Source organism: Diospyros lotus, chromosome 6, assembly GCF_014633365.1.
Source record: "Diospyros lotus cultivar Yz01 chromosome 6, ASM1463336v1, whole genome shotgun sequence".
Classification (NCBI taxonomy): Eukaryota; Viridiplantae; Streptophyta; class Magnoliopsida; order Ericales; family Ebenaceae; genus Diospyros; species Diospyros lotus.
In genome coordinates, this window is record NC_068343.1 from 34,019,479 (window position 1) to 34,091,567 (window position 72,089).

Here is a 72,089-nt window from a genome sequence, read left to right on the forward strand (position 1 = left end):
TGGAGTGAATTTTCCAGCATCAGGAACCTCTTGTGTAGCTTGCGAAGCTTAATAAGGAAAGTTCCTAATCCTTTCTTCCGTGGATTTAAATTCCTCTACAAGTCCTTGCCATTATTCATATTTTATGTCTTCCCTTATTGTTATTCAATTCCGCGTATTAATTATATAACTACGCGTGACAACTATTTTTATTATTGGTGTAATATTTCTTAATAACTGACATGGGGCCTTACATCGCCCCATTTCCTTGGGAATGATGTTGTACTTTATTGGGTTAGGTTCCAAATGGTTGTGTGTGTATTGGTTGTGGGTTTTGGATCTTTGTGTGTGAAGTTATTATTTATTTACAGTTGATGTTGACAGTGTGGATTAGGGTTGGGAACTGCATTAAGGGGGGGTCATATCTTGTGAATGCTTGAGCATAGGCATCGTAGGGTGTCTAGAGTGTGTCCTGCACGAGCACTGCATCGAGTGTGTTTTACTATGTGGATGAAGCATGACCTGATCCCTGGTTTATGGGGGCATTGTCTCATGTTTATGCTTGCTACGCCATTGCATTCCTATTTGTGCATTGCATGGTTCTATGCGCGCGGTGACTCTAATTTCTTGATGTACATCTTTCAAACGGGAGTATCGATCCAAGGCTATAATCACGGATGGGAGAACCGTACCATTTTAGGAGGGAGTATTGACCTGAGGTTGGTGCTATTACCACGGACGGGAGAACCATACCGTTTCAGGCGGGAGTACCAACTTGAGGTTGATATTACAAACAGAAGTATCATTTTGTTTCAGGCAAGAGTACCAACCTGAGGTTATATTTGGCTCGTGGTTTCTTGCTTGCCAGTTCATGGCAGCGGCAGGTTTGTTAGGGACTTGGGTGCTAGTGTCTTCCATGTGGGCCCCAATGACCATTACGTGCATGTTTATTTATGCGGTTTTCATTTGAATTGTGGTTCATGCTATGCATGTGTATGTCTTGGGCACGAGGTGCAGGTTGTTACTTATTTGTACGTGGTGTGTGGGTGGTTTGGGGTTATATCTTCAGCTATACTAGCCTTGTTTCTTATTATACTTACTGAGTCTTGTGACTCACTCTTGTTTTTACCATCATTCCAGGCAAAGGAAAAAGCCAAGGTTATGGGTGAGGGTGGCAGTAGTCCTAGCCCTTCAAGTCTTGTGGCGTCTAGAGTCTCTGGGAGTGTCATAAATTTGTTTTGTCTTTTCTTTTGTGATGTACCGGTATGGATTTTGTATATATGGTCCAGGTAACTGCGAGGGTAGTGGTTGGCTATGTGTGTATGTATGTGTTTTGTGGGTTCACTTCTATTATGTCAAGTTTCATTGGTGCTTGCCGTGTGGATGTTTGTTTAGGTTTGCTTTGTGCCACTGCACGACGACCTTCTCACGGATCTCCTAAGCTAGCGGGAGCTCTAGGAGGTGGGCCGTTACATGGGGCATTAACTTTGGCTTCTTTTTTTCGTTCATTATACACTCTATCTCACTTTTTAAGTTCATTCTCATCCTAATTTTCTTGGGTCAACTAAGTAATCTTTCAAGGTTTCTAGTTTTCTCTATCAACTTCATTGGAAAACAATGAAACATGGTTTATTGACTTGTTCTTTACAATTCAGTTTAGTAAACTAGGTCAATAATTAATTGCTCTTTACTATTTTCTTCATGCTAATACCAATTTTAATTGGTCTTAGTTATCTCAAGTTAGTTTATAAATTTATAATATCTCACTATATTAGGTCCAAATGTTGATAAGAAGCTAAACATTTTGATTTGAGCGATTGCATCCATGCGATAGATGCAACTTGAATCAGCATCTCATCACAGGACACATAATAGATAAATTTATTCATACTCACATATGGTAGTATGAAATCTGACTTAAACATACAACTCCACCCAACCTCTCCCTGCTATTTTCCACTTTCAAAGAGGTACAAAGCTAATTAACATATGGACAAATCAGATACATATATATTAGATATGAGCATACGGCTAAATATATAATCGGCGAAACCAATCCTGTTGTAGTGATAGTTATCATAATAACCAAGAGTAGGTTTTAAGGGAATAGTTCAAAGAGAGAATGTAATCAATGAGGGGTTTGAGCTTAGCCTCACTGATCTTTCCATCTCCATCCCCATCCGCATGACAGAAGCCGCGCCAGGTTCTATATGGTGGGCACATCGCGTCGAGTTCTTTGAAGGCCTGACTGATCTCACCCCAGTCTAGTATGTTGTCATTGTTCTTATCAATTCTCTTCAAAATGGTCCTCACATCGACTTTAATGAAGGGTCGAAAGGTGTTAATGGGCTTGTACTGCACACGAGGCATACTCTAGCTATGAAAAATGGATCAAGATAAAGATTAATAAGTCCACTGTATGCCGGAAAGGTGAAGGAGATGTATTATAACCTTGGACTTGGAGGCAATACCAACTTCAATTTATATACAATTCTTGGCTCGTTTTGGTCACACGATTCCAAGCTATCTTAATCTTTGAAAGCAACCCAAGATTTCATCTCATCTTTTATGTTTTCAAAATCCTTATCTCATAGAAAAAGATTAACTAAGAAGTTCCAGTTTAATTAGAAAAAAATTCATTTCCTAACAAACTTTGATAACTACTATTGCATCATTTCTTCTTTCTCTTCTTTATACTTCTCTCCCTGGATGTTAGTATACTTATTAATATTATTTTTATTATTATTATTATCTTTGCTAAGAGATGTTAGTATATTTATGACTAATAATTCATATATTACATATATTAACTGAAAAAGGAAAAAAGAAAGGGAAAAAAAAGCTATGGCTAAGAACATTTTGGCCCCCCACTATTACTTTGGTTAGATTCTGATCATAATTCATATATTACATATATTTATTATTTTGTTAGTATATTTGGTTAGAAACTATGGCCAACATTTTTCCAACTTGTTGGATGCCTTTTCTTTTAGTCAATATCATTCTGCCATTTAAAAGGATTCTTTGCTTCAAAGCTCATATCCTCTATATATTCTCTCATTATCCAACTTTTAGAGTGATGATTTTTAAAAATAAAATAAAATAGAATAAAATGCAATTGGATATATAGATATAATAAAAAGTAAATTACACTAACTACACCTAACTAAAGTAAGGCAGAATTACAAAAATCACCCCTCAATTTTCAAATATTTACCATAACACCCATGTTATTGGCAAAAATTTAAAGATTTAAATAGATAGTTTTAACTTTATTTTTCTCCCTTGTCTCTCTTTCTATCTAATTACAAAATAATTAAGAAAACACTTGTCAACTGAAGACCATCTTTGGTTCAATATTGTAGTTAAAGCCAAATCTAGGTTAAAGAGAAATATAAAAAGAAAGAGAAGAATAGAATGAGGTAGGGAGATAGTAGATTCATTATAAACCCATCCAACATTGGATGTTAAGTTTAATTGAATCTAGCTTCAGCAAGGTGGGTTCCAACCCTAGTATGGGTAATCTCAAATCTCGGACAATATTTGTTGTAAATCGAACATGTCAAAAAGGTTTGTTTAAACTCTACTAGGAAAGTTTCATTATTCAAAAACAAGATTATGCTTGCAATTCTTCACTCCTAACCTTCATTCATTTCTTCTTTTTTCTTAAAATAAACCTTCATTCATTTCACTCTTAAAAAGAATAAGGAAACAAAAAACTAAGAAGAATTTCATGCCAATAATTATCAAGTGGGACTCTAATTAAACTCCAAACATCCGACAACCATTAATTTCCTTTCCATGGAAACTAACAAGAGGTGCAGCTATATAAATGAAAAGAAAAAAAAAAAGAAAAAGAAAAACGAGTGATAAGAGAAAATAACAACAGAGATGACTGATAGATAAAAAAGTTAAGATAATTATTTACCAACCTTTTTCCCACAATCATAACCATCATTATCAAAAACAAACAATGCCATTGTTGGGTTCTCGCTCAACCGAACTAAGGAAAAAATCACATAAAAAGAAAGTAGAAAAAAGGAACCACCACCATTACCAAATAAAAGAAGTTGCCAAAGAAAGAAAGAGAGAAAGAAAAAGAGAGATACAGAAAAGAAAAGAAGAAAGATTTGAGAGAGATTGCGGCTATTTTGGGTATTTTATAAAATTTAATGCTGGTTATTTAATTAATGGTAGTGGACAAAGTGTTACAACATTTTAAAACTTTGAAATATTCATTACAATGTCTAAAAATTGAGGGGTGTTCTTTGTAATCAAGCCTTATATTTGGGATGCCCACTAATATAAAAGCATGACTAAATGGGATCTAACATTTTTTTTTCTCTTGTTTCCTTCCACAAATAATTTCTCCTTACCTAGGATAAGTGTGTTGATTATCTTATAGACAAATTTATAGAGATTCATCAAAATGTACAAGTTTTACTTTTACTCTTGCAGATACATGTTTGTATTAACGATATTGTTTATAAGGAGATGATATATTTTTTTACTTTATCGATTGGTATACATCAGTGTTAGGATTTTGGATCGAAAAACAAACAATAATCAAACCATCAACCACACAAACGAACACATAATTTAACGTGAAATATTTAAATAAAAAAATCACAAGCAGAAATAATAAAATATCACTAATAGGATATTGCTACTATAAAAGTGATATAGTTGCACTAATTTCATGGTATTGAGCACCTATTTATAAACCTAAAATCATTTATAGATATACATAAAAATTCTATTTTGATCAAAAAAATGATTCAAGAGGATATTCCTCTATATGCGTTAAATCTCAATCAAAATCAAATTTGATAACATTCTAATCACCGTCAAATTCAAAATCCTAATCACGGTCAAATTAGAAAACCCAGTAACAGGCGAATTTAAATTATGGGTTACAATTATAACAAGTTCCACCTTGACACGAAATTCAAATATGAAATTATTCATAATTATTTCTTCCAACAAAATCATGGAGAATTAATCTCCTTGACCAATACCAACAAAATCCACACACTGGGGAATACAAACCAAATCCACATAATGCTCATTGTAGTGGATATCTTCAGCTATGCTCAAAATATAGGCAACAAAATCAGACTCAACCTTTCTTTACTAACCTTAATGACCCCACATTCACCAATATAAATTCACCTTAATGAATCCACCTTCATTTTAATCCATCTGTACCAAAATTGCACACATTTTAACCTGCTATGGTGAAAATCTAATATTCTGATCCAACAATGGAATATCATACTTCAAGATCACCATTACAAAAATCAAATAACCCCAAATAATGCCCAATGATCGATAAATAAATTCCAATAGAAAACAAACCAAAATATTGAATCTGGAAAGCAAATCTAGGTAAACAAATAAATCTAGATTTGTTAAATCTAGAGTGGCCCAATAGGGTCGGGTTGGATCTGAACCAGATCTGGGTTGGCTAAAAACAACCAACAATGGCAAAAGAAAATAGCTTTAATGGTTAAAGGCAAGGCGAGGCATCCAACAACAGGCAAAAGGGTAGGCCGACAATCTTCGATACTGGATAAAGGCTACAGAGTAAGGTAACCTGAATGACTAGAGATAGTGGAGGTGGTGATGTCACTGGCAAAAAAAGAGCCGTCGATTGACAGTGATGGCAGGACTTAATAGGAAGTAGAGGTGGCCGATATAAAGGCGACCGTTGGTGGTCTATCGAAGAGCAAAAAAGGCCATCTACGGGAAAATGAATGGTTAATGGTGGCATTTGATGGTGATGGTTGAGTGTTTGGAGAAAAACATAGCCAACTATCGTGACAGGAAATACTGTGAACAATGAACGGCTAATTGTAACACTCAAGATTTTTTTGAGGACTTAAGTGGAATTTTTCAAAGTTGAGAGTAACCAATTCAACTGCAGGGAATGCCCTGGAGTTTAGATATTTAAGGAAAAATGTATGTCATTGACAAGTGTCTCGAGATGAAATATATGACATTGAAAGAAATTAAAACAGAGACAGTTTTTGGTACAGTTATGATTCGGTTTGAAAAATCGAATGGTCGTAAAGGACTTCCAAAAGATCAATGAAAAGTTAAGGAGACTTTGATTTTGTAAGTGGAACAACTTTGAAGTGGTTTCGTATGGAAATTTTTGGAAGATAAGGCCTAAGTATGATTTTTGGGCCTAAGTGTAATTTTTTATTCTAGTTGAAAAAGGGTTGAAAATGAATTTTTTTTCAAATTTGTTGGGCCAGTTGAGAAACATGGAACTTAGGGGTTCAAGTTTTAAAATATAAAAAATCTAAGGACTTGAAATGAGGGCCAAAATCCAAAAAGAAGTTTCAGATGGGCAAAAGTACAATTTAGCAAAGTTGTAGTGTGAACAGTACAACCAAAAATCGGTCATCGCACTATGCACGCTGCCATCAGTTGGTGGGCCGCCATAAACACTCAGAAATAAGCCTCAAGCCATTAAAGACTTGTCAAGGATGCTTGGCGACCAAGGATCGATCATTGATTGGTCGAGAGAGGTCGGGTTTTTGCTATAAATAGGGAGCCGAGGGTTTTTAAGATTTCTTCATCAAATTGCTTACGTTTTGAAGTGTTTTAGAGGGATTGGATAAAGTACTTTTGTTCTCGAGGTAGCAAGGATCATTTCTAGAGGAGACTTTGATCATAATTTATTAATTGTATTACCTAATTATTACAATCCAATTATTTTCAATCCAAGAGTCGATTGTGAAATCTACTTGTACCATTGTGTTCTTGGTTCTTCATAAGTTAAAGTTAAGTGGGACAATGTCCCACACCTAATGTGGTTGTCTGGGACAATGCCTGGACCATCTTGGGTAATTCTGGGACTGTGTCTCATATAATCCCAAGACAACTCGGGATGTTGGCCCAGTCGGATGTCTTGAGAGTACGTGTCCAAAGAGATGTTTGACCCATTATGGCGCAACATCCTTCAATATGAGATGGACAAAATGTTAGAATTAATTAGGTAACTGACCTTATTTATCCAAATGCTAGACTTGTGATTAATTTTTTTTTTTATTATGTTTATGTCAATTGTTTAGAAATAGATATCTGAATTTGCACACCATACATTCGCTTTTTCTTTTTCTTTTTTTGAACTTTATTTAATATTAAAACATGAAAAACATAAAATCAGTTTTGAAATCATAGTCCAAATTGACTAAAAGGGGTAACTCAGTTTAAAGTTTAAATTATACTTAAATTTCACACTAAGTGAAAACTCTCAACTAAAATCTGCTATTCTTTTAATAGTCTCATTCAATCCATCTATGCAAGTCAATGTGAAAAAATTTGTTAGAAGTTAGTTGCAATAACCCAAAATCTTTTTACTCATTAAAGGAAATTATAAATAAAAAATATTATTTTTCATGATATTTTGGTAAAATATTCTTTGAGAAAGAGAGTGGGAAAAATGTTTTAGGGGAATCATCAACCTGTCAGTGTTATTCCAACTTTATAGAAAATATTATACTTTTCTAGTTTATTCAACAAATGTTTGGATTAAAAGATGCCACAATTTGCAACTTTCCATCCTTACCTCATCTTTACCAATGTTGGGATGCTTTATTTATTTATTTTTAAGTTTTAGGACAATATATTTACCTCATGAGATTCAACCTTATCTATTTCTTTCCCAAGTAACCATATCCTCTTTCTAATCTATGTTTTTGTATACTAAAAATAGTTATTATAAACAAAAAAAAAAAAAAAAATTGTTGTGATCGGTGCATTTTAAAGAAGAAAAACTACACATCAAGGAGTAGAATCCTCAAAAATTTAATTAAAGTGGTGTCTTGAACCCAATCATGATTTGAATCGAAACTCAATTTCAATTCATCTCATAAATATAGAAGGATTGTTCGAGACTTGTCAAGAAAATATACGAGGATACTTAGTTAAAGCCAGAATGGTTGAAAGCTAAGAGAAAAAATGGAAATGAGTGAATAAATAGGGAGAGATGATTTTTTTAATATTCATTTTATTGGGGTTTATTGCCTTCTATGCTTTAACTTCTTATGTTTTTCCACTGCTAATTAAGCAAATCACACATGATTTCTCCTAATCTACCAAAACCTTTAGCTTCCAAGGAATTCTTTTTAATTGAGATCTCTTCTTATGACGCTTTGCGTTTGGTCCTATACCCTCCACCACATCACCCAGGCTTCACAAGAAAGTGGTTTGAATTTTCATCACAATTAATCAAATGGTTTGTTAGCTTTAAAGTCCTTAATACCCTCTTCAAATTGCTTAAAACTAGCTTCAAAATTACATAAGTACAAGATAAATTCAGAAAAGATAGAAAAACTTATGGAACTAAAATGCTTGGTCGGTTTAGCTCTGGACCCTGGAGCATCCATTCTTGTCCATAGAATAGAATCTGTTCCGGATAGAAAGAGAGACCTAGTATGTTTTCAAGAGCGAGACCTTAGATTCTCATGTATTAAAATTGGTAGAAAATATTCTAACACAAAACACAAGCTGAATTATATATATATATATATATTAATGGATCGAATTTGGACCTTCCGAACATAAATATTTACTACAAAATAAAATTTCATATATCTAATTTGTATAATTTCATATTTTTTAAAATATTTTATTCTTATTCATTAATAATAAGTATCTGTATACATTTAGTATATTTGTCAAAATATTTGTATGTACTGATAATGCAAATAACTAGTCACTAATATACTACTTTTGAAGAAAACATACCAAGTGGCAAGAAACCCTTGAACTTTGGAATCCTGAATTTATGTTCTACAAAAAGGAATGGTGAGATTGCCCTAGGATTGGTCAAGAAAGTCACCTTGATGCCTGAATCATATGTAAAGCAATAGCAATAATTGACCAAGAAAGCTTAGCATCATGATTGAGAATGCTTAATACGAAGAAGAGATCATGTTCTATTTATGGCAGGTTAGAGAAAATACTTCACTTATGATTAGGTCTCTTTGTTAGATATTGTTAAGCTTGCAGTTAAGCATGTTTTGATGGTGAATGCTTTATGTAAAACTATATTGATTCAAGCTTTATGATTTATCTTCTCGTAAAGCTCTCATCTCTTATTGATAGTATGAATTCTAATGCTTTGTTGTGATAAGGTTTCCATGTTAATGGAATGCTCAAGGAACCTCACTAGGTTTATCTTCTAACATGGTTTATCTATTTCTTTTAGGACTTTAAGGGATATCTTATTATCTGTAATGCATGAGTGTCATGTGGACTTCATGATACTTAGAGCGATTTTGGGGTTGGATAATATCTTAAATGCTCAAATTATGTGGAAGCATTACTCAAAATCTTAGAGCAATGCATTTCATATTCATAATTGATGTTTATGTATCAAACATCAAAGTTCTTGAGTAAATGTTTGTAACACTCGGTGTAACTGGTGTTAAGAGAATAGGAAAGGAAGTGAGTAAACTTCCAAAAATGCCCTTGAGAAGGAGATGGATCCTTGAGATTGAGAATGCCCATGAGAAGGGTATTTTGGTAATTTGGATAGTAAAGTCCAATAAAGGGTATTTTGATAAATTAAAAATAATTCCTATGTGGGATTAGGTGTGTAAGTGAATAAAAATCCCAATTTGGTATTTATGTGGAGATATATGGGATTAATAAATTCACCAAGAATATTTGGGAATTTTAGAATTTAATTCCATAAAGGAATTTAATTATGGAATATAGGGAAATGGTGGATATTAAATTATTTGAGGAGAATAATTATATTTTTCCTTAAGTTGGTGAATTAATGTGGTAATGCCACATGGAGAGATGAGATTAAACTTGGAAGCCAAGGTTAGTGTCTTGTTGTAACACTTGGCAAAATCTTATGGAATGAGATTTAATTAAATTTGGAGAACAAGGATTTATTTAATTAAGAGAATTTGGTGACACATGGCATGATCTTATGAATCAAGAATGATGTTTAAAATAAATGCAAAAGAGAAAAAGAAATTAGTCTCTCAAGCATTAAATGAGAGCCATGATGGAGGGAATTAAAAGAAATTCCCTATTAAATGGAAAATAGTCAAGCATTTATGTGGGAAATGGTAGATTTAAATAAATGTTAAAGTAAATGGATTATGTCTTTCAAGAGCCTTTAAATTTAAATAAAAAAAATTATTTTTAGTCTCCATTAATTGCTTGAAAAGTTATGGATTTAAATTAAATGGAAAATTGAGAAATTAGTCAATCTTGAAATTAGTCATTATTTAATTATTTGGAAAATAGGAGAATTATGGGAAATTGGGGTTGATCCAAGGGAGGAGATTTAGTCTCCAAAGAAAGATCAATGGATGAGATTCAAGGAGACAAAGTCTCTTGGATTTGTGTTTTCTTTGAGTCTAGAGAAGTGTTCTCCTAAAATCAATGGCTAGGATTAAATTTGGGAGAAGCACAAGGATTGTGCTAGTGTTTAAATGTGGAGATTTAGTCTCTTGAACTAAGAAGAAATCTATGGCTATGATGCAATCTTGAGATTTGGCATGGATTGAGAAGAAAAGTTCTATAAATAGGGAGTGGGGAAATTGGTTCAAAGTTTTCCCCACATGTGAAGTGAAAGAAGCAAGAAGGAAATCAAGACTAAGAGAAGGAAGAGAAAGGCTAGCAAGGTAAACCTAGTTCCCTCTCTTGAAATAGTTTGAATGCTTATGTATAAGAGCTAAAAATTCCTTATTATTTTCTTTAAGGGTGATTAAAGTCTAAGAGAGATTCTTGGCTTGTGGAAGTGTTGAAGCTTCAAAGAAAACAAGGTAAGGGATAGCCCCAAGTGGTGGGGTTTTGCTTGCATTACATGGTTTGTATGAGTTGCATGTGATGGTTCTTTGCATGTTTTGTGCCCTAGTGGACCTATGGCCATAAGGAGGACTTGTGATGGGAGTGAGGGGTTGGTTGGTGCCTTAACCTAAGTGGTTATGAGGGCATGGAGAACTACCCTTAATATGCATTGCATTTGCATTACATGTTATGTTTCTCATACTTCATTTACATTTGCATAGCACCCTTACTGAGCATTGGCTCATAAGGTCCTTTGACCTCTATGTAGGTGGAGAATCATCTAAGGGAAATGGAGTTTTACAAGGTTGAAGGTAATGAAGAAATGGGAAATGCATGTGAAGTGTATGTATTTTGTGGGTTTAGTGAGAAATGTGGTATTTATTTTGTTAAATATGTCATTAATGCTTAATATGGTTGTAAAGTGGCAAACTTGAATGTTTTGGAAGCCATTTGATGTGAAAAAGCATTCTGGAAAATTTGAGTTTAAAAAGAAAAAAAAATATTTTTTTTAAAATAAAAAAAGGTAGGTGGCAGTGTGCTGGTGCCAGGGTGCGGGCTGGGCGCGCCTGGGCACGGCCGGGTGCGGCCGCGCATGGCATGCGCGCGCACACGCAGCTGGCGGCCAACGCGGGCGGCCATGCGCGCGCGCGGCCTGTGCTGGGGGGCGCGGCTGGCTGTCGCACGCCCCCCTGCTGCTGCTGTGGGATTTTTTTTATTTTAATTTTATTTTATTTCTGTTTATTTAAATATATTATGTTATTTTGGAAATTTTGAAATAAATTATATTTAAATAAATAAATAAAGGAGTATTTTAGCCTCCAAATTAATTTTTAAATTAATATGAATTTGAGGCAATTGTGGAAAAATTTCTATATTTTGGGAAATTAAAATAGTGGAGTATTTTTCTTAAATTTTGAAATTGGATGAGGATGCCTTAAGGTTTGTATTTCGAAAGAATTAATTTCCTAATGGTTGGAAAATTATGGTATTTTGAAATAATTAAAGGGAAAATCAATGGAGATTTAATGAGGAAAATTTATTTAAATTTTTCCAAAGAAATATTAATCCAAATATTTTCCAAAGGAATTGGAAGTGAGATAAATGGGTTAATGGTTGGGGCAAAGAAAAAGAAAAAAATTACTCTCTTACAATTAAGGCATTATGCCATAATTTATGTGAAGCATGGAGTTAGTTTATTTCTTTCGATCCTGAGAGGTCACCCTTAGCTCTTCATTAAAGAGTTTGAGAAGGGGTGATGATTGTGAGGTTTCGGGTTTTAATGGGTCGTTTTGATAATTCCTGGACCCTCGAGTGGAGCGAAGAGAGGGCAAAGCCTAGTTCCCACCTAGGTCGTTTCCCGTTGAAACGTAACCATCTCTTCATCTTTGCCCTAGTGTGTGAATAGTAAGTTAGCTATTCGTGAGTAACACCCGTAGGTGGGAGCGGGGCATTACAATGTTTATTATACTTAGGTTGTGATCCTTAGTTTTTGATTCATAGAACTTAAATTGCATATTTGATATCTAGTATCAAACTCTTAAGGTTCTCAATGTTTTGAATTTAATGAAATAACATTTGAAGAACTTAACATTTAGATGTTTGTTTCTTAGAAAGCAAAATCATTCAAGTGTTTGATAAATTTAGAAATTGTCAAGCTATTAAGATTCTATCTCATCAAGCTATCAATCGAGTGATAATTATTGAGCTATAAATCAATTCACTCGAATAAGAGCTTAAATGTATTAGAGTATTATGTGCAGTATCCTATATCGATAATAGAATGCTTCAAAGTTTAAAGAATAGACTTCATATATGCTCTGTCGCAGTCAAATGGCAAATGAGTTACTTGACTTATGTGTATTTCAAGTGAGTTTATTTGAGAAGGTAAATATAGATGAATAACTTATTTGGATAGTTGTGTTTCATTGAAATATGTTGTGTTTTATGTTAAGTAGAATGATCTTGCTTTGATCAAGAAATGAATGATTTCAATTGAGTAACAAGCGTTGTACTCAACTTATTATTCTTTGACAATTCATAAAATTCCATGTTATTAAAGTATCTCTTTTGTTTGCCGTAATAGAGCTTCCTAAGTATTCAAATGAATGTGATTGGAAATATAGTTTTAACCATATTTCACAACAACACTTGAGTAATCATATGTTAGTATTTGAATAGATAAGTGCTTGAGGCTAAACTTGTGTATCTTGATAGATATTGAAGGGGTCAATTGAGTATATGCATGTTGTTGTCAATCATCCTTCTGTCATTTTTCATTCAAATGATTATCATTGTATTTGAGTTGATCATTTAACACTCGAACAAACTATCTGTTCAAACAAATGAGAGGAGTGAGTTGAATCATCAAGCCTCTTTGCTAGTATGATCAATTGATTGACAATTTCTTTCAAAAAATAGAAAAATAATTTATAGAATTCGACAAAAGCTCCTATTGTTGCCTGCATACAATAACAAATTTAGTTGACTAGAAACATAGTCGTCAAACTATCTAAATCTGCAAAAATAAGAAAAATTAGATAAAAAAAAGGTTGAATATGATGAAAGAAATTGTATTGAAATTAGTATCAGAGATGTTATACCTTTTTAGGAATGAGTGTCTAATTATTTATAGAAAAATATAGAGTGATCTAAAGTAAAAGAGTTTTAAAAACAAAATAAACAAGATGACAAAGAGTCTTAATTAGCATGTTGAAATGTTACTTTGATGAGCTCAATTTCTCTTCATGCTAATACCAATTTTAATTGGTCTTAGTTGTCTCAAGGTAGTCTATAAATTTATCATATCTCATTATATTAGGTCCAAATGTTGACAAGAAACTAAACATTTTGATTGAGTGATTGCATCCATGCGATAAATATAACTACTGAATTAGCATCTTATCATGTACAAAACACATAATAGATAACTTTATTCATACTCAGATATGGTAGTATGAAATCTGACTTGAACATACAACTCAAGTCCACCCAACCTCTCCCTACTGTTTTCCCCTTTCAAAGAGGTACAAAGCCAGTTAACATATGGATAGATCACATACATATATATTAGATGCAAGCATACAACTAAATATATAATCGGCAAAACTGCTCCTGTTGTAGTGATGGTTATCATAATAACCAAGACTAGGTTCTAGGGGAATACTTCATAGAGAGAATGTAATCGACGAGGGGTTTGAGCTCAGCCTCACTGATCTTTCCATCTCCATCCCTATCTACATGACGAAAGACATGCTAGTCTCTATATGTTGGGCACATCGCGCCGAGTTCTTTGAAGACCTAACTGATCTCGTCCCAGTCCAGCAGGTTGTCATTGTTCTTGTCATTTCTCTTCAAAATAGCCCTCACATCGGTTTCAGTGAAGGGTCGAAAGGTGTTAACGGGGGGCTTGCACACCACGAGAGGCATACTCTACCTATGAAAAATGGATCAAGATAAAGATTAATATGTCCACTGTATGCGGGAAAGGTGAAGGAGAAGTACTATAACCTTGGACTTGGAGGCAATACCAACTTCAATTTATATACAATTCTTGGCTCATTTTGGTCAAATTATTCCAAGCTATCTTGATCTTTGAAAGCTACCCATGATTTCATCTTGATGATAATGCAGAGCCAACCACTCTCTTCTATCTTGGACTAAGTGCCTGCAAAACGAAATTGGGGACTCGCTCCCTCGTGATCACTCCAAGGCTCAAGTCAGTTCACCGGGTTATTAATGCTTAATGTATGTAATTGAGGACTCAAAGGAAGAGAGGAATCCCTTTAATCGTCTTGGTTGCCCCTTTTATCCTCTTGTTAAGAGAAGAATTCCCTTTTCAAACCTCCGGGATCTGGATCCCGTCCTTTACGGAGCCATGATCTTGATGGTATGGATACGGTAATCATTTTTCGAGGGGTTCAGGATAATCCCCACCTCCATGATCTTTAGAACGATGATTGAGGCCGAGGAATCCGTGGAATCTTCGTTGAGCAAAAGGCTAGTCAGTTTGTTGAGGCGTATCTGCCACGTGTCCCTCCCGGACTTAGGTTGAATGGCAACCTTGGATTGGCTCCCTGGCGGACACATGTCTTTGCTATTAGTAGCTGTATTCCCGGGGTATTGGAGTAATTATGAAGCCGAGGGCATTTTCCCTCATCACATCACGTCTTTTATGTTTTCAGAATCCTTATCTGGTAGCAAAAGATTGACTAAGAAGTTCCAGTTTAATCAAAAACAAATTCATTTTCTAACAAACTTTGATAACTATTATTGCATCATTAATTGGTCTTTCTCTTCTCTATACTTCTCTCCCTGGATGTTAATATATTTATGACTCTGATAATTCATATATTACATATATTAATTGAAAAAGGGAAAAAAAAGGAAAAGTATGGCCAAGAATATTTTAGCCCCACTATAACTTTAGTTAGATTCCAATCATAATTCATGTATATTACATATATTTGTTATTTGGTTAGAAACTATGGCCAACATTTTGCCAACTTGTTGGATGCCTTTTCTTTTAGTTGATATCATTTTTCCATTTGAAATGATTCTTTACTTCAAAGCTCATATCTTCTCATTATGCAACTTTTAGAGTAATGATTTTTAAAAATCAAATAAAATAGAATAAAATGCAATTGCATATATAGATATAATAAAAAGTAAATTACACTAATTACACCTAACTAAAGTAAGGCAGAATTTGTAACATTCTAGAATTTTGGGATATTACAAAATTCCGTGAGTGAAGCCCTGCCATGAGTAGGATCTTTTGATTTGAACACATACATGCCTTATCCATTTTTTGTTTTCATTGCATTGTATGTGTGTGTTCATACTTTTTCATTTCTTCATTTTTGTTTGGATATTCGTGGATCGTGATACTGTCAAAGATTTGGTTGTGTTGTTTTCACATATTCTTAACAATATTATATATATCCTTCTATGTTGCCATGGCCCATTCTCCACTTAATTTCTTTTCCAATTATGTAGTTGCAGTTTCCAAATCATCTTAAATTGCGCCAATAAATTTTCTTTGCCTTTCCTACGAAAAGATGTTCAATATATAAAAATCTATACAAGCACATATTTTAATTAAGTAGGCGTAATAGCACAAGAAAAATTAGATAAAAATATGTGTAACAATACAGACAAAAATTACTTATTTATTTATTTTTATTTTTTAAAACATAATCTATTAAACTTTGCCACTAATATTTTATACATGAAAGATCATCATAAATAAACACCTTGAGACATAAAACATGTTAAATAGAACAAATGTTAAGAGAATAAAAATATAAAATTATGAGTTTATCACCGGGTTTCCTAAGTGACATATTCTCGGTATATTCCTATTATATTTTTGACATATTTTGTAGAATTTTAAAATAATTTTAGTATATTTGATTTAAGGAATGTCTCAAAAGAGTCCGTTGACTACAAGGGAGGCCCTCGAGAATAAAGAATCTTTGTGACCAAGTGGTCACATATGATCGAGAGGCCACTTAGTCATGATCGAGCGGTAGTGAAAGATTAATTGGCATTATATAATGCAAGGTGAATTTGGAAGATTCAATTGACAGCAAGTGAAGTTGGTGGATTAAATTGAATTGTATAATACAAGTGCACTTGGTGAATTAATTAAGGGAAATGGAGTTGGCAAGTGCACTTGGTGACTTATATAGTGGAGTCGGTAGATTAAAGTGAATTGCTTGTATGATGATATCAAGGCTTGCATTGCACATGGATTATTAAATCAATTGTTGTTGACCGAGCGGCCACTCGGTTATGACCGAGTGGTGGCCTCTCGGTCAAATTAATGGACCCGGATGCTTCCGGCTTGCTTGCTGTTCCGCCGCCAATTCAATCTCCAATTCCTTGCCACCTCTAATTGTATATTAATTCTCATGCATGCTTGCTTGCTTCAATTGTGGCCTTCATGTGCATGGTTCCACCCATGGCCGTACTATTAATTTAATCTCCCACACTTTGTGAACTCATTCCAGGCATGAATTTATTAATTTTTCTTGTATTATTGATTTTGGCTTATTTATACATATATTTAACCCAAATACTTATTTATAAATTTGACTCGCATTCATCACTTGGTTTAGGAAAAACATTGAGGAAATGCATAAAAAGAGAATGAAGAAAAAGGTGGTTGTTAGGAGAGGGTGATTTATAGTGGCTCACGGGTTCAACAATCGCTCAGTGGAAGGAATAACAGAAAGGGCGAGACAGAAAGACGGGCGAGACAAAGAGATGACACTGAAAGATATAAATATTTAATATAAAAGAAATCACTCCTATCAACCTCTCAGGAGAGGTTGATAGGAGTGATGTCTATATATATATATACATAGAGAGAGAGAGAGAGAGAGAGAGAGAGAGGGGGGGGGGAAGGAGTCTATTTCATTGCTTTTATTGCACGAGTACAAGAGAACTTAGAAAAGATATTTGATTTGATCTAATACAGATTTGAGGTAGGGGAGACTTTTCATTTAATCTAATTTTATCTCTTTATGCCCTCACTGTTGATTTGGGTTATGATTAATTTGGCAATGAATTAATTTTCTTAAATTAAGGCAATGTTATGATTAAAACTACAATATGCAATTTTTATGGTTTTATGTGATTAAATGATTTGGCTTATAATGGTTGTGTGGTATTAATTATAATGCTTGTGAATATTTGGTTGGGGAATGCATCATATGTACTATACACCATAAAATAAAATTGACTAGAGATAAAATTTAAATTTTTTATGTAGTTTTATCATAAGTCAGGAATTTCACAAATCATAATACATTTTCATTTAATTAAACTTTCATAAAAACATATGGAGTAATTAAATGAAAATAGATTCGTTATAACCAAAAGATAAGATAATGAATACATTAAGAGATTTTGTCGTGACATACTCAATTCACTAATTCATTCACATAAAATCCATAAGTTGCACTATATAGCTAGGTTCATATACGTGTCTTAGTTACCAAAATCCATTGATTTCTCTTGTTTGACTCGTCGTTTGAATCAATTTTTTTTTGTTATTTTAATTAATTAATTTAATCAAATTCTCAAGATTTAATAGATTTAACTTAAGATAAGTAATTCTATAATTACAATAGTTAAATAAGTTAGTTCTTGAGAGATCGATGCTTTGACCCATGCCCATTATATTACTTGGTACTAACTAATATATTTGTTAGGTTTTGAGAGATTAAGTTTTTAGCACCATTGTCGATGACTAATTCTTTGTTTAATATTGGAACTATATTACCTATTTTAAGATTAAACTATTTCTTTAAGTACTTTTAATTTTTGTTTTGCAAGGTAATTGTGAAATAGTGCATTAACCACACTAGACCCAATGAAATTGCACCCTTTGACTGGGAGATTGATCATACCTTAAGATAAGCACTAAGAGAGCAAAGACAACCAATATTCTTCATCGAATTGATATATTGAATATGGCCGATGAGATGGTTGAAAATACATGTTGTGATAATTGTGACCTAAAATTTAAATTTGATTGTAATTGAGATACATTTACAATTGAAGATTATCTTCATGACTCGTTAAGATTTATCTTTTTCGTGACTCGTGTTCTGATCAAAATATAGATTTGTTTAAATCCTTTTTTTTTTTTTTTGTATACATCTATAAATGAGTGGTAGATTTATAAATATGTGTCAAATGCCATGAAATTATTGTAATAGTATCATCATAGTGATATTTTGTCATTCCCGTGATTTTTCTCAATTTGGGTTTTTCACGTAAATCTTTTGTGTTCATTTATGTATTTGATGGTTTGATTATGGTTTGTTTTCAATCCAAAATTCTTATAAATTAGTATCAGAGTCGTTTGATCAAACCATTAGCTTTTGGAAAATCTAAGCCATTAGATCTGTAACTCTTCATCATCTTCTCTTTAGCAAGGGTTTTATTTCCTATCGCGTGCCACCGCTACCATCAGTCACCAATTTGTCTATCGCTGTCGATCGTTAATAGCTAATTGTTAAAGATTACTGATCATCAGCCCCTTATCAGTTGCCATGACTGCATCAATTGTCGTTGTTGAGAAATCTGTGAACTAAACACACACAACCAGATTTGGCAGTACTAAGATCCAAAACGAATAATCGAACAAAATCGAAAATGAATGCAACACCACGCACGTGCACAACAGAAAATAAAGAACGCAACATATACGTGTTCGGATTTGAAAGAATCCTACTCACGGTAGAGGCTCCGTCTCTAGTCAATCCACTAGAAAAATATACACACTAGATTTACAGAATCGATTACACCGAGAGACATAAGAACCTCTCTCAAGCTCCTATGGAAAAACTAGAATAATACATCAAGATCAAAAGGCGTAAACTCTACAAACGCAAAAATTAGAATACATTGCTCCATAAAACCTAAGCAATCCCAGCACTCATAAACTCACCATTCTCTCTCCCAAACAAATCAGTAAACATGTGATACACACATAGGGAATAAGAATGGATTTTACCTTGCATTTCTTACCTTTGCGATCTTCAAGTTCTTCTTCCGATATTGCTTCTTGGATCTATTCTCTCTCGATTCTCAAATCTATTTGTGCAAAACAGTGTGAACAAAATGGGTTTGCAAGAAGTGACAGTTCTATTGCCCAAAGAGAGCTTATATACTTAGGGCAAAGGACACGGCTAGAATTAACCAAGAAGTGAACAAGGCACGGGCTAGGCTTATTGGGCTGCATAAACCTGCGGCCCTAACCCAAATTATTTGACCCAATACATTTTGAGTCACAACCCAACAAATTCCACCTTAACTCAAGAATGAATTAAATAGTGGACTTGACCAGAGACCCCTACAACTCTCCCAACTACAATGGAAGCACATTGAGCAACGACAAAACTTGCTCAAACTTTTGACTCGAGACAGACTCGAGTAACACATGCCTTACCATGGGCAACAGAAACCTCTATCTAGACTTCTATAAATAAGGCATCAGGACTATCACTCAGACTTTCATTAGACTCAAAAATTTCCTAAGGTTTCACCTTAAGGTTGACAAATTTTCACCTCAAACTCTACATTATCAGTTTGTTCATGTACGTCTAATTGTATAAGACTAAGCACACCAACATCTAGACCTACATCAGTTTTTTAAACTTAATTTTTTTCCTGTTCAATATTCAAAGACTTTCCACTTCTTAAACTTCTCAAAAAGTTCACTTTTACACCTAAGAAATAATTCCCAACATCTTTACAGAATATTTATCAATAAAGGACATAAAATTATCAAGCCCTAGACAGAAAACAGGGACTTGGGGAAACCCCCACAACAAGAGAAAGCAACATGCCAACAATGGGATTTACCCATACCACAGGCATCCATGGGATCCACCCATAACACAAGGTATCTATTGGGATTTACACAACCCACAGGATTCACAAAAACACTAGGTTATCAACCTATCCGAATCCAATCATACATAACATGCTTAACTCTAACAACCCTCTAATGACCATTGTGCCCTAGCCTTTTCATGTCTAGAGTCCAAAGATAAACTGTCCGTCCCCACTCTCACATCCCTCTAAGAGATTTGCATTTTCTTCCTTATTTTCTTTCTGCCTCGAATGACAGTTTCTCCTAAGATGACCTTCTTTCTTACAAAACCAACAGGTCACCGATTTTGAATTCTCTTTACCCTTTGACTTTGACTCACCCTTACCTCTAGAAAAAGATTTCTTATTTGACTTATCCTTAACATATAAACCTTCAGCAAAACTAGATTTTTGTCCACTCTTAGTTTCAAGGTCTCTTGATCTTAAGGCTAATAAGACATCTTCTAGAGTTAGAGAAGTTCTATCATATTCTATTGCAATTCTTAAATCTCTATAGGATTCTGGCAAAGAATTCAACAGAATAATTGCTTGATTTTCATCTGATATTACTTCATCTATGTTAGCCAGACCTATGGTAATTACATTGAAGTCATCTAAATTTTCTTCTAAAGTCTTTGAGGAATCCATTTTAAAACCAAATAGTTTTCTTTTCAAATAAATTTTGTTAATCAAAGATTTTACAATGTAAAGAGACTCAAGTTTTGACCATACCTTTACAGCAGTGTTCATACCAGTGTTCATACTATTTACCTATCGTAATACCTTGTCAGCTAGGTTTAGGATGATAAGGCTATAAGCCAATTCATCCATTTCCTAGCTTTCCATGGAGGGAGTAGCATCTTTCTTACCCTTTTCATCCTTTGGCACAACCAGTGCCTTTGAGCACCGATTTTGTACCAAAATGGCCTTCATTTTCTGTTGCCACAGCCCAAAGTCACTATGACCATCGAACTTTTCAAGTTCCATCTTGATAGGTGCCATCTTTGGTTCTGTTCTTGCAAGGAAAACAAAAGACCAACAGCAACACAAAATGGAACAAGAATAACACAGGATGAACAATGTACACAGAACACAGACAATAAGGAGAAAATCACAGCCACAAGAACAATATAGGGATCAGATTGCAAAGCTTTAAGAACACTAAGAATACAATCAACCTAACTAATTTCTTAGAAACAATCAAGTGATATACACTTGCAACAGGAAGTAAACAGAAATGACAATAAACTGAAACAATAGCATCAAAAAATGATTGAAAGAAGCAATCTAATCCAGAAACTACAGAACTGTCTCTCTCAAATCCTATCTTGATTTTTAATTGGAACTGTCTCTCTCAAATGGATAATGATTACTTTAGTGTTATTTGAATGACATATTTAATTTTATGAGTTTTATTTCAATTTGATATGGATAATGATATATAGGTTTGGTGGTTTATATCAAAACATGATTTTTTGTCATTGATGACTAGCAATTGTTTTCATACTATTAACAAAAATTAAAAAATTAAAAAAATTATTTTTTTAACGATAGGAATCATACCATCGCTAATTGTTCACATTATTAACGAGAGAAAATATTGTTGTTATTGGTTTGTGTTTTGATAACTAAAAAGTTATTTTTAACTACAGGAATCATACCGTCGCTAATTGTTTAGACTATTAACGATGGAAAATATTGTCGTTATTGGGTTATAATTTGGTAGTTAATAATTATTTTTAACAACGGGAATCATACGGTCGCTAATACAATTAACGATGGGTTTATCATTCCCGTCGTTAAAGACTTTTATCCTCGGAGGCAATAACGACGATCGACGACAGGAAAATTTCCGTTGTTAAAACTTTTTAACGACCGGAAATCAACTTTTAACAATTGATTTTCTCATCGTTAAAACCCATTTTTCTTGTAGTAATTATTAATGTGCTCCCTTAAGAGCAAAAAAGCCCTCTTCTACATTGGATTTTAAAGTGTTCTCCTCCAATATATAGCAATTTCTTTGAAGATTCATGTGCAATAGAATCACTCCAACGAACCTCTCTTTTCACTAGTGTAATCCAAAATAAAAAGTGTATATATATATATATGCATATATCAATTAAAATTGAATGTAAGGAAGAAGAAGATGGCTTGAAGTTCAACAAAATGTAGGCAGGAAATTTTCCTTCTTTTCCTTTTCTTCCTTAAGTTCTAAGGTTGAGATTAGAAAACTTATGAGACGAGGCAGTAGAACAAAGTTGTAACGACTCAGTATTTTAGAAAAATGAATGAATTCCTATAATTTTTATGATTTATTGAGAATTTGTGTCTTTAAAAAATTTAATAGAAGATATTAAATTTATTATATTTTTTAAATTGAAAAGTGATTGAGAGTTTGCGGAATTATGAGGGTCTAAATTATCTTTAAAAGTGTGTTTGATTACACACATTTACTATAAAAAATGTATATTTTTTCTATGAAAACAATCAAACACTCTTAATTTTTTTATGAAAAAATATGTATGATACAAGCATTTAAATGTTCTTTCCATGAAATTCATTTTTTAAGGGGGTGAGGTGGTTTTTATTTTCTAGGCAATATTACCTAGAATTAAATTCTAAGTAATACAATCAAACACACCCTAAATGTTCAATGTGGATAAAATATTATAATAGCTATTATGTTTTAATTTAAATGTATGTTCTAAGTATATATTTTCGCTGTTGTAAGTAATTGGGAAAAATTTGGAGCCTTACAAAGTTGTTAGCTTGGCTTCTTTTTTTCTTTCCTTCTACACTTTATCTCATTTTTTAAGTTCATTCTCACCCTAATTTTCTTGGGTCAACTAAGTAATCTTTTAAGGTTTTTAGTTTTCTCTATCAATTTCATTGAAAACAATGAAACATGGTTTATTGGCTTGCTCTTTACTATTTAGTTTAGTAAACTAGGTCAATAATTAGTAAAGAAAATCAATATTAACTAATAAAAATAAATATTCATATTCAACATTTGGCTAGTTAGCAAGACAAACTGAAGGTCTAATCATAAAAATAATCTAATTTTTTTCATGAATTTAGAATTTTATCCAATCTTTTTAATTTTGACAATTAGGTCCAAATTAGATCAATTAAGCATAATTTTATTCAATATGTAAAATTAATTTAGAGAGAGTGTTCATACTGATTTAGATTAGAACCTCAGTATTATTTTTAAATAAATAAAAAATTTTGTAATCATTTCTACTCTGAAAAACAAAATCTTTAATTTGTTAAAATTTATGGTTTAATTTGTTTATTGCTTTGGGGAATATGTGCTTTCTTTTTTCCTTTATCTGAAACTCATAGAATAAACTTTACTTTTGAGTACCTTATACTATTGTTATTTGAAAACCAAAATAAAGCCCCAAAACACAAAAAAAAAAAAAAAAGACAAAGAATTTATAGAATTCGACAAAAGCTTCAAATATGGTTCTCTCAAGGGTAAAGGCCTCACGATGAGCACACTCAAGTAGGACTATGCAAGTAATAGTTTTAAAACCAAAATAAGCAAGATGATGAGACTCTTAATTAGCATATTGAAATGTTACTTTGATGAGCTCAATTTCTCTTCACACTAATACCAATTTTAATTGATGAGCTCACAATGATCACAAGTAGGTCCAAATGTTGATAAGAAACTAAGAAACATTTTGATTTGAGTGATTGCATCCATGCGATAGATACAACTACTAAATCAACATCACGGGACACATAATAGATTACTTTATTCATACTCACATGTGGTCGTATGAAATCTTACTTGAACATACAACTCCACCCAACTCCACCTCTTCTCGTTGCTAGCTGTTTTCCACTTTCAAAGAGGTACATAGCCAGTTAACATATGGACAGATCACATACATATATATATTAGATGCAACCGTACGGCTAAATATATAATTGGTGAAACAGATCCTGTTGTAGTGATAGTTATCATAATAACCAAGACTAGGTTCTAGGGGAATACTTCTTAGAGAGAATGTAATCGATGAGGGGTTTGAGCTCAGCCTCACTAATCTTTCCATCTCCATCCCTATCCGCATAACGGATGCCGCGCCAGGTTCTATAAGGTGGGCACATCGCGCCAAGTTCTTTGAAGACCTGACTGATCTCGTCCCAATCCAGCAGGTTGTCATTGTTCTTGTCATTTCTCTTCAAAATGGCCCTCACATCAGCTTCAGTGAAGCGTCGAGTCACATCAGCTTTAGGGCCTTGTCCACATTAATGTGAGGCATACTCTAGCTATGAAAAATGGATCAAGATAAATATTAATACATCCACTGTATGCGGGAAAGGTGAAGGAGAAGTACTATAACCTTGGACATGGAGGCAATACCAACTTCAATTTATATGCAATTCTTGGCTCATTTTGGTCAAATTATTCCAAGCTATCTTGATCTTTGAAAGCTACCCAAGATTTCATCTCATCTTTTATGTTTTCAAAATCCTTATCTCATAACAAAATATTGACTAATCAGAAAAAAAAAAAATTCATTTTCTAACAAACGTTGATAATTACTATTGCATCATTTGGTCTTTCTCTTCTCTATACTTCTTTCCCTGGATGTTAGTATACTTTTTAATATTATTTTTATTATTATTATTATCTTTGCTAAGAGATTGGAGTATATTTATGAGGTGTGATAATTCATATATTACATATATTAACTGAAAATGGGAAAAAAAAAAAGGAAAATAAACTATGGCCAAGAACATTTTGGCCCCACTATTACTTTGGTTAGATTCTGATCATAATTCCTATATTACATATATTTATTATTTTGTTAGAAACTATGGCCAAGATTTTTCCAACTTGTTGGATTCCTTTTCTTTTAGTCGATATCATTCTTCCATTTGAAAGGATTATTTACTTCAAAGCTCATATCCTCCCATTATATATGCAACTTTTGGAGTAATGATTTATAAAAATAAAATAAAATAGAATAAAATGCAGTTGCATATATAGATATAATAAAAAGTAAATTACACTAACTACACCTAACTAAAGTAAGGCTGGCTTACAAAAATCACCCTTCAATTTTCAAATATTCATTGTAACACCCCTATTATTGGTAGAAACTTAAAGATTTAAATAGACAGTTTTAACTTTACTTTTCTCTCTCATCTCCCTTTCTATCTAATTAACAAATAATTAAGAAAACACTTGTCAACTAAAGGCCATCTTGGATTCAACATCCTAGCTAAAGCCAAATCTAGGTTGGAGAGAAATATAAAAAGTGAGACAAAGATAGATTGAAGTAGGGAGAGAGTGGCTTCATTATGAACCCATCCAACATTGGATGTTAGGTTCAACTAACCCTAGATTTAGCAAGGTGTGTTCCAACCCTACTATGGCTAATCTCAAATCCAAGACAATATTTGTTATAGATCGAGCATGTAAAGAAGGTTTGTTTAAGCTCTACTAGGAAAGTTTCATTATTCAAAAGCAAGATTATGCTTGCAATTCTTCACTCCAAACCTTCATCCATTTCTTCTTTTATCTATAAATAAACCTTCATTCATTTCACTCTTAAAATGAACAAGGCAACAAAAAAATAAGAAGAATTTCACTCCAATAATAATCAAGTGGAACTTTAATTTAACTCCAAACATCCAACAACCATTAATTTCCTTTCCATGGAAACTAACAAGAGGTGCCTCTATATAAATAAAAAGGAAAAAGAAAAAGAAAAAGAAAGAGACAAACAAGTGATAAGGTAAAATAACAACAAAGATGACTAATAGATAGAAAAGTTAACATAATCATTTACTAGCCTTACACCCACAATCATAACCATCATTATTGAAAACAAACAATGCCATTGTTGGGTTCTTGCTCAACCCAACCAAGGAAAAAATCACATAAAAAGAAGGGAGAAAAAGGGAACCACCACCATTACCAAATAAGAGAAGTTGTTAGAGAGAGAAAGAGAAAGAAAAAAAGAGATAGCGGAAAGAAAGGAAGAAAGATTTGAGAGAGATTGGGGCTATTTTGGGTATTTTATAAAATTTAATGGTGGTTATTTACTCCTCTAGATACATCTTTGTATTAACGATATTGTTCATAAGGAGATGATATATTTTTTACTTTATAGATTGGTATACGTCAGTGTTAGGATTTTGGATGAAAAAATGAATCACAATCAAACCATTAACCACGCAAAGGAACACAAAATTTAACGTGAAAAACCTAAATTGTAAAAAATCACGAGCAGAAGGAATAAAATATCATTAATCAGATATTGCTACTACAAAAGTGATATAGTTACACTAATTTAAGGGTATTGGAAACCTATTTATAGATCTAAAATCATTTGTAGATTTAAACATGAATTCTATTCTGATAAGAAAATGAGTCAAGAGGATATTTCTCCATATGAGTTAAATCCCAATCAAAATCGAATTTGATAACATCTTAATCACCGTCAAATCTAAAATCCTAATCACAATCAAATTAGGAAACCTAATCATAGGCGAATTTGAATTATGGGTCACAATTATAACAAGCTCCACCTTGACATGAAATTCAAATATGAAATTATTCATAATTCTTTTTTCCAACAAAATCACGAAGAATTAATCTCCTTGACAAATACCAACAAAATCCACACGCTAGGAAATACCAACCAAATCCAAACAACGCTCATTGTAGTAGATATCTTTAGCTATGCTCAAAATATAGTTAACAAGATCAGACTTAACTTATCTTTACTGACCTTAATGACGCTGCATTCACCAATAAAAGTTCACCTTAATGACTCCACCTTCATTTTAACCCATCTATACAAAAATTGCACACATCTTAACCTGCCATGGTGAAAATCTAATATTTTGATCCAATAATAGAATATCATACTTCAAGATTGCCATTATAAAAATCAAATAACTCCATATAATATTGGATTTGGGTAAACAAACTGATCAAGATTTGTTGGATTTAGAGTAGGCTAATGAGGTAGGGTTAGATTTGAACTAGATCTAGGTTGGCTGAAACAGCCAACAACGGCAAAAGCAAAGAGGTTCAATGGTCATCAAAGGCAAGGCGAGGCATCCATTGAAAGGCAAGGCAATTGGAATGGGGAGATCTATGATCGTCGATGCTGGACAAAAGCAACAAAACAAGGCAACCTAAATGACTAGAGGTAGTGGCGGCAGTGATGTCACTGGCAGACAAGGAGTCATTGATTGACGACAATGGCATAACTTAATATGGAGTAGGGGCGGACGATGTAGAGGCGATCGTTGGTAATCGATCAAAAAGCAGAAAAGGCTATCTATGGGAAGACGAATGGTTGATTGTGGCATTCAATGGTGATGGCTAAGTGCTTGGAGAAAAATAGAGCCGACTATCGTGATAAGCAACATCGTGAACAATGAACAGCTAACAACGGATAGTAACGTGGTGGACGACGACAAAGGCAAGAGGCATAAAGATCAACGGCAATGGCTAGATCAATGATGGGGGATAGCCAATAGTCATGGTCGACAAAGTAAAGGCAACAATGGTGGCCAATGTAGAGAACAAAGTCGACCATAGCTGCAAGCCAAAAGGCAATGGTGGCTTACAATCGTGATGGCAGAAGCTATGATACTAGTTGAACGGTGGTGGTGGTCGATGATGGCAACCAAGTAAGAAAACCCTAATTGTAAACAATGATAAAGAAGTGCAGATCCAACGGTAGAGATTTGCCAAATGTTAATGGTTTAATCCAATGGCTCTAATACCAATTTGTTATGAAATTTGCTTAAAAAACAAATTACAATCAAACCATCAATCACACAGACGACTACAAAATTTTATGTAGAAAATCCAAATCGAGAAAAATCATGGGCAGAAAAAACAAAATATCACTAAACAAATATTGTTACAACAAAAGTGATATTACCATATGTAACGACCCGAAGATGGGGGCTGATATTAATGAATAACTTTGTCTTATTTTGTGGCTCGTGGGTAGAATTATTTGTTAAATTAGCTTGGGTTTCGGTGTGGTGTGAGTGTGTATGTAAGTATTTTGGGAGATTTAGGATGAGTGGTCAAAGGTTAGGAGGGTTTATTAAGAGACATCTGAATGTGTGGGGCTAGATATTCGAATGGAGCAAGCACCATTCGAATGAGAGCCAAGCCATGCGAATGCCTTAAGCCTAGCAACCCCAGTCGAATGCTATAGTGAATACCATTCAAATGGGGTGTGAGTTATTTAAATGAGGGGTGATCCATTCGAATGGCCTATTTTCTTAGGTGCGTTTTTTTCATTGCAACCCAATTTCGATTGTGTTGAAGTCCGAATTTCTTAAAAATTAAAACATAAAAGTTGTAGATATATCTCTTGTTGTTTTATATCATTTTAAATCACCTCAATTGGAGTTCGAACGAGAGAGTTATGCCCAAAATTCGAAGAGGTGTCAAAACTACCTAGAATTCATTTTTAGTAAATTAAACCCTTCCATCCGAATGAACCACCCTTCCATTCGAATGAGGCAGTGTAAAATTAAGTGAACCATTCAAATGGTTCGTTGTTTCATCCAAATGGCTCTCACAATGCTTGAAATTTTCATCCGAATGTCTCTCACAATTATTCAAATATATATATATATATATATATCGCCCGATACCTCATTAGCTCTGGAAATGCATAGAAAATTCTAGAATTAGGATATAAAAAAATAGAGAATTTGGGAGATAATCGGATGGATAAAGATGACTTATGGGGAAAATATAAAAGAAAGAAATTGAGAGGGAAATATTAGAAAGGGAATTAGCAGATAAACTCGAGCTTTGCTCCTAGCTCTCTATTCTTCTTCAATCCTCGTTCTTCTCTTCAGCAGCAAGCCAAAACCCTATCGTCCAAGGATCCCTAACGCTTGTTAAGCATCACAGAAACCTCAAAAAGGAAAGCCTTCTTCCCTTCCTTTCTTTTCTTGGGAATATTTATTACCTTTGAGCTTAGTAATGGAGTCTGAGAACAGGGATGGAGTTTTGTTGGTTGAGTCTGGAGTGATAGGGGGAAGGCTAGGTGATATATTGAGGCACTGTTATGATGATTAGAGTTCAACAACTAGGGTAAACTCATGTAGAAACACTTATTAGGTGGTGAGTCACATACTGTTATGTTCTTATGTTTTTATGGAACCGAACCTCAAGAGATGTTTAACAGCCATGTGGGGGTTTGTTCTCTCCCACTATTCCTAAGGAATGGTGTATTGATTGGAATTTTGCATGGGATGATTGGCTTTTCTCCATGCCCTGTTACAGTCTCATGTACCCAAAGTGCTTGAATGCCATCTTAAAGCTTAAGTAAGGAATTAATACTTGGGAGCACCTTGCTGGGGTAACTATCATGTGCATAAACTGAAACTATCTTTAAATTGGGATTTTTACTCATTGTAATAGCATGTCTTAGAACTGTGGAAATTGTGCATCATAGCATGACTTGGTATAATTGTCACCACTGCATTTGATAAGTGAGCATGAGCATACCCTATTATCATTGTTACACATGCAATTTGTTTGTGGCCACCCTATGTGTTGCATATGCATTGGAAAGACATGGAATGAGATGTTACGCGTTGAGGTTGTGTACCGTCGGGATATATCCCCCAAGATCGGTGGGCCTAAGTATGCCTGACTGGAGATACACTCTTGCGATGACGATTGAGGGGCGCGCCCATAGGTGACGACCATGGGTGAGATTATATTTATATATATATATGTATGTATATGGCTATAACCTAGTATATGAGATAGGACCTATGGTCCATATGATATCATAGTTTCTTTGGTTGTAGGTATCAACTATAGACTACAGGTCGATATGTATTATGATGCATTTTATATTGTTATGTGGGGTCGTTGGCCAGTTATGTGTTTACTGGCTTTTATGTGTGTGCTATGCATAACATTATCCCCATGGGTGGGTGAATGGTCCATGTGTTATAATCTGCCATCCCTACCAATGTATACTAGTCACGACCCACCATACTTCCATCACGTTATCATCTGTTATGCTTGTTTTTCTATTCTTATACTTGTTGAGCTTTGTAGCTCACTGTATACTCTCCACCATTCTAGGTAAAGGTAAAGAAGTTGCAGGCGAGGAGTCGAGCAAGAAGGATGGGTAGACGTGTGCGTGCGGTTCCCCTCTTGATCTAAAAGATCTTGAAAGAGATATGCTGATTGATGTATAGACTTTATTTTGTGTCTAATGTAACTTAAAGAAAAGTTGTGCCTGTAACCCTTGAAGTCATTTATTTTGGGTTTGAGTTTGAGGGATGTAAGATGTATGCATGCTTGTGACCAGGTGTTGATTCTTTTATGTTCTCTAACACCCACTCTTCTAGGTTGCCCTTTAATAGGGTAGCTTGGGGCAGGGGGTGTTATGCCATACTAATTCCATGGTATTGGGCACCTAGTTATAGACCTAAGATAATCTATGGACGTACACATAAAATTATATCCTGATCAGAAGATTATTCATGAGAATATTCCTCCAGATGAGATAAATTCTAGTCAAAATCGAATTTGACAACATTCTAATCACCGTTAAATTCAAAATCCTAATGACGGTTAAATTAGAAAATCCAATCACATGTGAATTTGAATTTCTGGTCAGAATTACAACAATCAAGTATATTTTGTTTTAAATAGTGTGTTTAGCTAGCATAGAACAAATGACATAATCATTTACCTTATGTGAGATGCACAAACTATATGCATGATATTAAGGTAGTAAAAAGTAATGAGAATACCTTTAAAAATTTTAGAAACCCGATGAGCCTTTAAACGTGACCTGAATAATAAAATCTCGACATCAACAGCAGAATCACAATTAAGGCATGCATAACATTATCCATAAGAGACATTTCTAAGACTTGGAGAAAATTTCTCAATGTATTGGGCTTGACAATGTACCTTTTAGGATTCAACGATCATCTTTCTTTAGATGTGCACGCAAGCAAATGATGACTTGCAAATAGTCTTAGTTTCACTTTCTTAAGAGAAAATAACTCGAGCAAGGGAAGAGACAATCACAAAGAGCGATTTGGATAGAGAAAAAAGAAAATAGAATGATCGTAACTAAGGCATAAGACAAAAAAAAAAAAAAAAAGATTAAAAGATAAATATACACTAGCAACTGAGCATACACGATATATCGTGTATTGACATATTGAATTATTATTCAACTATGGATCTAATTCTCTATACAAAAATAATGAGGTCTTTCTAAAAAATATATAGTCAATCACAAAAGAAATAGGACCAAAGTGAATCTAGAAGATAATAAACTATTCTCTATCAAATTGGTAAAAACAAGTGTAGAGGAATTCTAAAATTTCCAACCCTAAAGGTTTATATATATCAAGGATAATGCTTAAATATAGTGGAAAGAAAAAAAAATTCCCATAAATTACAATCACCAATTGAAGCCCTTATTATAATCAAGAATAAAACCTGATATATATATATTATCTTTTATCTTTTAGACAAAAAATAATCACCATCGAATCCACCATATCAAGTTTTATTGGTTGAAATTGAAATGGCTGCTACACATCTCACTTTTTAATTTCTTTGAGATCGGTAGACCACTTCTCCTTCTCCCTCACAATTCATGCTTAACCCAAATGTCAAGGACCAAAATTACAAAGACCAAACAAATTGTATTTAACCAAACCTGTTTGACCGGATTCAATTGCATTGGCCTAATTACAAATTAAATTTAAATTTATCCTAACTAATGATAACAAAAGGATTAATTAGTTAAAGACATAACAACAAGACTATGACATAATTAATTAATTGTATTTGTAACGACCTATTTATTTAATGTAAATTTATTAGGAAAAAAATATAAATTTATGGTCGAGGGAGTTTTAGCAATTATTCAAAAATATTGGGGTTCACTGTAATTTTAGAAACATGGGTTGAATCACCTTAAATATAAGTTGCGCGGAAGATTAATCAAGGGAGCATGTAAGTGAGATGGTCGCGTGCGCAAAGGGGGAATCGGAGGTCACGGGATCGAGACCAACAAGGGAAAATGGTAGCACGATGCTTCTACATTATTCTTTCTCCTTAGCCTTTATATATAGGAGGAAATGCTTGAGTGAAATGTGAGAATTTTGGGAGAAATTGAGAAAACTTTGGTGGCAAGCTTAGTTTTGTTAAGAAAAGGATTAAGTTGCGATGTCGGTGACCCCGGTGCATCACAAGAGTTAAAGGAAAATATTTAAGACAAGTTCTCTTCCTGTTTTCGCAAGTTCCTATTTCTTAATTTTCTAAATTGTAAGTTCTTTCCTTTTCTTGCAAGTTCTATTTTCATCCAGTAAGCTTGCTCCTTAAAGTTCGATGTGCTTCCTTAAAGCCTTGTTAATCTTCTTCAAAATCCTAAATAGGGTTTGTATCACCCCATCTTCCTTTGGAAATGATGCTTTATTGAGGACATGCAAGGGTTTGATGTTATCTTGCATGGGTGATGTTCTCTCATGTATGTTGCCTCGAGTAATCTTATGTCGGTTATATGTGATAGGTCATTATAATTTGCAAAGTTGTGATGATGCATAGAGCATGTACATGAAACTGGTTTTAAAATGTGTAAAGGCTTCATAATGCGCGCAACGGACTAGTTTGCAGGATATATTCACAGAGAAAGCTTCGGTTCAGGGATGGACTTCGGTCCCATGGTTACGATTTTAAAAGATTTCATATGAGCATGAATGCATGTTTCATCTTGTTATCATGTAAGGTGATGTAAAGAGGTGTGGCGTGAGTTCCATAAATGTTATTCATGACTCTTATTGTTTCTCGATACCCATGATTCTCATGCTCACTTTCTTTTTGTTATACTTGTTGGGCCTTATGGCTCATATTTACTTGCATCATTCCAGGTAAAGGTTAGGCTAAAGAAGTGGGTAAGTTAAGTGAAGTTGGAGCCATTCGGTAGATGTGTGTACAGAGCCGTCTCAGCCGAAAGGTCCTTGGGGGGTGTTTTTGAGATGTGTATTACTAAGTTACTTCTTGTTTATATTCTAGGTTGTACCCTTAAGGGGATATGGTGGGTATGTGGACCCTAATATGTATTTGGCTATGAGTAATGATGTATGAGTTTGGCTTCCATTGTTAATAGCAAGGAATATTTGTGACGCTTCTAATTAGGTTTTGCATATATGTCATCATTTTTTACGGATCCCTCTCGGACTCATTGTATGCAGGGTTTCTGGTGATGGGGACCCTATAATGATCAGAGCTTGTCTAAGTGAGAAATTGAGAGCAATTAGAGCGTTTACAATTTGGTGGTGTCAGAGCAAGGTTTGGAATGAGTCTTAGTATACATAGGAATGTTGATAGAGTTAAGGGTACTTTTAGAAAATAAATGTGAGACTGAGTAAGAATTCGAATCTAATATGGTAGTTCTGTAGGAAGATGAGTGCTAGTCGAGGAAGGCCATCGACTCGGAGCCAAGGCCGCAGCCAACCTTCACCCATACCTGCACCTGTGCTCGAGACTTCGGGAGAGTCTAGTGGAGGGTTATGACAAGAAATGGATGAGGTGCAAGACGTTTAGCAAGAATATAGAGGACGATTGAGATGCTTGCTGCCAACCAATTGAGGCAAGATCAGGGGTAAGAACAAGTATCGCGGGAGGCCAAGAATAATCATGGTCAAGTCTCCAATCCAGTGGTTCAAGGGATTGAGAGCAATGTAGGAGGTCAATTGTTAAAGAATTTTATGGCACTTCGACCCGAAAGGTGGTGGGAAATAGCCCATCAAAGGTATATTGGCAGGGAACCATCATGGGCAAAGTTTTAAGAAGCGTTCAATGAGCAATTCTTCCCTGAATGGATTCGAGAGCAGAAGACATATGAGTTTATTGAGTTAGTGCAAGGAAAGAAGATAGTGGCCCAGTATGAAATCGAGTTCATTTCTTCAGCTAGATTTACCCCAGAATTGGTGTCGACTGAAGCGAGGAAAGCGACGAAATTCTAGAGGGGTTTACGAGCTGACATCCGACATGTACTAGCTAGAGTAAGAATTCTAAATTACTCTACTATGGTACAAAGAGCTTACGCCATTGAGCGAGACAAGACTGAAATAAGGAATGGACAAGGGGTGCAAAGAGGAATGGGTAATAAGAAGAGAAAATGGGAAGCACGTCCAATAAGTGGGATTACATTGCTATGGATTTTATCACGGGGTTGCCTAGAACATCAAATGGGCATGATGCATTATGGGTAATAGTAGATCGATTAACGAAGTCAACCCACTTCCTGCCAATTAAGAAGACATTTCCCTTAAATCAGTTGGCTAAGCTATATATTGAGGAGATAGTAAAGTTGCAAGAAGTCCCAGCCAGTATTATATCGGATTGTGACCCCATATTTACTTCTCGATTCTGGGGGGACTTATATGAAACTTTGGGGACCCAATTAAAGTTTAGTATTGCATTCCATCTGCAAACAGACGGGAAGACAGAACAAACTATTTGGACCTTAGAGGATATGTTGAGAGCTTGCGTGCTTGATTTTTACGGTATCTGGGATGATCATTTTCCATTAGTGGAATTCGCCTATAATAATAGTTTTCATTCCAATATTGGGATGCCACCATATGAGGCACTCTATCGTAGGACTTGTAGATCACCCATTTGTTGGGAAGAAGCAAGAGACAGAACTTTACTTGGTCCAAAAATAATAGAGCAGACCTCTAAGAAGATCCAACTCATCAGAGTCCAAATGAAGGCAGCCCAAGATAGGCAAAAATGTTATGTTGATAGACGACGATGTGACCTTGAGTTTGTTATTGGGGATCATGTATGGCTAAAGGTAATGCTTGTAAAAGGCATGCAAAGATTTGGGATCTCAGGAAAACTCAGTCCTCGATATGTAGGACCATTCGAGATATTGGAGCGAGTAAGATCCTTAGCCTACCGGCTAGTTTTACCTCCACTATTAGCCAATGTTCAAAACGTATTTCATGTGTCTATGCTGTGAAAGTACGTGTCAAACGCTTATCATATTATTGATTATCAAACTTTTGGGGTCAAGGAAGATGCGTCATATGAGGAAGTGCAAGTGGTTATTTTGGAATGAAAAGAGCGAGTGTTGAGACATCGATCTATTCCTTATGTGAAGGTCCAATGGCAACATCATGGTCCGGAAGAAGCCACATGGGAGTTAGAAGAAGAAATGAAGCGTTCTTTCCCTTAGTTGTTTAAATAATCAGATATGAATTTGGAGGACCAAATTCTTTTAAGAAATGGAGGATTTGTATTGACTCGTTTATTTAATATAAATTTATTAAAAAAAAAATTAAATTTATAGTCGAGAGAGTTTTAGCAATTGTTCAAAAATTTTGGGGTTAAGTGCAATTTCAAAAAGTGGGGTTGAACCACCTTAAATATAAGTTGTGTAGAAGATTAATCAAGGGAGCTTGTAAACTAGATGGTCATGCGTGCAAAAGGGGAACTGGAGGTCGCGAGATCGAGACCCGTGGCCAGTAAGGGAAAATGGCTGGGGTTTTTTAACCCAGCCAGGCGCTAAAACGACATCGTTTCAGGGCATCGTTCGGCACCCATGCGAGTGCTCGAGGCCATGTGGGCTGTATGCGTGTGGTCGCGTGCCACGCAGGTCCCTGTGTGGCCCTGTCATAGGGCTACGCGGATACTAGCCCCAGCTACCCCCTGCCACATGTCCAAACTCATTTTTTCCACTAGATCTTGATACCTACTTGCCCCATGTTGCTTCTACATTATTCTTTCTCCTTAGCTTATATATATAGGAGGAAATGCTTGAGTGAAATGTGAGAATTTTGGGAGAAATTAGGAAAACTTCAGTGGCAAGCTTAATTTTGTTAAAAAGTCTTTGGGGGGTGTTTTTGAGATGTGTATTACTAAGTTATATTTTGTTTATGTTCTAGGTTGTACCCCTGAGGGGATATGGTGGGTATGTGGACCTTACTATGTATATAACTATGAGTAATGATGTATGAGTTTAGCTTCCATTGTTAATAACAAGAAACACGTGTGACGCTTCTAATTGGGTTTTGCATATATGCCATCTTTTTTGAAGGATTCCTCTCGGATTCCTCGTATGTGGGGTTTCTGGTGATGGGGACGCTATAATGATCAGAGCTTGTCTAAGCTAGAAATTGAGAGCAATTAGGCGCTTACAGTATTAGCCTAATTACAATCCAATTATTTTCAATCTGAGAGTTAATTGTGAAATCTAGTTGTACTATTATGTTCTTGGTTCTGCGCAAGTTAGAGTTATGCGGGACAATGTCCCATACCTAATGTGGTTTTAGGGACAATGCCCGAACCATCTCGAGTAATTCTGGGAACGTGTCTCGGATAATCTCAAGACAACTTCTCGAAATGTTGGCCCAGTCAGATGCCTTGAGAGTACGTGCCAGAGTAGATGTTTGCAGAGCCCACCTGTCTGTTAAGCCAAACAAGTTGTAGCCTAAGGCCCCCAATAGTAAGAAGGCCCCAAAGTAAAAAAATTCATAATTTATATATGTATATTTTATTTTTTAATAATAAATATTTTATTAAAAAATTAAAATACAATATATATATATATAATCTAAACCTAAAGCTTGGGTCTTCCTTCCCAATAAAAATTAAAAAGTCAGGAATGTATAATTTTTTGCTCGACTTGCACAAACTTTCTTAGAGTTTTAACAAAAATTAATTTTGTTCTTTTTCGTTTATTATAGTAGGTTGTTTGGTTTTTTTATTATTATTTTGATACATTATATTTTAGTTAAAAATTCACTATCATTAAGAGATTATTATATTTTATAGTTGATTGAACTTTAACTTTTTTTTCTTTTTTAATTTAGTAAAATGATTTGTTTTTGAAAAAAGTGTATTATTTTTTATTTTTTAAAAATAAATTAATACTCTTGAGAAACACTACCAAAAAAATGATTTTTAGCGGCGATTTTTTTGGCATTTAGCGGCGGTTTTTATCAACCGCTGGTATAACCGCCGCTAAGTGCTATTTTTAGTGGTGGTTTTTTAAATTTAGCGGCGGTTTTAAAACCGCCGCTAAATTTAATTGAATTTAATATTAAATTATTTAATTTAATATTAAATTTAATTATCAAAAATAATTTAACGACGATTTTTTTTAATTTTTTGCAGCGGTTTTGAAATCGCCGCTATTTGCCACATGCAAGTCAAAAACAAGCGCGCGCCCGCGCGCCAGCCCCCCGTGTCGCGACCCCTAGCCATGCGTGAGCCCGCCCACCGCGCGGAATAAATTCCAGCAATTGTAATCCCCAAGTTTCGATCCCGTGACCACCCCTATGCGCGTGCGTGCACGAAGCCAGCTGATCTGCAAAGCCACTTTGTAATATACTCACGCATATTAATTATAAAGCACTCGAAGCACTATTTTTCAGAATTCACTTTGCACCCACAAACTAAAGTTTTTCAAATTACACTTAGCCCCAAATAAAATAAAATAAAAAAATAATTTTATTTTTAATTGAATTGAATTAAATTAAAATAATTAATTGAACTCTCAAAACACCTAAAAAAGAGTTAACATATTAACTTAATTAATTGAACTTAAAATGTATTAAACCAATTAATTAAATAAAATAAATTAATTGATTAATTAATTTAAAATAAATAAATTATTTAATTTAATTGAATGAAATTAAATAAATTAATTGATTAAAAAATAAAAAATATATCAGATTATTTTGTAAAATTTAATTTAATTTAATTTTGAAATTATTAATTTTTTTTAAATTTAATTTTTTATTAATTGAATTTTTTTTATTACTAAATTTAATTTTTGATTTTTTTATCATTGAATTTTGCCGCGAAATTTAATTTTTGATTTTTTTTATTATTTAATTTTATGGTGGTTTTAAAAATCGTCGCGAAATTTAATTTTTGATTTTTTTATTATTTAATTTTGCAGCAGTTTCAACGAAATCGCCGCTAAATTTAAATTTTTTTATTATTAAATTTTGCGGCGATTTCCATAAAACTGCCGCTAAATTTATTTTTTGATTTTTTTTATTATTGAATTTTGCAGCCGTTCTAAAATCGCTGCGAAATTTAATTTTTGATTTTTTTTATTATTTAATTTTGTGGCAGTTTTGATGAAACTGCCGCTAAATTTAATTTTTTAATTTTTTATTATTGAGTTTAGCGACGGTTTTTTAAAACCATCGCTAAATTTAATTTTATAATTTTAATTAATTAATTTTGTGGTGATTTTTCGAAACTGCCACAAAATATTGGATAAACCGCCGTAAAAAATATATTTTGCGGCGGTTGAAAAACCGCCGCAAAATACCATGTTTTGCGATGGTTTTGAAAATCGCCACAAAAAACCTATTTTTTTGTAGTGAAAGTCTTAACAATTGTTTTCGCCTAAGACTCTCAAACTCGTTAGGCTGGCTCCGGATGTTTGACCCATTATGGCATAATATTTTTGAAAATCAGATGGACCAAATACTAGAACCAATTAGGTAGTTGACCTTATTTATCAATGCGAGACTTGTGATTAATGTTTTTTTTATTTACTATATTTACGTCAATTCCTTAGAAATAGATATCTGAATTTGCACACCATGCATTCCTTTTTTCTTTTTCTTTTTTTACTTTATTTGTTATTAAAACATGGAAAACATAAAATCAGTTTTGAAATCATAGTCCAAATTGACCAAAAGGGGTAACTCAGTTTAAAATTTAAATTATAGTTAAAATTCACATTAAGTGAAAACTCTCAAATAAAATCTGCTATTCTTTTATTAGTCTAATTCAATCCATCTATGCAAGTCATCCTGAATAAATTCGTAAAAAGTTAGTTGCAGCAAACCCAAAATGTCGTTACTTTTTATGGGAAATTATAAATAAAAAAATATTATTTTTCTTGATATTTTGGTAAAATATTCTTTGAGAAGAGAGTGAGAAAAATGTTTTGGGGAATCATCAACCTGTCAATGTTATTTCAACTTTATAGAAAATATTCTACTTTTTTTCTAGTTTATTCAACAAATGTCTGGATGACAACATGCCACAGTTTGCAACTTTCCATCCTTATCTCACCTTTATCAATGTTTGGATGCTTTATTTATTTATTTTTAAGTTTTAGGATAATATATTTGAGGTTCAACCTTATCTATTTCTTTTTCAACAGTAAGAAGGATTGTTTGAGACTTGTCAAGAAAATGTACTAGGATACTTTAATTAAAGCCAAAATGGCTGAAAGCTAAGAGAAAAAACGGAAATGAATGAATAAATAGGGAGAGATGATATTTTTAATATTCATTTTATTGGGGTTTATTGCCTTTTATGCTTCAGCTTCTTCTGATTTTCCACTCCTAATTAAGCAAATCACACATGATTTCTCCTAATCTACCAAAACCTTTAGCTTCCAAGGAATTCTTTTTAATTGAGATTTCTTCTTATGATGCTTTGTGTTTGGTCCCATGCCCTCAACCACATCACCCAGGCTTCACAAGAAAGTGGTTTGAATTTCATCACAATTAATCAAATGGTTTATTAGCTTTAAAGTCTGTAATACCCTCTTTCTGTCATTAACTACCTCCTAGATCTCGATCGGATGTGTACAGCATCACTAAAATTAGAAAATTCACAACAAATTGCTTAAAACTAGCTTCAAAATCACATAACTACATGATAAACTCAGAAAGGATAGCAAAACTTATGGAATTGAAATACCTGGTCGGTCTACCTGTGGACCCTAGAGCATCCATTCCTGTCCATAGAAATAGAATTAGTTTTCAGATAGAAAGAGAGACGTAATCTGTTTTCAAGAGCGACGAGACCTTTGATTCTCATGTATTAAAAGTGGCAGAAAATATTCTAACACAAAACACATGCTGAATTATATATATATATATATATATTAATGGATCGGATATGGACCTTCCAAACATAAATATTTACTACAAAATAAAATTTCATATATCTAATTTGTATAATTTCATTTTTTTAAAATATTTTTTTCTTATTCATTAATAATAAGTATGTGTATACATTTTGTATATTTGTCAAAATATTTGTACATACTGATAATGCAAATAACTAGTCACTAATATACAACTTTTTAAGAAAACATACCAAGTGGCGAGAAACCCTTGAACTTTGGAATCTTGAATTGATGTTCTACAAAAAGGAATGGTGGGATTGCCCTAGGATTGGTCAAGAAAGTCATCTCGATGCCTAAGTCATATGTAAAGCAATAGCAATAATTGAGCAAGAAAGCTTAGCATCATGATAAAGAACGCCTAATACAGAGAAGAGATCTTGCTCTATTTAAAACAGGTTAGAGATAATTCTTCACTTACAATTAGGTCTCTTTGTTAGAAATTGTTAAGCTTGCAGTTAAGCATGTTTTGATGGTGAATGCTTTATGCAAAACTATATTGATTCAAGCTTTATGATTTATCTCTCATAAAGCTCTCATGTCTTGTTAATAGTATGAATTCTAGTGCTTTGTTGTGATAAGGTTGCCTTCTTAATTAATGGAATGCTCAAGGAACCTCACTAGGCTTATCTTTGAACATGGTTTGTCTATTACTTTTAGGACTTTAAGGGATATCTTAATATCTATAATGCATGAGTGTCATTTAGACCTCATGATACTTAGAGCGATTTTGGGGTTTGAAAATATCTTAAATGTTCAAATTATGTGGAAGCATTACTCAAAATCTTAGAGCATTGCATTTCATATTAATAATTGATGTTTATGTATCAAACATCAAAGTTCTTGAGTAAATGTTTATTCTACTTAGGGTGTGATCGTTTTTTATTCATAGCGCTCAAATTGCATATTTGATATCTAGTATCAAACTCTTAAGGTTCTCAATGTTTTGAAATTTAATGAAATAACATTTGAAGAACTTAATTAACATTTGGATGTTTGTTTCTTAGAAAGAAAAATCATTCAAGTGTTTGATAAATGTAGAAATTGTCAAGCTATTAAGATTCTATCTCATCAGGCTATCAATCGAGTGATAATTGAGCTTTAAAGCAATTCATTGGAATAAGAGCTTAAATGTATTAGAGTATCATGTGCAGTATCCTATATCAATAATAGATAATGCTTCAAAGTTTAAAGAATAGACTTCATATATGCTCTGTCTTAGTCAAATGGAAAGTGAGTTACTTCACTACAAGAATTCCGAGATTTAGCGACGGAATATTTCCGTCGCTAAATCCAAAATTCCGTCGCAAAATATCTTTAGCGACGGAAATTGTCCGTCGCTAAAGTCTGCGTCGCTAAATTTTCTTTGCGACGGATTCGTCGCTATTTTAGTGACGTCTTAGCGACGGAAATATTTCCGTCGCTAATTGTTTTTTTAAAAAAATTGCGACGGAATATTTCCGTCGCAATATTTTAAAAAAAAAATTTAAAATTATTTTTTTTATTAGTGACGGAAAATTTTCGTCGCTAACTGTATTTTTTTTTAAAATATTGCGACGGATATTTCCGTCGCAATTTTTTTTTAAAAAATTAAAATTATTATTTTTTATTAGAGACGGAAAATTCCATCGCTATTATTTTTAAAAAATATTTAAAATATAGCGACGGAATTTTCCGTCGCTAATAAAAAAAAGAATTTTTTATTTTTTTTAAATTCTGCGACAGAAATATCCGTCGCAATTTTTTTAAAAAAAAATTCTTCTTTTTAGCGACGGAAAATTCCGTCGCTATATTTTAGAATTTTTTTATGAAATTTATAATATTTTAAATTTTTTATTGAATTAACTATATCGACGAAAATTTTCCGTCGCTAATTGTTTAGAATTTTTTTATTCAATTAATATAGCGACGAAAAATTCCGTCACTAATATTTTTTGAATTTTTTTTAAAATTAATTATAGCGACGGAAAATTCCGTCGCTACGAATTTTTTGAATTTTATTAAATTAATTATAGCGACGGAATTTTCCGTCGCTGAAGTAAATTAAAAAATTAAAAAATATATTTAAAATTTATTGCGACGAAATTATTCCGTCGCAATATATTAATTTTTTTTTTAAATTTTAGCGACACAATTTTTTTCCGTCGCTAAAAGTTATACATTTTTTAATTTTATTTTAATTTAATTATTTAATTTTAAAATTTATTTATAATTAATTATTAAACAAATTATATAAAAATTAATATTCAAACAAGATACTAATAATTGTCTATTACATGCTAATATAATTGTCTGTTACATACCAATGGTTACATAAAAATAACTGCAAAAACTAATCATCTAAATCATCATCAACATTAGGTGAGTCAGGTTGATGAGTCGATTGTGGCTGAGAAGAAGAAGAAGAAGGAACAATACCACGAGTAGATGCAGTAAGTTGTTCAATCAAAAATCGCATCTCAAACATCTGTCGTCGAACATCGCTCAGCTCATGAGCCTGCGAATTAATCTGCTCCGCCTGCGAATTTATCTGCTCCGCCTGCACTTTTAATTTCTCTGTCATTTCTTGTATAACTGGGTTTTCATTAAGACCAGATGAGACAGAGGATGAGCTGCCAACGTCAGAAAATTTTGATTGGGATAAAGATCCCGTGCCGTAAATCCTCTTCTTCTTATTTTTCCCCCCAGCAGCCTGGATGAATATCTGATCGCAATCTGGCTGCTGAGACTCCTCAGACCCTTCATTTGGTTGAGTTGCTTGCTCTAGCAACTGTCCATACATTTCCTACAACAGTTTAATGAAGAAAATAAAATAAATCAATTATGAATATTAAAACTTATGTTAATTATAAAAATGATATTACTTACAATTAAAAAATACTTACAGCGACACTCGAAGAACGTCTGTCGACATACACCATCTGTCCTTCCTCAGATTTTTTAGAATGAGTTCGTTCAAACAATTCAATCAGTGTAGGCTCTCTCCCAAACTCATGTGTCTAAAAAAAAAAAATGATATAAAATTAACCATGTTAATAAAAAAAATTTTAAATATTAACAAATTAAATAAATTAAATTTCTCACCATTCGTCTTTTATGCTCTGCTGAAGATATAGAACCCCCAGTATGACGGGAAGGACCAGCCCCAAGGCCACCTGTCTCACTCAAACGGTTCAGCGATGCTTGTGTAGACCGTTTCTTGAAAGCTCCATCTTGTTCCCATTTCTGCATCCAGCTATCCCAAACATCATCTGGCACAAAGATCGGTTTTCCATTGGCATGCCACTTACGAATGTTGTCGATATATCGTTTCGCTGCTTTTTGTGCCCACTCTCTTCTCACTAATGCATCAATTGCAGGATCCCATTGAAAATTTTTCTATAAAACAACAAAAAAAGATTAAATAATTTAAACATTTCTACATTAATAGTTGAAATATATATATATATTATTAATTTGAATTTAATACCGCAAATTCATCCCAATACATGCCCTTTATCTCTGAAGGCACTTCTTTCCAAACATGACCTTCCTTATGAAGACATTTCTTGAAGATTGTCGATATAATATGGGAGATATTTATTGTACGACAAAAAATGCTCCTGTATACAAATAATAATAATTAGTATAAAAATTAATACATGTCATAATGTAAAAAAAAATTAAAAAAATTAAAATTACCCATCGCCATCTTGCTCTATAACATGTAATGGGTCGGATGTAAAATGACTGGCCGTCGAGTGAGATGATGGATGTACTGGTGACTCTGCAGGAAGAGTCGGTGAAGAAGCAACTGCAGGAGTAGCAACAGGAGATGCTGATGGGAGAGAGGCTGGTGAAATATCTCCCGAAATATGTGGTGCTGCAGTAGATGAGGTGGAAGCAGCAGTAGACCCAGACAAGTTAGGTCTAGAACCACTGCGTCCTGCACGATATCGTCCTCTAACACCTGTCATCTATATATATATTATAACGAAAATGCCGTCAAAATTTTTTCCCGCCCATTTCCACTTTCTATTTCGATATTTTATTATATTTTATTTCTTTCTTTCTTACCCAAAATAAAATTTTTATAAATCATTAATTAAATATAAGTTTGTGGAAAACGTGTAGTTCTTAAAACCTGTAGATAGTTTTTTCATAATTAAATAGTATTTGGAGAATGTATAAACATGTTAGTATATAAAGAAGTAAGATCTAATCAATATTATTAATTTTTAAATAATAACATAAAATTTTAATTAAAATAAATTACAAAAAAATAAAATTTTTTTAAATCGACAAAAATCTTGAGATATCAGGTAATATCGTCAAATACCGACTACCAAGTAATTTTTTTAAAAAAATAAATTTAATTTTTTATTTTATTTCCTATAATTTACCTCTCATTCTCTCTCAATAAAGCCACTATTCAAAATTCTAAAACCCTTAATTAATTTCAGAACCATGCAAAAAAAATACAAATCTTATATATGTTTAAGTTATTACTTAATTTTGAAAAATAATTAGTTTGTAGGTTATGTTAAATTAGTTATTTAGGTAAAATTGAATTATTTTAAATAAATTATTTAAGTTATTTTGACAAAATTAATATTTGTATAGGCTATTTATATTTATCATATGTTGTCATGTTTTTTTTGAAAATTTTATTATATTTTATATTTTAATTATTTATGTTACTAATTTATTATATGTTGTCATATTATTTATTATTTTGTATAAACTATTTATATTTATCATATGTTAAATTAGTTATTAGTTTATGAAAAATGTGTAGTTCTTGAAATTTGTAGACTGTAGATAGAATTTATGATTGTGAGGTTACTAATTTTAAACAAATTCAATATATATGAACTTTCGTGCATCGCACGGGAGGTGAACTAGTACCTATAATGAAATAAATCAATTAACAAAATCAATATCATTAATAATTAAACATAAGTATTTAAATCATAAAATTCACCTTTAATCACTATCATATAAGTCTACATCTGTGTCATTAGATTCTAAGTCGTCATCAGAATCTAATTGAAGAACTTGTTCATCATCTGATTCAGAGTCATATTCAGAGTCTGATCGCAAGACTTGCTCATCATACGATTCAGACTTATCTTCAGAATCAGATCTTAAAATTTGCTCATCATTCAACTCTGGAGCTTCATCAAATTCTGATTCAATAACTGACTCATCATTTAAATCAGCGTGGTCACCATCATTCACCGTCTCAAGGATTTGAGCATCATCAACTGCGATATCGTGTAGTTCCACGTCATCCTCTTGGTAAGGCAACGCTTCACGTGGAAGGGTCGCCTCTTGATTATTAAAAGATTGTGGAACCTCTACTATGAACCTTGGTTTGACTTTTGTTACAACCAACCAATCGCTTTTATTACGCCTCAAGCTTGGATATTCGCAAAAATATACTTGAATCGCTTGAGAAGCTAATACAAATTGCTCGTTTGTATTCCATTTCTTCTTTTCATTGACCTCGACGATCTTATATGCATGATGAATCTTCACCCCCTCGTTCAAAGTTGGAATAAACCAATCACCCTTGAACAATACAACTTTCTTGAATGACGATACTGAAGGATACTCAAGCTCGATAATCTCTGTTATCCGACCATAATAGTCCTTCTCGGGATCATCGTAGTTGGATCCTTTAACGCACATGCCATTATTCATAGTGCCTTTATTCGAACCATGGCTAATCGTGTGAAATTTAAATCCATTAACAAAGCAGCCAGGGTACGTTGTAACAGTGTTAAAAGGTCCTTTTGCGAGATCCCTTATGTATGAATTTGTCACATTATTCGTAGGATCGCGAACCTATTAAATAAGACAGATATATAAGAAATAATTATATAAGAAATTGAATGAAATTAATATTTTAATTAATCAACTCACATAATTATGGAACCAAGAAGGGAATTCCTTATTTGTTAATTGTTCAATGATGTGGTCGCCAATGCCGAGATTACGTTGCCTTAGCTCAGCATCATAAATTCTTGAAAAATTAAAAAGAAAAATGAAAATAACTACATTAGACTATTCAATTTAAATATAATTTAGAAATTAACAACAATTAATTAGCAAAATCTTACTGCAGATACGGTTCAACTTCTGGACAATTCATCAAAATATATCTGTGTGCAACATCATATTCTTCACCGAATAACATTCGTGACTTTTTACATCCAAATGGTCGACAAGAATGCTTGAAAATTATAACTTCCCCTCCTGGTCATCCCCTTCATTTACAACACCAGCATCGTTGCGCGGCACTCGTGTATGCCTTGTAACAACATGGTCCTCAAAGTAATGAGAACACAACAATGACGCTTCTTCCACAACGTATGAATTAGAAATAGAGCCTTCCACTCGAGCTTTATTTCTAACTGTTTTCTTCAACTTTCCAAGGTATCTATATAAAATGTATATAGTAATTAGATAAGTGAACTACAAAATAAATATGTTTCTTATAAAATAGGAAAAAAAAATTATCAATCTAATAAATAGTACCTTTCAAACGGATACATCCATCGATATTGAACTGGACCTGCTATCCTTGCTTCATAAGCCAAATGGACTAGAAGATGCTCCATAGAGTCAAAGAAGCTTGGAGGAAATATGAGCTCCAACTTACACAAAGTGATGGGGATGTCGTTCTCTAATTTCATCATGTGCTCACTTTTAATAGTGGTCGATGTTAAATCTTTGAAGAAAAGACTCAACTCAGTCAATGCCTCCCATACTTTTTGCGGTAGTAATTCCCGAAATGCAACGGGCACCAACCTTTGCATGAACACATGACAGTCGTGGCTTTTCATGCCAAACAACTTAAGCTTCTTTGTGTCAACACATCTAGCCATGTTCGACACATACCCATCAGGAAATTTCAGATTTTTTACCCATGCACACAGGACAGCTTTTTCTTTCTTGTTCAGAGTAAAAGTTGATTGAGTAATGCGGCGACAATATTGATTCAACTCTTCTCTCGACTTCACCGTGTCCTTAGTTTTGCCCGGTACATTCATCACTGTATTGAACACATTTTCGAACACGTTTTTCTCTATATGCATAACATCCAAGTTGTGTCGAATAAGTTGAGTTTTCCAATAAGGCAAATCCCAAAAAATGCTCTTACTCTTCCAACCACTACCATGACTGTTATCCGCATTAGTCTGTGCAGCATTGGGTTCTGTCGCCTTCACTAAACCCAACTCGTCCAAGGAAACAAGTATCTCAGGTCCAGACAGTATAGGAGGTGGTGTTTTTTTTACCAAAGTATTTTTGCGAAATCCATACCTATTCCGTCGATACAGATGATCTCGATGCAAGAATTTTCGATGGTTGTCAAACCATGAAATCTTTCGACTCTTTGACAGGTAAAATGCTTCCGAGTGAATCGTGCAATAAGGACATGCCAGCTTTCCTGCCATGCTATACCCCGAGAGCATTGAATATGCAGGAAAATCACTAATGGTCCACATCAAAGCCGCTCTCAGTTGAAAATTTTGTTTCAATGAGATATCATATGCATGGACACCAACATCCCACAAATGTTTCAACTCTGCAATAAGGGGTTGTAAGAAAACATCAAGTTTTGCCTTAGGATTCTGTGGTCCTGGCACTAGCACCGTTAAGAACATTGTTGTATCCTTCATACACATCCAAGGTGGTAAATTATACACTGTGACAATGACAGGCCAACAAGAATATTGCTTCCCAGATTGACCAAACGGCTGAAACCCATCAGTACAAAGACCAAGTCTGACATTCCTTTTCTCGGCAGCAAATTCCCTATGAGTCTCATTAAAATGAATCCACGCAGGGGAATCCGATGGATGACACATGACGCCATCTTCGACCACATGATCAGCATGCCACCTCATTTCTGCTGCTGTTGAATTGGATGCATACAATCTCAGAAGCCGAGGCGTTAAAGGAAAATAATGCATCTTCTTATGAGGAACACAAGTTTTTTGTCGTTTGCTACTGTCAGCTTGCTGAACTTGCTTGTACCGATTCTCATGACAAAACTTGCAGACTGTTAAATCACTGTCATCACCCCAAAAAATCATACAGTTGTTTCTACAACAATCAATTTTCTCAACAGGAAGGCCCAACCCTCGAACCAGTTTTTTAGTACTGTAAAAATTATCAATAACCGTATTAGGTTCAGGAAGAACCTCCTTAAGTAATTCACAAAGTTGATTAAATCCCCTCTCAGATAGATGGTGCTCTGACTTAAAGCTAAGTAATCTAGCAACAAGCGACAACTGCGTATGCTTTCGACAACCAGGATATAACTCTTTTTTTGCAGCACTAAGCATGTCATAGAATGCTTGAGCTTCCGGATTTGGAGGTTCCTCCTCCATATTCAGATTGAAATCAGGCCCGGCAGCATCCATTACCATAGTCTCAAATAAGTTGGTTGGCTCTGCTTCAAGCGTTGATGCTGAGTAAGACATATCGACCGAATCTACCGTAGCAATAACTTCCCCATGAAGTGTCCACTCGTAATACCCCGGTACGAAACCTTTGGTGAGCAAGTGACTTGTCACGGTTTCCTGGTCACGAAAAGCCGTGTTCCTACACTTTGGTTGATTACAAGGACATTTAATCTTATTCCCATCCATCCACTCTGGTTGACTCTTAGCAAAATTAACAAACTTCTCAACACCCTTAATAAATTCCGTAGAAATATAACCATCCTCCTTACGCCTGATATACATCCACTGACGATCTAATCGCATTTTTTTCCTGTGGTAATTAAATAACAAAAAATTACTAAATTATAATTACAATATTTTTTTATTTGAGTTGTTTTAATATTATTCCACTGAACCACTCCTTATAACAACTCCTTAAAATTTGAAGGTTAGGACCTATCCCATCCGGAAATGAATCATGATATGACCACTAGCAAACGCATTTACTCACGATACGAAATTTCGGCAGCATCTCAGCACAGTTCTCCAGATGCACGATAAAGATTATGTGCTGATTCATACAAGTTAAACTCAATTTGAGTCAATTGCATGAATCAAAACATATTCCTATATGCAACCGGAGAACAACATGAAATGTTACTGAATTTTCATACCATGCATGAGTAAATTAATGCGTATTCGCTGGGCACACAACACGACACCAAATTTCCAGACTGTTCAACTAGACAATTCAGTGATCTCCTCGCTCCATCGAGGAAGTCACCAAACGGGAATCTAAGGTTAAGTTCCAACAAATTTAATTAAATAGCTAAAAAATATTTAATTAATTATATTTTTTATTTAATATAATTTTTGGAGAAAATTCGATAAAATCTCCTCTATAAATGGACTACACCCTATAGGATACACATAATCAAATGTACATAATGAATAATCAAATACACAATTAAATACACACATACACATAATCAAATACACTAAATTAACACACATATCTGTATACATAAACTAAACTAAATTAAATTAACACTAAATTAATTTACACTAAACTAAATTAACACACATATCTATATACATCTATATAATAAAACATAACGATTTTTGAATTGTCTCAAATGACTATACATTTTGATGGTTGAGATCAATTTCTCATACATTGATGGTTGAGATTAAAATTTTTACCGCCCATTCACTCCTCTCTCTCTCTCTTCACTCCTAAGGCTCAAGGGTCCCCGATCGCCACTGGTTGGAGACTCCAATTTTTTTTAAATTTTTTAAAATTTAAATTTCAAAAAATAAATTATAATTTTTTTAATTTCTATATATCAATACTTAATTTTATTTAAAATTTTTGTAATTTTTTATATCAAAGTCAGGGACTCTTTTTCAATTCTTTTAAATTTTGAATTTTTTTAGAAATTAATTTTTAATGCATTTAAATATCAACGGTGTAAGTTTTTGAAATTTTTTGAAATATCATATAAATTTTAAATAGAAAAACACCAACAGTGTAAGTATTAATTTATAAATATCTATTTTTTAAATCATTGATGATCGAAAATTATTTTTAGTGTAAAATTTTATTCATATAATAATGATATCAAAGTAAGAAACTTAATTAAAAATTTAATATTTGTATCTTTAGGTATTGAATTTTTTTATACTTAAAGAAATATGAAATTAGTTAATCTATTATATTGAGTTACTTAAAGATGCAAAAATTTAAAAAGAATTTATTTATTTTTTTAATTTTAATTTTATTTTATTAATTTTATTTTAGGCACAACAATTTTTTTTAATTAAAATAATATAAAAATCAAATAATTCCCGACTACGCATGATCAGGGAACCCAAGATTTGAGAACACAAAGGTTCCTGACCACTCACGGTCAGCAACTCAAGGTTCTTCAACCTCGAATCAAGGATCCCCCTCCCCATTGATGGCCGCGGCCATGGCAGCAGACAACGGTTGGTATGCATTGTTTGATATTTAATTTTTAATTTAATTTATTTAGATCGTAGAACATTACTTTATTATATAGATTTAGTATTTTTTTATTATAAAATATTAACAAGTATACAATAATTTTAATTTCTATTTTTTGTTTAGTGTTTGTATTTTTTTTTGTAATATTAGTGAAGATTATTATATTTTAATTTTAATATTATTTATACCGTGAGTTTAGACACGGATATACACTAGTAATCAAATAACACACATAATCAAATAACACACATAATCAAATATACATTAACACACCCGTGCACGTGTATATCTATATAATACACTAAATTAATAATTTTAAAATATCAAATGAATAATCAAATACACAATTAGATACACACATACACATAATCAAATACACTAAATTAACACACATATCTATATACATAAACTAAACTAAATTAAATTAACACTAAATGAAATTACACTAAACTAAATTAACACACTAAATTAACACACATATCTATATACATAATCAAATAACACACATAATCAAATATACATTAACACATACGGGGGCGCACGTATATCTATATAATATACTAAATTAATAATTTTAAAATATCAAATGTACACAAAACATAAAACACTATAAAAAATACACAAAATAATAGGATACACATAATGAATAATCAAATACACAATTAGATACACACATAAACATAATCAAATACACTAAATTAACACACATATCTTTATACATAAACTAAACTAAATTAAATTAACACTAAATTAATTTACACTAAACTAAATTAAATTAACACTAAATTAAATTAACACCAAATACAGAAATGAAGCAAACACACATGTAAATCTATCTATATATATATATATATATATATATATATAGAGAGAGAGAGAGAGGACCTTTTGGAAATGGGCAGCGGCGGCGTGGCGGGGGGCGACGGCGGTGTGCAGCAGGGACGCGACGAGCGATGCAGAAGCGGCGACGATGGCGTGGGTGGGTTATACAGTTGTTATCATCCACACAGCATTATACATGTATGTATGTGCACACGTTAATTCCTTCTCTCTCTGGTTGAAGAAAATGAAATCCAAAATCAATGTTCAACAGGTGTTATAGACGCTGCTAACAGCTAGCTATGCCTATGGTTGTAAGGGAGAATGGAATAAATGGAGACTTACTGGAGTTGAACATTGATTCCAGAACCAATAATCTTGCCGTCTTCGTCTTCGTTTTGCCCCCAGATTGCTTGCTTGCTTCTATAACTATTTATATATATAAATATAAAAGCTCCAATTCCTCTGAATATATGCTTCCGAATGCACGCTAGCTACATCTATATATCTATAAAATCTCCAAATCTTATGGCTGATTATATATCCGCGAGAGTCTGCGATTAAAATAGCAAGACTACTGGCCACCACCCGAGACGCTTGGGATCAATAGAAACCAGAGAGAGAGAGAGAGAGGGAGAAGGGTAATACAGAGAGGGTAATGCAGAGAAGGGAGAAGAGGGAAAGAGGGAGAGAGCAGGGGGGGAGGGTTTTACGGGGGGAAGGGAAATGAGGGGTTTACGGGGGGGAGTGAAAGAGGCGGGGAGTTCCCCGCCTCTTTCATTAATAAATTTTATTTATTAATAATTTTTATATATAAATTTATGTAATATTAAAATTATTAAAATAATAATAATTATTATTTAATTAATAAAATTTATATTAATGTAAAATTATAATAATAAATAAAATTATTAAAATTATGATAATTATTAAATAATTTTATTAATAATTTATTATAATCATTTAAAATATCATAATAAAATAATTTAAATCATTGTATTTTAAATTAATATTAATTTAAAAAATACTTATATTATAAATCTAATAATTATAATAAATTAATTTGATATGTTATAAATACTATTTTAATAAAAAATTTATAAAAGATAAAAAAAATTCAAAAATATTGTAACAATATTCTTTATATATTTTGAATGTTGAGTAGTCTTTAATTTTTTAAAAAAGAAAATTTTGATTATTTTCTCTTTCATATATAAAGAGTTTCCCTCATTATTAGGGGTACGTAAACAATCGGTTCAATTATCAAATTAATTAAAAATTAATAAATTGAATTGAGAAATTAAACTAAATTGACTTGACCAATTAAACCAAATAAATTAAATTAACTAACAATAGAAAAAATTAAATATAGACTACATAAACTAAACAGATTCAATAAACCAAACAAACATATAAAAAAATTAATTAAAATTGAATTAACTGATAAACCAAATAAGCTAAAAAATCGAACAAGCTGAAAAATTGTGTGATAGGCCAAAAACGACATCATTTTATTATCATAAAAAAATCATTGTCTTAAAATCCAATCGATTAGATTATTTTTAACTAAAAAATATAATTGAAAACAAAAAACTAATTTTTTTAAAAAACATTAATTGAATAGAAGCAAATTGCAAAAAAATGATCATTCTTATTAATTTGATTCAATTAATTCGATTATATCGAATTTTAATTAATTTGATTCAATAAAGTAGTAAAAACCAAAAATAAAATTAGAAATTAAAAAATAATACATTTTAAAAACTAACGATATATTGTCATACAAACAAAGAGGTTATATCGAATTTTAATTAATTTGATTCAATAAAGTAGTAAACAACAAATATAAAATTAAAAAATTTAAAAAGCATAAATATTTAAAACTAACGATATACTGTCATACAAAAAAAAAATGAAATGATGATCAACAAAACAACAAAGATATAATATTTAATAACATGAGGTAATTTGTTGCGACACCAACTAATGGTGCGAGGAAAAAGATAATGGTGATAACGACAAGTGATTGATAGTTGGTTGTTGACAAATAATAGTTAGTGGTTAACAAATACTGCCAAATAAGAGAGAGGGATATGGATTAGAATTTTTAAATTTATATAAAAATATATTTATTTTTTTCTTGTTCAACATTAATACTCTATACATAACACTTAAACTTCAAAAATAAAAATTAACCCCCTATAGTTTTTTTCTAGTATAACTATTAAGGGAGAAAACCATTATTCAATATCTTAGTCCGAAAACTATTTCGAACTTATCTTCATACTTACTTATCTTGCTCATTTTAACAAGCGCTACATAAATATATTAAATAAATATTTTATTTTTATTATTTATTGTGAATGACTTAATTATATATTTAATTGTTTTATTTTTATATAATTCTCCTAATTATAGAGAATAAGACATTGATAAGATAGCTTATAAACTCTTTTCTATATAATGTAATCCCTCGATATTGTTTTATTTTTATGCACATGAAACATATTAATTAATGTATTTGGAATTTAGTAATATTATGATTTTTAAATTTAATATATTTATCTAAATTTAATATATTTATCTAAATTTTTAATTTTTTTAATTAAATATACATTAATATATTTAATTTCTTATAGAATTTAATATTTATAAATTAATTAATTAAATAAATAAAAATTAAGTTTAGCAACAGATTGAAAGTTCCGTATCTACATCAGTGACGAACTCGTACAATTCGTCACTAAATTTATTTCTTTATTTATTTTTTGTTATTTGATTCCGTATTAAATTTTAATTTTTTATTTTTAAAATTTGCGACGAAAAAAATTTTCTGTCTCTATATTTCAAAAGCAAAAAAATTACAATTAAAATTTAATTTTTTAGCGATGGAAATAGTTTTGCATCGCTAAAAGTAGTGACAGGATATTAAATCTGTTGCAAAATTTAATTTATTATTTTTTATTTTAAACTTTATGGATGGAATTTATTTCTGTCTCTAATATTTGCGACAGAAGATAAATTCCATCGGTAAAATTAATGATAGAAAATAAATTTCGTCTCTATCTAAAAATGTATTTTTTAATTTTTTTATTATTAAAACTATTATTAAAATAAATTCTTGCCTCTTGAATTTATTTATTTTTAATATTTTAATTATATAAAAAATAATATAACTTATAAAAATAATATTAATAATTATTTAATTAATAAAAATAATGTATTTTAAATAAAATTTTATTATTAAATAACTTAAATAAAATCTTACTGTAATTATCTAAAATGTGATAATAAAATAATTTAAATTATTATATTTTAAATTAATATTTATTTAAAAATTAATTTAATATATTGAATTATTTATTAATAGTTTGTTATATTAAAAAATTAATTTTTCTATAAATAAAAATTATATTAAACAAAATCTACATAACATTTATAAATTTTTAGGGTAATTTTTGAGTTTCATAAAAAAATTTAAAAAATAAAAATTAAAAACATCCACGGAACTTAGGATTCTCAATTATAGAATAGAACAATACTAATGACAGAACCCATCTGATCAACACAGCGAGTTTCAGATTGTTGAATTTCATCTGTAAGTCAGAGACAAAATTAGAGAGGACAAATGATAAAGAGATATATTTATTTTTTTCTTAATCCACATTAATGTTTTGTACATAATATTTATATTAGATAGTGACATATGATATTATTATCAAGTATAAGACACAATGTCGTTCATATATTGGTCATGTTTGTTGCAGTTTGATTAAATAAATTATAGTTTATAACTTAAAATAAGTTGTGAACTTATTTATTGCAACTTCTCAGAAAGATGTAGAAATTGGGGTACCTTATCTTTGAAAAAACCAACTTCTACCCCTTCTAAAAGCTAGTAAAAGCTATAAGTTATAATTCTACAAATTAAAACAAACAATACATTACCATTTTTTTTAAGCTAGAAGTTAAAAATTACAGCTTTTAAGCTGCAAAAAAACAAGCCCATTATGGTTTTTAAACCTTTTAGCTTAGCAAAAAATTCTCATAGATAATAAATATTACAAGCCTATTATTGTTTACATTTTGTACACAGTTAATAAATATTACAAATAATTAATTATTATACATTTAATTGATATAGTTAGAATTTAGCAATGTTATGATTTTTAATATTAATATATTTATTTAAATTTTATAAATTAATTTTTTAATATTCATCTCATGGTTAAATGTATATTTAAATATTCATTCCAAATTTAAATATTTATAAATTAATTAAATAAAACAATTAAAAATTAAAGGTAGCGATAGAATATTGAATCCGTGGCTAAATCAGCGACGGATTTGAATAATCCGTTGCTAATTTTAATTTTTTTATTTAAAATTTTATTTTAATTATTTAAACTAATATTAAAATTAATTTTTTCTTTTAAAATATTGAGACGGAAATTTTTTTCCGTCGCTAAAAATAGCGACAGAAACAAATTCCGTCGCTATACAAAAATTAAATTTTTTTTATTATTATTAAAAGTTAACGACCGGAAATTATATCCATTGCTATTTTTAGCGACGGTAGCAACGGAAATTTCTTTCCGTCGCTAAAATTAAAATTTTTATTTTTTAATTTTTTTATTATTATTAAACTTTAGCGACGGATTACTGTTTCCATCGCAAAAAATTATTTTTTTATTTTTTTGCGACGAAAGATGTTTCTGTCGCTAAAATTAAAAATTTTATTTTTACCTTTTTTATTATTATTAAAATTTAGCTACGAAAATAATTTTCTGTCGCTAATTATAGCGATGGATTACTGTTTCCGTCGCTAAAAAATTATTTTTTTATTTTTTTACCAGGGTATTTTTTTTCGTTGCTAAAATTAAAATTTTTATTTTTAAAATTTTTTATTATTATTAAAATTTAGCGACAGAAATAATTATCCGTCACTAATTATAGCGATGGATTACTGTTTCCGTCGCAAAAAAAATATTTTTTTATTTTTTTGTGACGGAATTTTTTTCCGTCGCTAAAATTAAAATTTTTATTTTTACTTTTTTTATTATTATTAAAATTTAGCTACGGAAATAATTTTCCGTCGCTAATTTTAGCGATGGATTACTGTTTCTGTCGCTAAAAAGTTATTTTTTTTATTTTTTTTGCGACGGAATGTTTTCCGTCGCTAAAATCCGTTGCTAATTTTACAAAAAAAAAAAATTTTATTCCGTCGCAATTTCGTCGTTGTTCCGTCACAAAATAGCGAAGGAAATGTCCGTCGCTAAAAATCCGTCGCTAAATCCCGAATTTCTTGTAGTGCTTGATTTATGTGTATTTCATGTGAGTTTATTTTTGAAGGTAAATACGGATGAATAAGTTATTTGGATAGTTGTATTTCAGTGAAATATGTTGTGTTTTATGTTAAGTAGAATGATCTTGCTTTCATCAAGAAAGGAATGATTTCAATTAAGTAGCAAGTGCTGTACTCAATTTATTATTCTTTGACATTTCGTAAAATTTCATGTTATTAAAGTATCTCTTTTGTTTGCTGTAATAGAGCTTCCTAAGTACTTAAGTGAATGTGATTGAAAATATAGTTTTAACTATATTTCACAACAGCACTTGAGTAATCATATGTTAGATTTTTTAATAGATAAGTGTTTGAGGCTAGACTTGTGTATCTTGATAGATATTGAAAGGGTCAATTGAGTATATGCATGTTGTTGTCAATCATCCTTCTGTCATTTTTCATTCAAATGATTATCATTGTATTTGAGTTGATCATTTAACACTCGAACGAACTATCTTTTCAAACAAATGAGAGGAGTGAACTGAAACATCAAGCCTCTTTGCTAGTATGATCAATCGATTGACAATTTCTTTCAATCAAATGATAATTAGGTTCCATGAAGATTAAGTTTCTATATCTTGTCAAGCAATCAATTCATAGATATATTTCACTAGAATGATAGCATGGTTCTTTCAAAGAGCCGAGATATGAATTTTTATAGTCAATAGTAGTCATCATTGATATATCTTTATTTGTGTTAGAGCATAACTTGAATCGAGCATTGAGTATTCTTGGAACAAGTATTTAAGTTAAAAATTCAAGTGGTCAAAATATTAGAATGATTGATAGCATTATATTTGAGTATTCAATGTCTCACTTGAGTGAAAATCTTTGTTTGAAATATTAAACTCTGTGTTTGGATCATCAATTGAGTGATATGTTTAATCAATCAAATGATATATGAGCTTAAAATATTAAGTCTTTATATTTAGATAATCAATCGAGTGATGGATTTAATCAACTGAGTGACAAAAATGTCCAATAGAGTGAAAAGAGCCATGTCAATTGAGTGAGAAAAAGGCCACATCTTTAGTTTCATATCTCTTTTTACATACTATTAGACCCTCCACTAGGTTCTGTCAACTTTTTTGTCTCCACAATATCAATAGTATTCTTTTAGTTGGCAAATTTTCTCCTTTTTAAGTGCATTATGAATGACAATATAGTCCTAAATAGACAACCAAAATTCTTGCCAGTGAATTTTAAGGGTTGTTACCAACCTTTAAAATTCACCCACTATGATGAAATTAATGGTTACATACATACACTATGATATTTTACACAAGTCTGTGCTAGTTTAATGCGTTTTACCAATGATGAACAGTCAGCATGCCCGAGGACAAATTGTCACCACTACAGGAACTTAATCTAATTAATTAGCAAAAATTAAGAGCAAGTATTATATATGAAAATGCTATTTCTACCTACAATTTTAATATTTAATCTTATACTTAGATAACTCGTACAAGAATTATGCACATTAATGTTAATGCAACAACATATATATCAACGATGAGAAGCACATTAACTTGTAACTCGTTCAAGTCCTATGGCGTCTAGAGTCTCTGCGAGTGTCATAAACTTGTTTTGTCTTTTCTTTTGTGATGTACTGGTATGGATTTGGTACATATGGGTCAGGTAGCGGTTGGCTATGTGTGTATGTATGTGTTTTGTGGCTTCGCTTCCATTATGTCAAGTTTCGTTGGTGCTTGTCGTGTGGATGTTTGTCTAGGTTTGCTTTTGTCCACTACACGACGACCTTCTCACGGATCTCCTAAGCTAGAAAGAGCTCTGGGAGGCGGGCCGTTACATGGGGCATTAGAACAAAGTTGTTAACTTGGCTTCTTTTTTTCGTTTGTTATACACTCTATCTCACTTTTTAAGTTCATTCTCACCCTAATTTTCTTTGGTCAACTAAGTAATCTTTCAAGGTTTCTACTTTTCTCTGTCAACTTCATTGGAAAACAATGAAACATGGTTTATTGACTTGTTCTTTACTATTCAGTTTAGTAAACTAGGTAAAAAATTAATTGCTCTTTACTATTCTTTTCATGCTAATACCAATTTTAATTCGTCTTAGTTGTCTCAAGTTAGTTTATAAATTTATCATATCTCACTATATTAGGTCCAAATGTTGATAAGAAGCTAAACATTTTGATTTGAGTGATTGCATCCATGCGATAGATGCAACTTGAATCAACATCTCATCACGGGACACATAATAGATAAATTTATTCATACTCACATATGGTAGCATGAAATCTGACTTGAACATACAACTCCACCCAACCTCTCCATGTTGTTTTCCACTTTCAAAGAGGTACAAAGCCAATTAACATATGGACAAATCAGACACATATATATTAGATGTAAGCATACGGTTAAATATATAATCGGCGAAACCGATCTTATTGTAGTGATAGTTATCATAATAACCAAGACTAGGTTTTAGCAGAATAGTTCAAAGAGAGAATGTAATCGATGAGGGGTTTGAGCTCAGCCTCACTGATCTTTCCATCTCCATCCCCATCCGCATGACGCAAGCTGCGCCAGGTTCTATATGGTGGGCACATCGCACCGAGTTCTTTAAAGGCCTGGCTGATCTCGCCCCAGTCCAGCATGTTGTCATTGTTCTTGTCATTTCTCTTCAAAATGGCCCTCACATCGACTTCAGTGAAGGGTCGAAAGGTGTTAAGGGACTTGTACTGCACGCGAGGCATACTCTAGCTATGAAAAATGGATCAAGATAAAGATTAATGCGCCCACTGTATGCGAGAAAGGTGAAGGAGATATACTATAACCTTGGACTTGGAGGCAATACCAACTTCAATTTATATACAATTCTTTGGTTAGATTATTCCAAGCTATCTTAATCTTTGAAAGCAACCCAAGATTTCATCTCATCTTTTATGTTTTCAGAATCCTTATCTCATAGAAAAAGATTGACTCAGAAGTTCCAGTTTAATCAGAAAAAAATTCATTTTCTAAGAAACTTTGATAACTACTATTGCATCATTTCTTCTTTCTCTTCTCTATACTTCTCTCTGTGGATGTTAATATACTTATTAATATTATTATTATTATATTTGCTAAGAGATGTTGGTATATTTATGACTGATAATTCATATATTACATATATTAACTGAAAAGGGAAAAAAAACTATGGCCAAGAACATTTTGGCCCCACTATTACTTTGGTTAGATTCTGATCATAGTTCATATATTATATATATTTATTATTTTATTAGTATATTTGGTTAGAAACTATGGCCAACATTTTGCCAACTTGTTGGATGCCTTTTCTTTTAGTCAATATCGCTCTGCCATTTAAAAGGATTCTTTGATTCAAAGCTCATATCCTCTATATATTCTCTCATTATGCAACTTTTAGAGTTATGATTTTTAAAAATAAAATAAAATAGAATAAAATGCAGTTGGATATATAGATATAATAAAAAGTAAATTACACTAATTACACGTAACTAAAGTAAGGCAGAATTACAGAATCACCCCTCAATTTTCAAATATTTACCGTAACACCCATGTTATTGGTAAAAATTTAAAGATTTAAATAGGCAGCTTTAACTTTATTTTTCTCTCTTGTCTCTCTTTCTGTCTAATTACAAAATAATTAAGAAAACACTTATCAACTGAAGACTATCTTGGGTTTAATATCGTAGTTAAAGCCAAATCTAGGTTAAAGAGAAATATAAAAAGAGAGAGAATAATAGAATGAGGTAAGGGGATAGTAGATTCATTATAAACCCATCCAACATTGGATGTTATGTTTAATTGAATCTAGCTTCAGCAAGGTGGGTTCCAACCCTAGTATGGGTAATCTCAAATCTAGGACAATATTTGTTGTAGATCGAACATGTCAAGAAGGTTTGTTTAAACTCTACTAGGAAAGTTTCATTAATCAAAAACAAGATTATGCTTGCAATTCTTCACTCCTAACCTTCATTCATTTCTTCTTTTTTCTTAAAATAAACCTTCATTCATTTCACTCTTAAAGTGAATAAGGAAACAAAAAACTAAGAAGAATTTCATGCCAATAATCATCAAGTGGGACTTTAATTAAACTCCAAACATCCGACAACCATTAATTTTCTTTCCATGGAAACTAACAAGAGGTGTAGCTATATAAATGAAGGAAAAAAAAAGAAAAAAGAAAAACAAGTGACAAGAGAAAATAACAACAGAGATGACTGATAGATAAAAAAGTTAAGATAATCATTTACCAAACTTTCACCCACAATCATAACCATTATTATCGAAAACAAACAATACCATTATTGTGTTCTCGCTCAACCGAACTAGGGAAAAAATCACATAAAAAGAAAGTAGAAAAAGGGAACCACCACCATTACCAAATAAGAGAAGTTGCCAGAGAAAGAGAGAGAGAAAGAAAAAAAGAGATATAGGAAAGAAAGGAAGACAGATTTAAGAGAGATTGTGGCTATTTTGGGTATTTTATAAAATTTAATCCTGGTTATTTAATTAATGGTAGTGGACAAAGTGTTACAACATTTTAAAACTTTGAAATATTCATTACAATGTCTAAAAATTGAGAGGTGTTCTTTGTAGTCAAGCCTTATATTTGGGATGCCCACTATAATTTATCCACAAAAATATAAAAGCATGACTAAATGGGATCTAACATTTTTTTTTTCTCTTGTTTCCTTCTACAAATAATTTCTCCTTACTTAGGATAAGTGTGTTGATTATCTTATAGACAAATTTATAGAGATTCATCAAAATGTACAAGTTTTACTTTTACTCCTGCAAATACATGTTTGTATTAACAATATTGTTTATAAAGAGATGATATATTTTTTTACTTTATAGATTGGTATACATCAGTGTTAGGATTTTGGATCGAAAAACAAACCACCATCAAACCATCAACCACACAAACGAACACATAATTTAACGTGAAATATTTAAATCGAAAAAAATCACAAGCAGAAAGAATAAAATATCACTAATACGATATTGCTACTATAAAAGTGATATAGTTGCACTAATTTCAGGGTATTGAGCACCTATTTATAAATCTAAAATCATTTATAGATATACATAGAAATTCTATTCTGATCAGAAAATGATTCAAGAGGATATTCCTCTATATGCGTTAAATCCCAATCAAAATCGAATTCGATAATATTCTAATCACCGTCAAATTCGAAATCTTATTCACGGTTAAATTAGAAAACCCAGTAATAGGCGAATTTAAATTATGGGTCACAATTATAACAAGTTCCTCCTTGACATGAAATTTAAATACGAAATTATTCATAATTAAGTTTTCCAACAAAATCATGGAGAATTAATCTCCTTGACCAATACCAACAAAATCCACACATTGGGGAATACGAACCAAATCCACACAACGCTCATTATAGTGGATATATTCAGCTATGCTCAAAATATAGGCAACAAAATCAGATTCAACTTATTTTTACTGACCTTAATGACCCCAGATTCACCAATATAAATTCACCTTAATGAATCCACCTTCATTTTAATCCATCTGTACCAAAATTGCACACATTTTAACCTACTATGGTGAAAATCTAATATTCTAATCCAACAATGGAATATCATACTTCAAGATCACCATTACAAAGATCAAATAACCCCAAATAATGCCCAATGATTGATAAATAAATTCCAACAGAAAACAAACTAGAATATTAAATCTAGGAAGTAAATCTAGGTAAACAAATAGATCTGGATTTGTCAAATCTAGAGTGGGCCATTGGGGTCAGGTTGGATCTGAACAAAATTTGGGCAAGATCTGGGTTGGCTAAAACAACCAACAATGGCAAAAGAAAAAAAAAAAGGTCCAATGGTCAAAGGCAAGGCGAGGCATCCATCGACAAGCAAAGGGGGAGGCTGACAATTGTCGATACTAGACGAAGACCACGAAACAAGGAAACCTGAATGACTAGAGATAGTGGCGGTGGTGATGTCACTGGCAGAAAAGGAGCCGTCAATTGACAGCGATGGCATGACTTAATAGGAAGTAGAGGCGGCCAATATAGAGGCGACCGTTTGTGGTCTATTGAAGAGCAAAAAAGGCCATCTACGAGAAGATGAATGGTCAATGGTGGCATTTGACGGTGATAGTTGAGTTTTGGAGAAAAACATAGCCAACTATTGTGACAGGAAATACTGCGAACAATGAACGGCTAATTGTAACACTCGAGATTTTTTTGAGGGCTTAAGTGTAATTTCTCAAAATTGGGAGTAACCAAATCAACTGCAGGGAATGCCCTAGAGTTTAGATATTTAAGAAAAAATGTATGTCATTGACAAGCATCTCAAGAAAAAATTTATGACATTGAAAGAAATTAAAATAGAGAAAATTTTCGGTACATATATGATTCGGTTTGAAAAAATCGAATGGTCGTAAAGGACTTCCAAAAGATCAATGAAAATTTAAGGAGACTTTGATTTTGTAAGTGGAACAACTTTGAAGTGGTTTCATATGGAAATGTTTGGAAGATAGAGCCTAAGTATGATTTTTGGGCCTAAGTGTAATTTTTTATTCTACTTGAAAAAGGGTAGAAAATGATATTTTTTTCAAATTTGTTGGGTCTGTTGAGAAGCATGAAACTTAGGGGTTCAAGTTGTAAAATATCAAAATCTAAGGACTTGAAATGAAGGCCAAAATCCAAAATGAAGTTTCAGATGGGCAAAAGTACAATTTAGCAAAGTTGCAGTGTGAACACTGTAACCAAAAATCGGTCGTCGCACTGTGCATGCTGCCATCAATTGGCCGACCACCATAAACCCTCAGAAATAGGCCTCGAGCCATTAAAGACTTGTCAGGGATGCTTGGCGACCAAGGATCGGTCGTTGATTGGCCGAGAGAGGTCGGGTTTTTGCTATAAATAAGAGGCCGAGGATTTTTAAGATTTATTCATCAAATTGCTTACATTTTGAAGTGTTTTAGAGGGATTGGATAGAGGATTTTTGTTCTCGAGGTAGCAAGGATCATTTCTAGAGGAGACTTTGATCATAATTAATTAATTGTATTACCTAATTATTATAATCCAATTATTTTCAATCCGAGAGTCGATTGTGAAATCTACTTGTACCATTGTGTTCTTGGTTCTGCATAAGTTAAAGTTATGTGGGACAATGTCCCACACCTAATGTGGTTGCTTGGGATAATGCCCAGACCATCTTGGGTAATTCTAGGACTATGTCTCGGATAATCCCAAGACAACTCAAGATGTTAGCCCAGTCAGATGTCTTGAGAGTACATCCAAAGAGATGTTTGACCCATTATGGCGCAACATCCTTGAATATGAGATGGAAAAAATGCTAGAATTAATTAGGTAACTGACCTTATTTATCCAAATGCTAGACTTGTGATTAATGTTTTTTTTATTATGTTTATGTCAATTGTTTAGAAATAGATATCTAAATTTGCACACCATACATTCCCTTTTTTCTTTTTCCTTTTTTGAACTTTATTTGATATTAAAACATGAAAATCATAAAATTAGTTTTGAAATCATAGTCCAAATTGACTGAAAGGGGTAACTCAATATAAAGTTTAAATTATAGTTAAAATTCACACTAAATGTGTGTTTGATTGCATTACCTAAAATTTAATTCTAGGTAATATTTGCCTAGAAAACAAAAATCACCCCCACCTTCTTGGAAAATGAATTGCATGAAAAAAAGTTTTAAATGCTTATACCATACACATTTTTCCATAGAAAAGTTAAGAGTGTTTGATTGCTTTCATAAAAAATATTATAATAATTACACATTTTCTATGATAAATATGTATAATCAAACACACTCTAAGTGAAAACTCTCAACTAAAATCTGCTATTCTTTTAACAGTCTCATTCAATCCATCTATGCAAGTCATTGTGAATAAATTTGTAAGAAGTTAGTTGCAGCAAACCCAAAATCTTTTTACTCTTTAAAGGAAATTATAAATAAAAAATATTATTTTTCTTGATATTTTGGTAAAATATTCTTTGAGAAGAGAGTGGGAAAAATGTTTTAGGGGAATCATCAACTTGTCAATGTTATTCCAACTTTATAGAAAATGTTCTACTTTTCTAGTTTATTCAACAAATGTTTGGATTAAAAGATGCCACAGTTTGCAACTTTCCATCCTTATCTCACCTTTACCAATGTTGGGATGCTTTATTTATTTAATTATTTTTAAATTTTAGGACAATATATTTACCTCATGAGGTTCAACCTTATCTATTTCTTTTCCAAGTAACCATATCCTCTTTTCTAATCTATGTTTCTGTATACTAAAAATAGTTATTATAAACAAAAAAAAAAAAATTGTTGTGATCGGTGCATTTTAAAGAAGAAAAACTACACATCAAGGAGTAGAATCCTCAAAAAATTAATTAAAGTGGTGTCTTGAACCCAATCTGATTTGAATCGAAACTCAATCTCAATTCATCTCATAAATATAGAAGGATTGTTCGAGACTTGTCAAGAAAATATATGAGAATACTTTAGTTAAAGCCAAAATGGTTGAAAGCTAAGAAAAAAAAACAAAAATGAATGAATAAATAGGGAGAGATGATATTTTTAATATTCATTTTATTGGGGTTTATTGCCTTTTATGCTTCAACTTCTTATGTTTTTCCATAGCTAATTAAGCAAATCACACATGATTTCTCCTAGCCTACCAAAACCTTTAGCTTCCAAGGAATTCTTTTTAATTGAGATCTCTTCTTATGACGCTTTGTGTTTGGTCCTATTTCCTCCACCACATCACCCAGGCTTCACAAGAAAGTGGTCTGAATTTTCATCACAATTAATCAAATGGTTTGTTAGCTTTAAAGTCCGTAATACCCTCTTCAAATTGCTTAAAACTAGCTTCAAAATTACATAAGTACAAGATAAATTCAGAAAAGATAGAAAAACTTATGGAACTAAAATGCTTGGTCGGTTTAGCTGTGGACCTTGGAGCATCCATTCTTGTCCATAGAATAGAATCTGTTCTGGATAGAAAGAGAGACCTAGTGTTTTTTCAAGAGCGAGACCTTAGATTTTCATGTATTAAAATTGGTACAAAATATTCTAACACAAAACACATGCTGAATTATATATATATATATATTAATGGATCGGATTTGGACCTTCCAAACATAAATATTTACTACAAAATAAAATTTCATTTATCTAATTTGTATAATTTCATATTTTTAAAAATATTTTATTCTTATTCATTAATAATAAGTATGTCTATACATTTTGTATACTTGTCAAAATATTTGTATGTACTGATAATGCAAATAACTAGTCACTAATATACTACTTTTGAAGAAAACATACCAAGTGGCAAGAAACCCTTGAACTTTGGAATCCTGAATTGATGTTCTACAAAAAGGAATGGTGAGATTGCTCTAGGATTGGTCAAGAAAGTCACCTTGATGCCTAAATCATATGTTAAGCAATAGCAATAATTGACCAAGAAAGCTTAGCATCATGATTGTGAATGCTTGATACGAAGAAGAGATCATGTTCTATTTATAGCAGGTTAGAGATAATTCTTCACTTATGATTAGGTCTCTTTGTTAGATATTGTTAAGCTTGCAAGCATGTTTTGATGGTGAATGCATTATGTAAAACTATATTGATTCAAGCTTTATGATTTATCTTCTCATAAAGCTCTCATGTCTTGTTGATAGTATGAATTCTAATGCTTTGTTGTGATAAGGTTGCCATGTTAAAGGAATGCTCAAGGAACCTCACTAGGTTTATCTATTTCTTTTAGGACTTTAAGGGATATCTTATTATCTATACTGCATGAGTGTCATGTGGACTTCATGATACTTAGAGCGATTTTGGGGTTGGATAATATCTTAAATGCTCAAATTATGTGGAAGCATTACTCAAAATCTTAGAGCAATGCATTTCATATTCATAGTTGATGTTTATGTATCAAACATCAAAGTTCTTGAGTAAATGTTTATTATACTTAGGCTGTGATCCTTAGTTTTTGATTCATAGAACTTAAATTGCATATTTGGTATCTAGTATCAAACTCTTAAGGTTCTCAATGTTTTGAATTTAATGAAATAACATTTGAAGAACTTAACATTTGGATGTTTGTTTCTTAGAAAGCAAAATCATTCAAGTGTTTGATAAATTTAGAAATTGTCAAGCTATTGTCTATCTCATCAGGCTATCAATCGAGTGATAATTGAGCTTTAAATTAATTCACTCGAATAAGAGCTTAAATGTATTAGAGTATTATGTGCAGTATCCTATATCGATAATAGAATGCTTCAAAGTTTAAAGAATAGACTTCATATATGCTCTATCACAGTTAAATGGCAAGTGAGTTACTTGACTTATGTGTATTTCAAGTGAGTTTATTTGAGAAGATAAATATAGATCAATAAGTTATTTGGATAGTTGTATTTCAGTGAAATATGTTGTGTTTTATGTTAAGTAGAATGATCTTGCTTTGATCAAGAAAGGAATGATTTCAATTGAGTAACAAGCGTTGTACTCAACTTATTATTCTTTGACAATTCGTAAAATTTCGTGTTATTAAAGTATACCTTTTGTTTCCTGTAATAGAGCTTCCTAAGTATTTAAATGAATGTGATTGGAAATATAGTTTCAACCATATTTCACAACAACACTTGAGTAATCATATGTTAGTATTTGAATAGGTAAGTGCTTAAGGCTAGACTTGTGTATCTTGATAGATATTGAAGGGGTCAATTGAGTATATGCATGTTGTTGTCAATCATCCTTCTGTCATTTTTCATTTAAATGATTATCATTGTATTTGAGTTGATCATTTAACACTCGAACAAACTATCTGTTCAAACAAATGAGAGGAGTGGGTTGAATCATCAAGCCTCTTTGCTAGTATGATCAATCAATTGACAATTTCTTTCAAAAAATAGAAAAAGAATTTATAGAATTCTACAAAAGCTCATGTTGTTGCCTGGATACAATAATAAATTTAGTTGACTAGAAACATAGTCGTCAAACTATCTAAATCTACAAAAATAAGAAAAATTATATAAAAAAATGTTAAATATGATGAAAGAAATTGTATTGAAATTAGCATCAGAGATGTTGTACCCTTTTAGGAATGAGTGCCTACTTATTTATAGAAAAATATAGAGTGATCTAAAGTAAAAGAGTTTTAAAAAAAAATAAACAAGATGACAAAGAGTCTTAATTAGCATGTTGAAATGTTACTTTGATGAGCTCAATTTCTCTTCATGCTAATACCAATTTTAATTGGTCTTAGTTGTCTCAAGGTATTTATAAATTTATCATATCTCACTATATTAGGTCCAAATGTTGACAAGAAACTAAACATTTTGATTGAGTGATTGCATCCATGAGATAGATATAACTACTGAATTAGCATCTTATCACATACAAAACACATAATAGATAACTTTATTCATATTCAGATATGGTAGTATCAAATCTAACTTGAACATACAACCCAAGTCCACGCAACCTTCCCTACTGTTTTCCACTTTCAAGTAGGTACAAAGCCAGTTAACATATGGACAGATCACATACATATATATTAGATGCAAACATACAGCTAAATATATAATCGGCAAAACCGATCCTGTTGTAGTGATGGTTATCATAATAACCAAGACTAGGTTCTAGGGGAATACTTCATAGAGAGAATGTAATTGATGAGGGGTTTGAGCTCAGCCTCACTGATCTTTCCATCTCCATCCCTATCCACACGACGAAAGACGTGCTAGGTTCTATATGTTGGGCACATCGCATCGAGTTCTTTGAAGACGATCTCGTCCCAGTCCAGCAGGTTGTCATTGTTCTTGTCATTTCTCTTCAAAATGGCCCTCACATCGGTTTCAGTGAAGGGTCAAAAGGTGTTAACGGGGGGCTTGAACGCCACGAGAGGCATACTTTGTCTATGAAAAATGGATCAAGATAAAGATTAATACGTCCACTGTATGCGGGAAAGGTGAAGGAGAAGTACTATAACCTTGGACTTGGAGGCAATACCAACTTCAATTTATATGCAATTCTTGGCTCGTTTTGGTCAGATTATTCCAAGATATCTTGATGTTTGAAAGCAACCCAAGATTTCATCTTGATGATAATGTAGAGCCGACCACTCTCTTTTGTCTCGGACCAAGTACCCGCAAAACGAAGTTAAGGACTTGCTCCCCCGTGATCACTCCGACGCTCAAGTCAGTTCACCGGGTTATCAATGCTTAATGTATGCAATTGAAGACTCAAGGAAGAGAGGAATCCCTTTAACCGTCTTGGTTTCCTCTTTTATCCTCTCGTCAAGAAAAGAATTCCCTTTTCAAACCCCTGGGATCTGGATCCCGTCCTTTGCAGAGCCATGATCTTGATGGAATGGATATGGTAATCATTTTTCGAGGGGTTCAGGATAATCCCCACCTCCAAGATCTTCAGAACGATGATTGAGGTCAAGGAATCTATGGAATCTTTGTTGAGCAAAAGACTAGTCGGTTTGTTGAGGCATATCTGCCACGTATCCCTCCCGGACTTAGGCTGAATGGCAACCTTGGATTGGCTCCCTGGCGGACACATGACTTTGCTATTACTAGCTATATTCCCGAGGTATTGGAGTAATTATGAAGCCGAAAGTATTTTTCCTCATCACACCACATCTTTTATGCTTTCAGAATCCTTATCTCATAGCAAAAGATTGACTAAGAAGTTCCAGTTTAATTAGAAAAAAAATTCATTTTCTAACAAACTTCGATAACTGTTATTGCATCATTAATTGGTCTTTCTCTTCTCTATACTTCTCTCCCTGGATGCTAGTATATTTATGACTCTGATAATTCATATATTACATATATTAATTGAAAAGGGGAAAAAAAAGGAAAAGTATGGCCAACAACATTTTAGCCCCACTATTACTTTGGTTAGATTCTGATCATAATTCATATATATTACATATATTTGTTATTTGGTTAGAAACTATGGCCAACATTTTGCCAACTTGTTGGATGCCTTTTCTTTTAGTTGATATCATTTTGCCATTTGAAATGATTCTTCACTTCAAAGCTCATATCCTCTCATTATGCAACTTTTAGAGTAATGATTTTTAAAAATCAAATAAAATAGAATAAAATGCAGTTGCATATATAGATATAATAAAAGTAAATTACACTAACTACACCTAACTAAAGTAAGGTAGAATTTGTAACATCCCAGAATTTTGGGATGTTACAAAATTCCGTGAGTGAAACCCTACCATAAGTAGGATCTTTTAATTTGAACACATACATGCTTATCCATTTTCTGTTTTCATTGCATTATATGTGTGTTCGTACTTTTTTGTTTCTTCATTTTTGTTTAGATATTCGTGGATCGTGATATTGTCGAAGATTTAGTTGTGTGTTGTTTTCACATATTCTTAACAATATTATATATATCCTTCTATGTTGCCATGGCCCATTCTCCACTTAATTTCTTTTCCAATTATGTAGTTGCAGTTTCCAAATCATCTTAAATTGCGCCAATAAATTTTCTTTGCCTTTCCTATGAAAAGATGTTCAATATATAAAAATCTATACAAGCACATATTTTAATTAAGTAGGCATAATAGCACAAGAAAAATTAGATAAAAATATGTGTAACAATACAGACGGAAATTATTTATTTATTTATTTTTATTTTTTAAAACATAATCGATTAAACTTTGCCACTAATATTTTATACATGAAAGATCATCATAAATAAATACTTTGAGACATAAAACATGCTAAATAGAACAAACGTTAAGAGAATAAAAATATAAAACTATGAGTTTATCACCGGGTTTTCTAAGTGACATATTCTCGATATATTCCTATTATATTTTTGACATATTTTGCAGAATCTTATAATATTTTTAATATATTTGATTCAAGGAATGTCTCAAAAGAGTCCGTTGGCAACAAGAGAGGCTCCCGAGAATAAAGAATCTTTGTGACCATGTGGTCACATATAATTGAGAGGCCACTCAATCATGACCGAGAGGTAGTGGAAGATTAATTGGCATTATATAATGCAAGGCGAATTTGAAAGATTCAATTGACAGCAAGTGAAGTTGGTGGATTAAATTGAATTGTATAATACAAGTGCATTTGGTGAATTAATTAAGGGAAATGGAGTTGGCAAGTGCACTTGGTGACTTATATAGTGGAGTCAGTAGATTAAAGTGAATTGCTTGTAGGATGATATCAACACTTGCATTACACATGGATTATTAAATCAATTGTTGTTGACCGAGTGGTGGCCTCTCGGTCAACAACATTGAGAAAATACATGAAAAGAGAATGAAGAAAAATGTGGTCGTTAGGTGAGGGTGATTTCTAGTGGCTCATGATGGTTCGACAATTATTCAATGAAAACGAGAAAGGAATAACAAAAAGGGGATTGAGGGAGACAAAGAGATATGACACTGAAAGATATAAGTATTTAATATAAAAGAAATCACTCCTATAAACCTCTCCTTGAGAGGTTGATAGGAGTGATGTCTATATATATATATATAGAGAGAGAGATACTTATAAAAGAAATCACTCCTATCAATTCAGGGGCGGATTTAGAAATTTACATAGGGGGAGATTAAATTTTTTTTTAAGGTATAAAATTACACATCATAAATTTTGAGATGGGTTAAAAAAAATTTTAACTGAATTATTAGTAAAATTATTATTTTTTATATTAAAAAATTAATTTTTTATATTAAAAAATCTTTTTAATTGTGAGCTTGTGCTCGGCATCCGCCCCTGTATCAACCTCTTCTTGAGAGGTTGATAGTAGTGATGTCTATACATATATATATATATAGAGAGAGAGAGAGAGAGAGAGAATAGTAGAAGGAATCTATTCCTTCGTTGCTTTTCTTGCACGAGTACCAGAGAACTTAGGAAAGAGATTTGATTTGATCTAATACAGATTTGAGGCAGGGGAGACTTTTCATTTAATTTAATTTTATCTCTTTATGCCCTCACTGTTGATTTGGGTTATGATTAATTTGACAATGAATTAATTTTCTTAAATTAAGGCAATGTTATGATTAAAACTACAATATGCAATTTTTATGGTTTTATGTGATTAAATGATTTGGCTTATATTGGGTTGTGTGGTATTAATTATAATGCTTCTAAATATTTGGTTGGGGAATGTATCATATGTACGTACTATACACCATAAAATAAATTGACTAAAAATAAAATTTGATTTTTTTTATATAGTTTTATCATAAGTCAAAAATTTCACAAATCATAATACATTTTCATTTAATTAAACTTTTATAAAAATATAGGGAGTAATTAAATAAGAATAAA

At 32.2% G+C, this 72,089-nt stretch overlaps 2 protein-coding genes and 1 long non-coding RNA gene across 4 annotated transcripts; 1 reads left to right on the top strand and 2 right to left on the bottom strand.

Annotated features, from left to right (window-relative positions):
* The first annotated feature begins 10,399 nt into the window (after positions 1-10,399).
* Positions 10,400-17,205, top strand: LOC127803396 (uncharacterized). 2 transcript variants are annotated; one of them, XR_008023519.1, is made up of 3 exons: positions 10,400-10,640; positions 10,719-10,781; positions 11,075-15,365. It is a non-coding gene; the product is annotated as an uncharacterized LOC127803396 (long non-coding RNA). The 2 variants fall into 2 exon arrangements; XR_008023518.1 differs by lacking the exon at positions 11,075-15,365 and adding an exon at positions 16,926-17,205 and having other exon boundaries at positions 10,422-10,640.
* Positions 17,206-42,480: 25,275 nt separating this feature from the next.
* On the bottom strand, positions 42,481-44,104 carry LOC127804478 (uncharacterized). The gene is made up of 5 exons (XM_052341346.1): positions 43,830-44,104; positions 43,618-43,750; positions 43,233-43,526; positions 43,034-43,147; positions 42,481-42,933 (listed from the first exon to the last, which is right to left on the bottom strand). Exons 1-5 carry the CDS (start codon positions 44,102-44,104, stop codon positions 42,481-42,483), a joined length of 1,269 nt encoding a protein of 422 aa, XP_052197306.1.
* A 2,269-nt stretch (positions 44,105-46,373) lies between these two features.
* On the bottom strand, positions 46,374-48,907 carry LOC127804479 (uncharacterized). The gene is made up of 2 exons (XM_052341347.1): positions 46,671-48,907; positions 46,374-46,572 (listed from the first exon to the last, which is right to left on the bottom strand). The coding sequence occupies exons 1-2, from the start codon at positions 48,905-48,907 to the stop codon at positions 46,374-46,376; spliced, it is 2,436 nt and encodes an 811-aa protein (XP_052197307.1).
* Between the last annotated feature and the right edge of the window lie 23,182 nt (positions 48,908-72,089).

Bases quoted from the DNA above. Each gene is read 5' to 3' on its own strand.
- LOC127804479 (XM_052341347.1), bottom strand. From the start codon at position 48,907: ATGCGATTAGATCGTCAGTGGATGTATATCAGGCGTAAGGAGGATGGT. The intron at 46,573-46,670 runs GTACTATTTATT...CATTTTATATAG, and splicing joins TGGATGTATCCGTTTGAAAG to ATACCTTGGAAAGTTGAAGA.
- LOC127804478 (XM_052341346.1), bottom strand. From the start codon at position 44,104: ATGACAGGTGTTAGAGGACGATATCGTGCAGGACGCAGTGGTTCTAGA. The intron at 43,751-43,829 runs GTAATTTTAATT...ATTTGTATACAG, and splicing joins ATAGAGCAAGATGGCGATGG to GAGCATTTTTTGTCGTACAA. The intron at 43,527-43,617 runs GTATTAAATTCA...GTTGTTTTATAG, and splicing joins TGTATTGGGATGAATTTGCG to AAAAATTTTCAATGGGATCC.